Source organism: Pleuronectes platessa, chromosome 4 (genome assembly GCF_947347685.1).
Source record: "Pleuronectes platessa chromosome 4, fPlePla1.1, whole genome shotgun sequence".
NCBI lineage: Eukaryota > Metazoa > Chordata > Actinopteri > Pleuronectiformes > Pleuronectidae > Pleuronectes > Pleuronectes platessa.
In genome coordinates, this window is record NC_070629.1 from 27,667,013 (window position 1) to 27,738,520 (window position 71,508).

The 71,508-nt window shown below is 42.9% G+C and overlaps 2 protein-coding genes across 2 annotated transcripts; both read left to right on the forward strand.

Annotated features, from left to right (window-relative positions):
* The first annotated feature begins 11,147 nt into the window (after positions 1 to 11,147).
* Positions 11,148 to 60,746, forward strand: srrm4 (serine/arginine repetitive matrix 4). The gene is made up of 14 exons (XM_053421110.1): positions 11,148 to 11,377; positions 44,325 to 44,459; positions 53,187 to 53,270; positions 53,402 to 53,482; positions 53,571 to 53,597; positions 53,717 to 53,767; positions 54,722 to 54,805; positions 55,307 to 55,451; positions 58,340 to 58,662; positions 58,896 to 59,003; positions 59,076 to 59,162; positions 59,437 to 59,526; positions 59,641 to 59,799; positions 60,458 to 60,746. The coding sequence occupies exons 1-14, from the start codon at positions 11,148 to 11,150 to the stop codon at positions 60,744 to 60,746; spliced, it is 1,893 nt and encodes a 630-aa protein (XP_053277085.1).
* Positions 60,747 to 63,921: 3,175 nt separating this feature from the next.
* Positions 63,922 to 68,454, forward strand: hspb8 (heat shock protein b8; the record flags this gene model as incomplete). The annotated part of the gene is given in 2 exon segments (XM_053420878.1): positions 63,922 to 64,676; positions 68,391 to 68,454. Coding segments are annotated over 2 exon segments (521 nt in total), but the record flags the coding sequence as incomplete, so codon positions are not given.
* Positions 68,455 to 71,508: the final 3,054 nt, after the last annotated feature.

Below are 71,508 nucleotides of genomic sequence, written 5' to 3' on the forward strand. Positions count from 1 at the left end.
CAAGTCATCATCGTCTTCCTCCTTTTCTCTTCTCCTCCCTCGGTGCACAGAACTGGCACAATGGTCACTCGAGCCCTTTGAGCGCTTTCTAATGTGGAGCACTTGCATAAGAGTCCGTTTTTTTTACAGACAGAATAAACCTCAGATTCCATCGGCTGTATTGGGAGTGGATCTATGTCAGAGGGATATTTTGGGGATCACAGATTGGCAGAATGGAGCTGAGGCCATCAAACTATTTGCCTGTTGGATTTTTCAGGTTTTGCTTTATGCTGTATCTCTGCTGTTCAGTGTCCTGGAGACGAAGGCTGTTGTGCTCGACTGGTCGTCGGGGGGGGGGGGGGGGGGGGGCACCTTTACCTTGTGCTGTCAGATGTCATCTCGGGAAGGTGTTGGACATAACACACACACAAACATACACACATCCACACACAGTACGGTTTGTACATCTATCCCTATTAGGACTTTCCATTGACCTCCATTCAGTCTGGACACCTTAATCTTAACGATAACCAATCCTGCCTAACACTAACCTTAACCTAACCACAATTCACATCTTACCTCCAACCTTAACCAGGACCTCAGGCATTAGGTTTTGTCTCATTAAGACCAGTATATGCTTTTGTTGTATTTCTACGGCTGCTCTAATGCACCAGTCAGAGAAAACAGTTTATGTTGAGTTACCTTCGATGATACAGATGAGTGAGGTTGTACTCAAACAATAAGTGTCTTCGGATGCTTTTTCTTTAAGGTGGTTACATAGATCTGTCGTATCGTGACTAGGTTTTGTCAAACTACTCCTACATTCCGTCAGCTCATTTTTCAGCTCCTCAGCCTCCATGCTGTGAGCTCACTTCAAACAGGTCTTTAGATATGTCACACGTGAATGTGACCCTATAATAGAGACATGTGACATAATCTGCCCAATCGGAAAAGCCATTAATAGCTACTCATTTTGTTGCTTTGTGACCTGAGTCTCGATCCAGATCAGACCGTTGAGGAGTGAGTTTCAGTTCTGTTTGTAGATTTCATGTTGACACTCCTGTGCACGGCTCAGTCTCCGTCTGCACAATCTAATGCAACTCACTCCAGCAGTTAATCTATCCCACCTGAAAACTGTCTGTGTTGCTCGGCCGTGCTGTTCCCTTCCTGAGCAACATGTTTTGTAAGTGAATCCACTGATGGGTTTCTCCCGAGCCCGGGTCAGAGCAGCGGCCATATTGATTTCGCCTTTTATAAAGACAGTGGCAAACAAAACAGAGGCTGAATGCCAACATGAATGAGTGGAAGAAGGTGTAGCCTGGAGGTATCTGTTCTCCCCCCCCACGTCTCTGTCTGCCGCTCTGTTTACCCTGAATGCATCGCTCTGCCTCTGCTCCCACCATCACTGTCCCCCCGTCTCCGTCTTCATCTTCATCTTCATCCACACATTCTCCTCTGTGTGGATGGCAATTTTTAAACGAGCTAAACAAAGAGACGTTATGAAACCGAGCTCCACAGAAGACGTGTGTGTTTGTTGTGTGAAGTTCTTTGCTGTGCAAGTTTAGGAGCAATAGACTTAAATGGGCTGCGTGCTGCAGAACAGGGATTATCTACCCGAGCCTAAAGCTCATTAAAATTGTCCTTTTTATGCAGAGTGTGTTTCATTTTATCTTGTTTATGTGAATCACTGGGGTTGATAGGCAGAGTATGAATTAGTGCACAGATATGATGCTTACTGGGACAAGACAATTGGGCGACTGTGTGTGTCTCAGCCTGTCTGATGATTTGAGGCAGGTCTCGATAAACAGTCCATCATCAGATATAAAAACAAAATGTATACAAACGTTACACAAGGATCCATTGATACTGCTTCCTTTAAAATAAACCAGTTATTTCCTAAAACATAATTAGAAAAAGTCAATTTTGAAATAGTAGTGAAACTCCCCAATCTCCAAAACAAATACAGGCAGGTCATGAGTTGAATAACTCTTCAATTAATCCCTGGCAATTTAAATGTAGCTGCAGACTGGGTTTTGCTGGCATTAGATTATGGGTCAGTGTTTTTCCTCTAAGTTCTATTTTCTGTTGATTGGCTCATGTAACCACAAAGATCCGTCAATTAATTTGTTATTCATCGACTGTTAGTTGACCTGGAACCGGTTGACTGAACCCATGTTGTTCAGTCAATTAACCAAAGCTGCAGGAGTTAACATAATAATTTAAAAACCTTGTTAAAGCTAAAAAAAATAATGAATAAAACTACTTTTTATATTCAAAGCCTTCCCTTTCCAACCAGTAAACAGGATAATTAGTGACACGGAGTCTCGGCCTGTGTCACAGCACAAAGTCTCTCTCTGCATCAGCAGCAGACATGTTGCATCACCTACCACCTCCTCTTAATTACCAGCTGTATCTATAGATAATGCAGTTTGCCTTGAGGGGCTGGAAGGCCGCGCCTCAGGTCGAGCTACACAACAATCACATCGACCGCATCCCTGCACTCTGTCATACAGGCTAGTTCTCTAACCATGCTAATGAGCGTGTTGGGTGTGTAGAGGTACAGGAACCACTCAAATGTTATCCAGTCATATCTAAATCTCTTGGATGCTCTGTAATAAAGTATAACCTCATTAATAACAAGAGAAAAATCCAGCAGTTTTGTTTTTGTACAAACATTGAATATTATATGTACAACAACACAAAGACAGAAGTGATCCCCTCCTCTTTGTCCCTGAAGTCAGTTAATTCTTCGTGAGCCTCACAACACGAGCGCTGTCCTGTCAGATGGCGGCTCAGGAGCCGACCGGCAGCTTGTCTTCAGGGGCTCGGCGCAGCGTTGTGTAGCTCAGCATGACAATCATCATGGATGAGCGTTATCCTGTGTCCTCTGGACCCAGGGAAGGAAAGTCTGATACACACAGTCGTGTCTTATACCCTGTGGTTTACTTTCCCCGATGTGGACTCGTGATTTTAATGTTGAAAGACGGGAGAGTCCTCGTACCCTTTCCTCGTTCAGCTGATCTCTCCTTCACACAGTCCCCCCCTCTCGCCTTCACCTACCTGTTCTAGTGCCAAGGCACAAATTTAAATATATTAGTTATGGCTGCTTTGGACTAAAGTTTTAAATTGAGCTGCGCTGTTGCACTAGTTCATCATGATTGTGGTGCCTCTGTGCACAATTACTTGGTATAAAAACATGGTTTACTCAAACCTCTAAGCCACTATAAAAGTTTTATTTAATATATGTAAATCAGAACTTTGTTTTTTATCTGCCACAATAAACGAAAACAACAATGATCCGCTTCCAGCTCAGCAGGCGGGCGGAGCCGGGAGCTGAGTGTTATTTTGGCCAAATCTGTGTGAGAGTGAGAAAAATAACTCAACACATCGATGGATTTTCATCCAACTTGGAGGGAATATTACGTTCAAGGTTATCTGGTAATCGTCTGATCAATATATTGAGTTTATATTGATCAGAAAAAGGATTCCCCATCATATGAAGAAGAGAGAAAATAATATCATGCGTAGTTTAACGATGGATTTTTCCAGTCATTTGACGATAGACGAAAGCTTATGTAAATCAAACAAATGATGACGTCACGATGAAATCAGGAAATCATATTAGGGCTGAGCGATATGACTTCACATCAATATCACGATTATTTCAAATGTTTACCTCGATTACGTTTAATCAATGATTAATTTTAACTTTTTTAAATGAGTGTAGATACGTGTCACATAAACTCTACAGCGATCAAACAAACAAAAAGTAAGTTTTAAGTCGTGTACGTGTCAGTAAGGGAGTGAGGAGGGAGACACCATCTACAGCTTGTGTAGATTAAACAGTAGTTTGTCATTTAATCATGTTACGATAATGTCCTCATGAAATATTAAGGTATAAAAAAACAAGTTGGCATTGCCTGATCGTGTATCTACAGTGCATCCAGGATATGTATCACCACTCTGATGCCTTTCACTCGTTCTGTGGTTAACAAACTACTTTTCATATTTCTATTAACCTGAACATGCATTAAGCCCCCCCCCCCCTCCCCCCTGCACATTAGATTCAGGCTGGTTGTGAGGAATCATCTTTATTGTATCTCTGCAACTCGATGGAGGAAGAGGAGTTATGAGCTGCAGGATGATGGGTAATTACCCAGAGAGACTGACTGCTGAGACACTTTCCTACACAAGTCCAGCCCTCTCTCTCTCTCTGTGACAGCGCTGATAGGGAGATGGGAATCCATTTACACCCTGAATGATATGCTAATATAAATATTCAGTAAAGCAACATCTCACTACATCTCCAATCATTCTGCTCTGCTTCTCCGTGAAGACAAATCCATCATTGAGATAGTGGTGCTGTTGTTTGTGCGTGTCTGGATGATGCAGGGTTCAGTTTAACAAACACACCGGCATTATTCCGCCCCCCCCCCCACCCTGAGTGGCTGCTGCCGTGTGCATGGTGCAGAGGTTGGTTTTAAACACTCTCCTGTTGTTCGAACTTTCATCGGACAGTTTAACGTGTGTATTTACTTTCAGATACAACAGAGGATGATATAAATACGGTCAATCCGAAACTAAAAATTGTCTAAAAAAATCAAGACTTATAAAGATGGAGGACATGACTGCTCCCGAGAAGTGAAACCAAATAATCTTGATCACCCCCTGGTGGCTGGCTTTGGTACAGGTCATAGAACCTGCCTCCACCATGTTATTGGATGGGACATGAACCAAACTTAAGTAAAAATACTTACAATAAATAATTTGTTGTCATGATTGACAGGTGAAATAAGTTCCTGTCAATAATCACACTCGATGAATCATTATTCAGTCTCAGCTGTCAATCAAGTATCTAATTAAAACTGCTCTTACTTGAAAATGAGCACTGGAAAATACATCATTGGGATTAGAACAACCTAAAATGTCCACCAGGGGCAATCATGATGTTTCGGCTTCATTTTTGGAAGGTCAAAAATGTTGTTCAAGGTCGTTCATGTCGTATATTTTTTATATATTTTTCTAGTTTGGTCAGTGCTCCATCTGCAAGCATGGAGGTAGTACATGTTTACAACATGTACTACCTCCAGCCACCAGGGGGCGATCCAGATTTTTTGACTTCACTTTTGGTAGATGCCCATCTTTACATACAGTCTATGTTGTTGACACTTATTAGAGATTTTCAAATAAAATGCGTGTTTGTTTCTCTTCTCTTCTCTTTTCTAACCTAATTCTTCTTTTTCCCAATTATCACCTCTGACATTTAGTCAGTAAACATCTGCTGTTGGATATTGATCCTCTCAAAAATGAATACTTGTCAAAACAGTCTGCAAACACCAATTCAATGTCCCCCTTCTTTCACATTTCTACATATCATAAATCTCTCTCTTGCTCTCCTGCTGATCTGGAGGCTGTAATTGTTGCAGCATGTGAATGAAAGACAAATTTCTGTGTGAACGGACGATTGAGTCTTATCTGATATTACATCTCCAGGCCAATCTGTTCTGAAGAAGTAAGAACTGCAGCTTGACGATCTGTTACACACCTTTTCATGATGCATGATGAGGCAAAATATTATGTGGGTGCAGCTAAAGCCGAGATGTGTTTGTGTTCGACTTCCTATAAGGAAACATCGGCTCCTACAGAAGTACTCACAGGATCCAACCAGAGAGAATAAATATATAAAAAGATGCTCCGACAAAAAGATGAATCACACATGTTCAGGAACCAGAAGTTGTTTATTGACCATTTCTCCAAGTTTCACATTTGTTTGAGTTTTCACGGCTAATTAACGGAGCTCTAAAGTTCAAACACCCTGAAATCATGACTAAACACACAGAGAGAGAAAAAACATTATTTCTATTATGAAAAAACTTTTTTTTAAAAGTAAGCTTTGCTGCTCTGAACGCTGCCGTGACAGCTCATCCCCAGATAATACCAGTGGTTGACTTCTATTGAAGTTATGCGGAGGTGTGCGTGCTGAAAGTGAAAATGAAAAAGAAATGAACAATGCGGTGAAAAGAAAATACTCCTCTGTTTTCTCTCTATTTGAAATAAAGGATGACGTAAAACTTTTCAGTCAGTTCTCCAGAGAGCAAGAATAACTTTTATTATGCATCAGTGTGCAGAAGAGGCACAAAAAGAAACTTATCGACTTTAACTCTCATTGGTAAAAAAAAAAAGAAAGGAACATTACGTTTCTGAACAATTTGCCTTTTTCCCTTTCTTGTTGTATAGATTGCGAGATTGTGACTTAAAAAAAAAAATCCATAAAGATGAATCCAGCTCCTCTAACAAAAACAATTACTGTTTTTCTCGGAGATCTGACGCTGCAAAGCCATCAAGCCTCGCCAATAACTTTTCATATATTCCCCCTGCTGCTTAACAAAAAAATCCACTCATTTGTGATTTGGTTTGAAAGGATGCACTTCACGCTCATTACCGGCTCCGAGGAGGTTTTGTTTTCATTGCTCTTTGTCAGTTTGTTTATTTTACGCAATAACTACTCAACCGCTTTTATCGAAACTTGTTTGAAGGTATAGGGATATATAAATATGTCTGTAACTATTTGTTTGTTCGTCATCAGTAGAGTAGCTCGGTGATGTTTCGTTGTTTTGCTGAGAAGATGGAGGGGCGCTACCGTGTGTGCGATCATTTGTCCAATCATTTGTCCGAACTTCTTAGAGAACTCAAGCTGGTTACAGGCCAAAGATTGAATTTGAAGGAACTGTTGGGCCTTGGAGCTCTACTGAGTCTGAGCCATTCTACTCTGCAGCTTAAATGTATCAGCTAACCCAGAGGATAGTGTAGTTAATGACGCTGTGTTTCAACCTGGCATTCATTGGTTCTGTGCTATGAATTTAAAAGTGGAATTATATTTCTTGCAGTTACACCCCATGTCAGTAGGGGGTGCTGCAGCCCCCTCAGAACCTCTTCTTACAGCTTTCTTGGGAAGTCAGTTCATTTTCTTTTTGAACAAGTCGTTCACTTGTTGTGGCGCGAGATGCAAAGTAGCTCAGTCAGAGATTAAGTTATGTTTTGATGTTGTATTGATGTGTTGTCTTTACCGTGAGCGCATAAATGTCAATTACGGACCAATTATGACGAACAGCGTTAAGTCTCTTATACTACATGTAGCTGTGTATCACTTCAAAACTAATTACTGTCCCTAAGTGCAATTCTCTCCATGAAAATACCAAGGCCAACACATGAAATGGTTGTCACTCCGCAGTTTAATTACTTTTGCCGCGGCAGCGTTGTGTCCTTCAGCTCAACTTTCCATATAAAACCACTGCTGGCAAAAGCACTTCATAAAACCACTCAGCAGGAGGAAGTCCACCCCATCGCCCCCGGCACAGCCCTCCAATATAACCCCGGCTTCGTCTCACAGCAGAAGCGTCTGTTTGACATTCACCACCATAAACGAAACATATTCCGTGTTTTGCCGGAGCTGCGGCGTCTCTGCCCCGTGGTTTGATTCGAGAGCGCCTCTGCTACATCTTTATGCAAAGCACACTGATGAAGCAGCCACTTATCATAAGTGGCTGGCATTGTCATACATCAAGGTTTCGTGTTATCAGCTAATATATGCATTATCAATCCCGACCAGGTACCGCACTAGGTCTCCATGCATATCTATTAGCAGGCAGAGATATTAATTCCCGCCCATGCCTACAACTCCTCATCAGGGGAAAAGAGAGAAGTTCACATTACAGCATGGTCGGTACAGTGTGTGAAAACTTTTGTTTACCGCACCTTGTTTACACTCACAGCGAGGGAATATCGTGTGATTATCCACGTTCATCCTGGATGCAAATAGAAACCTGTACAAATCTTATTTATAGCAATATCTCCCGTTAATGTGAACCGAGGTAAATTTATTTATAATCTGCATTAAGGATGTCACAACACCAGATGTTTGAGCACCAGTACCATTGACATTCCACGGACATGGTGGAAGTAGAATAGGGTGAAAACTGGAAATATGAATGTTATATTTCGATTCAATGGTATCTTACTATAGTTGTGATTTTTGTCCTGGCGCCAACAATTGCCTCTATTCCACGAGTTGCTGTCTACTGTGTAGGTCTTTGTTATTCTTCTTTATGTCAGGCTGGTGTTATCATGCTGCCCCATCAGAAGGAATCACATCTCCAGTACATAGAACAGCTCCAGTTTTCTCCAGTTCCTACAAAACTAAAAATAACTGTCACATTTTCACAATTTGGCCATCGATTTGGTAACAGAGGTTAATTTCCCGTAACTATTCACACAGGCTATACAAGTGTAATTGTGTGAAAACTTACAGATGCAAATAGTTAAGTAAGTAATAAACAATCTAATATTACCTATAAATTAGTAATAATGCAGTAATAGACTAAATGTTTTACAAAAATAGAATATTCATTACAAAGACCTAATAATAAAAAGTAAATATGTAATAATAATTGTGAAGGTTGCTAACTTGTGTGTCTGTGTGTGTTGCTTATGTATATGTTTGATTATACAAGTAGTTTATTTACTGTCGGTTGATTACACTATTTATCCAGGAGTCTTATGACCTGCGGGGGTGCGAATCAGTCCTTTGCACAGGCTGCTGTGGGGACGTATTGTGTCCTTTAGAAAGCTCACCGCTGGGTGGACAGCCCCTGCAGGCCGGGCAGGTGCTGGAGCAGGTGTTAAATCAGCCTGTGAGGGGAGTTGAACATATAACATATACTTATAAAAACAAGTTGCAAATCAACGAGGAAAAGAACTGCTGCTAAAATTGCCATAATCTTGAAGCAGCCGATGTGTGCAAACTGAAAATATACAACCCTTTGTTGGAGTCAGTCACATAGAGCCAAAAACATATGAGAATAACACAGATTACTGTTTTTTAAAGCTAGAATGAATTCATAAAGTCCTTGAAGTTAGTTTAGCAGCACTCCTCTGCCTCTTCATAAAAGATGTTAGTGTCCCAAAAGTGAGGTTGTTCTACACGGTGTCTTTCTGATATCCAGTATCTGAGTCAGCTGCTTCACGTGACAGCTTATAAGCAACGTCAGGCGTCTATATATAGCATTTTATTCTTTACAGAATCACAGACTTTTCTGATGTAGCCTAAACAGTCTAGTAGCTTTACCCACATCAATAATCCCTCACTAGATTTCTAAGCGCGGTCCCTCACGTTAGAGCAGCGGATGATATGGAGCATTAGAGACGGCGAGAAGAAGAGCAGAGAGAAAGAGGAGGTGGAGCTGGGGAGGAGAGTGGAAGTGTAGCAGCAGAGTAAGAAAAGTATCTGAAGACAGGAGAAGAACTGAAAACCCCCCGGGGGAGGGTTGTGTCAGCCACATGCTCCGCTAGGTCCTTACAGAGCCGGGCCTTTTGTTATGCTGATTTACTCAGCCTTTTGTCCAGCACACTGATGGAGTGTGTGTGTGTGTGAGTGTGTGTGAGTGTGTGTGTGTGAGTGTGAGAAGAGAGGACAAGAGTGCAAGAAAGACTTTACAACATCCTGCAGGCTGCATGTAGAGGAGACATATCAATGCATTCAGGGGATAGAACAAGAAAAAGAATAGCATCACAAACAAAGATCTTAATTTCCTTTCAGCTGCAGCTACAGGTGTAAAGAGATGTGATGTCATCATGCACAGTGATAGTGACATCACAGTTATTGGTACTAACAGAAAATCTGATTGTTCACCATCAACAATAGTGATGGGGTTGTGAAAGAAGGATCAGTATAACAGACAGAAAAAAGGGAAATATGTGACAAAGCTGTTATAAAAAACTAAAATTATATATTACAGGGAGTTATAGAACTTTTCAGAACCATCATCCAGCCATCGGGATCTAAAGATGTTCAGTTTAAAATGATATAAAGCAGAGAAAAACACATTGATTCATTTATTAATCACTTCAACTCTACTACTCAGTGACAAAGGAATGATAAAAGTAAAAATATGAATGGATGGAAGAAAGAGAAGGCAGAAATAAAGGGTGGAAAAGAAGGAAAGGAAGCAAGAAAGAAAGAAAGCATTGAAAATATAAAAACGAATTAAGAAAGAAAGAAACATTTAAAAATGAAAGAAACAGGAAGAGAGAGTAGAGAATCATTAAAAATCTAAATCACGAAAGAATTAATATTTTTTATAAAAAGAAAGGGGGAGAGAAAGACAAAGGAAAAATTTAAAACAAAAAAATCATGAAAGAAAGAAACATGGATAGATGAAAGACAAGAGAATAAAAGAGAGAGAAAGAGAAACTCATGGTGCCACAGGAGGAGAATTGAACCTTGAGTCAACACTCGAGTGAGACAAGTGCAACAGAGAGACACGAAGAGAGAGAGAGCGAGCGAGGATGACAGGAGGTGTCCCTCTCCCCTGCGTCCAGCCCCCGACTTTGACGTCAGAGGCTCAGAGACACAAAACAAGCCGCTCTCAGCTGAGCTCCTCACTCGATTCCCAGACTCACACACTCACACACTCACACACCCTCCGACGCACAATCCTCCTCAGACACGCCACCACTCGTCCCTCAGCACCTGCTCCGTGCTCGACCACCTGCACGTGGACGTGGACTCATCTCCACAAACACACACCCCACTGCACTCCGACCACCAGGACACCACTTGGTCTCCCACTGTCCAGGACTGAACCCATGCTTCGTCTCCCCCGGGTGATGCCTGATTCTGTGTGAAGCTGCCGACGGAGAGCGCACAGGCTGGGGGGGGAAGGAGGAGGAAGAGAAGGAGGAGGAGGAGGAGGAGGAGGAGAAGGAGCGCTCAGACCCCCGGCGCCCCAACCCAGACCCCATCCCAAAGAGCAGCAGATGTGAGAGCAGAGGAGAGGCGGAGAGAGAGAGAGAGAGAGAGAGAGGAGCACAATCTCCCCCTTACCCCTCCTTCCCTCATCCTGGAGAACAATACCCAGGCTCCAGTGGCAGAGGGTCAGCTTTTGTCCCTCGCCCCAGTGAAGAGCAGACAGACGCGCTGACACATTGACCCGCTGCTCGATCAGGACGCAGCAGCACAAAGAGACGCTGCTCGCCACACGGCTTCATTCAGTACTTGGACAGCTCCTGAGCAAGAACCTCCGGGACTGTGGAGCTGGGGGATTTTCTTTTTCTTGTCCATGAGTGAGTAGAGACTCGATCTGAAGCCGGTTTGGTTTGGAGAACTACAAATGGAGCTCCCGTGTCCGCTGCCGCTCGGCCCCTGTGGCCCCTGTGGCCCCTGTGGCCCCTGTGGCCCCGCTCCCTCCCTGGGATCGCAGGGCAGCTCGGCCGGCCTCTACCAGCTGGAGGAGAAGCAGCTCTTTGAGAAGTTTTGGAGGGGCACTTTCAAGGCGGTGGCCACCCCGAGACCGGAGAGCGTCATCATGGCCAGCATCACCGCGCGGACCAGGGTGGCCAAGTGAGTTCTCTAGCTTCTCAGGTTTTTACTTGACTTGAATATATCCAGCTGTGTGGTCGAGGGTTGACAAGCTTTTGTTTCTGAGCCCAAAACTCAACTGAGGATGAGAGGTTGTTGAGGGACTGATGAGAACGAGGCTGTTTTTATAGAATCAGTGGTGACTTGAGATTGTGTACTTCAGGGGGGGAGTATATGCTTATGCAAACAAATCTAGAAAAGGAGTATTAAGATATTACAACAGTGACTTTAATGAAAGAAAAAGTCTTTGTTTGCTGAGCTGAATGAACTTTCATGTTTGTGACAGTAGAATAGTCCCGATGTCCAATGATCAGGATCAAAATCGTTGACTCTGACCGTCTCTTGCAATGTTCTTCTCGAACATCAGATTTTTATTCCTGCGTTTTTTTGTCAATTTTCCCTCTCGGCAACTCTCGGTCTCCATCTTCGATCAAGTTCAGGAACTCATTCTGAATCCTTTTACTAAGAATGTATCTGTAAATGTGTTGTGACCTTTCTGCTGCGTACGTCTCAGGTCGTGGGACGAGTCCTCTCTACTGCCACCTGTTGGGTGCTAGTATTCAATGCTGTTAGGGCGCAGGGAAAAAAGCTCTCAGGCGGGAAATGGACAACCTGTCATTAACTTCAGACAAGGTAGAACATTTGTAACTGCATTTTTTATTGCAGATTATACACTGTACACTATATATTTATCTTACTCATTTAAAAGGAATATATACTGTCTATCGTTTTAAGGCTTATTCAGTGAAGATTGACGTAGAGAGGGTGGTGGGGCGGCACCCGAGTGCCCTCTATTGTCCAGCTGTGATTGGCCAGAACCTACAAAGCTTCCTTCTCCATCACTGCCCAGAGGTTCTTGAATTCAACATGAATCATTCTTAGAGAAGTTCAGATCCGGTCTTTTAATAAGAGCCAGTTGATGATATTTACTAAAAGGTCAGTTGAGCAAGTCAAAGCACATTAACTTCTCCTCAGTGTCTGTTTTTCATATCTACAGTGAATTGTTCGTTTCCAGCTTTAGTCCAGTTTTGGCCCAGATGCATGAACGTTTGTACATATTCACATGTTCCATCTATGTTTGTGTGTGTGCGTCCGGACACGTGACATGTAGCCAAACACAGCCGGCGTCAGGAGCGTGATGCTCAGTTAATTGTTCCCTTTAAAGGTCACGTGGCAGCGTCCTCATGCCTCTAAAGTCATGTTCCCTCTTATCCCTGTGACATGGCTTTGTGCCGCTGTCCATGATGAAGGAGCCCCTCACCTTCTTCACCTTCCCCGTCCAAAGGTTAGCTATATCACCCCCGGACGGGAGGACGGGGACGGATGAACATTTGTTGCCCTTTCCACTCCTCATCCCTCTTCCCCTCCTCTTTGCTCCCGTCCAAATGATCCACCATCGTTTGCTGCCTTTGACGACTTGATCTGTTTTGGGATCGCACATTTGTACCGGGCACACTTACATATCGGAATGCCGAGGCTTGCTTCGGTGACCTTTGAATGGTTCTGACACCCGCTATCAACCTTCTCTTATGTGAAATTAGCTATGTTAATGAGGATTAGAATGGTCCATTTCATCCGACATCAGCACAGGCAGCAGAAAGACACACTGAAGCAGATAATGCGTCTTTAATGGATTCTGTTACAGCTGGGCCGTAATGCTGCAAATAGCCTGGTTGTAATGGTTTTTATTAGCTGGTGGGATATGATGAAAAACACTTTTTGTTTCAGGAATATGAAAGAATATGTCTTTGTTTCATCTAACCCAGTAACCACAGCCCCCAATTCTCTACTGTCAGCCAACCATTAAAATCAGTTTGGGGGGGAAAAGTGGCCAAAAATTGAAACACAGCAAATGAACCAATAAAAAAAATTATTAAATTAAAATGTAATGTGGCCGGCTGCCATGAACTGAGCAGCCTTCTTTAAAAATAACTGGATACTCTGGAGCGGGGCCCAGCTGTCTCTTCAGCTTTAGCCTCTGTGAGGTGGAAGCTCTCCTCAAGTGGCTCGGCCTCTCCACGGGGGACGGTCCGGCCGACAGTGAGGACGGGGAAGACGGCGCCGTGGCAGAAGCTGGCAAGAGCGAACGTCCCCAGAGAGCAGACGTACTGTGGCTAACTCGCCCACCCCATCCCCCCCTCTCCTCTCGCTCTCCCTCTGTGTGTATTTGCAGGAGGGAGAGAGACACACCGGGACTCTTGGGTGATACAGATTGTAAATAATGAGTAAAACACAACAAACAAACACAACACCCAGAGAATAGGGATGCAGGAGAAGGTTCAGCCATTCCTCCCTCCCTCCCTCACTCCCTCCCTCCCCTCCCCTCCACTCCACTCCACTCCTCGATGCACTGTTGATTTTGCCGTACGAGAAAGTGACTGGGGAATGCTTAGACCATCAGAATGCATGGCCTTAGGCTCGGTCCTTTGCTTCTCCTTCTCTCTCTCTCTCTCTCACTCTCTCTCTGCAAGAGGAAACATTATTATTCACTGTGGATAACTGAGGGGGTGATGAACAATTGCAGTGAAAGCGAGGGGGGGGCATTATGTCCAACGAGCAGAGAGGCAGAGAAGAGAGGAGACAGACGGAGAGCCACAGGGAGATGTTTCATGTTCAATCAGCACAAGTCTTTTTTCCATTTGTACCGGCGTCGCCTCTCCTCTCCTCTCCTCTCCTCTCCTCTCCTCTCCTCTCCTCTCTGCTCTCCTCCTTCTCCTTCTCCCTCGCTCCTGCTCCTGAATCGAAAGTGCTGGAGGGGCCCGTGAGCCACAGAGGAGTAATTAGGGTTTGTTGTTCTCCCTCTGTCCTCCCTGTCTCCTCCTCTTCGGGCCAGTCACTCAGAGGAGGGGAGGAGTTCACTTGCTCCATGCAGCGGGGTGGGACCTCGCTCAAAGCCATTATAACCCTGCAAGCTGTTTTGTTCATGGGGGGGCTCCTCATTAAATATGCAGCGGTGTGTGTAGAGTTGTGTGCGTGTGTGTGTGTGTGTGTTTTGCTGCCATGTTAGTGGGGTCTTGTCCAACTCTGTGGCAGATGGCAGGCTGCAGAAAGTGCACTGCAAGGGAGGAGGCAAAGTGTGTGTGTGTGTGTGCGTGTGTGTGTTTGTGTGTGTGTGTGTGTGTGTGTGTGTGGAGGCAGATGCAGTTCTGTGGATGAAGTTTGGAGGCTTGTACACTGACATCACTAGTTGGAATATACAAGCTTCAGTTATGCATTAAACCCGACAGTGTTGAGTGTGTTACGGATCTGAAACATGCAGTCACAAAACTTTTGTGCAACGACAAAGATTGTGACAGTGGAAGAGGTTGTGTTAATGTCGCTCTTAAGAGTTTGTCCCTGTTTCCGGGCAAAGTAGCTTCATCTACTTGTCTTATGGTTTCTTACCACATTTGCAAAGTCTGTGCTCATATCAAATATTTAATATGGATGAACCTTTAGAGTGTTATATTTGTTTACAAATGCAACAAACCTTTTAAACCTGCTGCTGCTTTGCTCTGTGCATTTCATTGGCTTCCTCTCCACAGTCACGTTGGCCCAGCCTCACATGTATTTCCCATAAAACCTTTCATATCCTCATCCTTTAAGAAGATGGTTTTGTTTTTCTGTCAACATTCTGTCTTGGGTTTAACTCTCTGTCGTGGTCACCTTGGCCTGTGACGCTCGATAGCACACATCAGTTCCCTCACACACACACATGAGCGATCACACACAGGAGAGAGGGAATGAATGAATGGAGGATATATACTCTGGTCTCAAAGACATCATGGAGTCGCAGTCAGAGACTCCCACTGGGACGATGCATCTCCCTCTCCTCCCTCCTCCTCCTCCTCCTCCTCCGAAAGAATGACAAACATCATTTAGTGATGGACGAGGGCTTTGTCAGCTGTTATACATCTCTCTGTCTGCACGTCTGCTCTGTTCATCGCTGAGTTATCTGTACCCAACTTCTCTCCCTCTCCTTACATCAGTATCTCTCTCCGTCCTCGGTATCTTTCCTGTGTGCGTTGAATGTGTCGGTGTCATATGACTGCGTGCACGCCGACAGGAGAGTAGGGACACGATGGGGACTCTCCCTGCAGGAATCAGACTTATCACCCAAACAGGCTCACATGTGATATTGATTCCCACACTTGCCGGTCCGTTTGAATCCAGCTAGTGACTCTGTGGCTAAGCACCTACAGGGCTTAAAGCAGGATGCGAGGTTTGCATGAGAGAAGTGTTGAAGCTGAAGCAGAGATGTTAATTAGTGGACTGGATTTATATTTGATATGGATTATTACTGCACGGCAAATCCATCGTGTCGAACCAGATTAAAACCTGCTACTGATACACTCTGGAAGATTCAAGTCCTGGTCGATTATACGACGATAACTGTATTAAAAAGCTGTTATGTTATTTCTTAACATTAACCAATCAGCTGGGAGGCTACTGGTCGTTACAGGCTACGTGAGGCTGAAGCAGTGTTTTAAACTGAGCAGTGGATTGTTTTGACGAATAATTTGTGAGAGGAAAATGTGTTATTCCCAAAAATTGACTGTAGTCTAGCTGTGCTGTATTGTGTTAGTGGGAAATTAAACTGTAATGCAGTCACCATGATGGCAACCTGCAGTGGCTGCTTTCACTGTTCCACTGAACACTGAAGGCTCATATTACTTTCTACCGGCAAGATACCAGAGAACCAGCTTGAATTAGTTTTTTCATACCTCTTTGTATTACAAAAGTAGATTTTCACCACTTATGATCCCACGCTGCTTCCCCACGTCATCAAACCAGGCCTTTTGTTATTGGTTTTGATTGAGAGACCCACTTGATGCAGAAGTTTCATAATGTGCTTTTAAAAATGCCATTTTTATTATAATAATAAAAAATACATTACCTGGACTATAGCACCAAGTATAATATATATAATATATCCGACAGTAGTGAGGTTTAAAGTGTAACTTCCAAATGTCACTGCGTCACATTATCACAAGCTGAGACATTAGTTCAGCCGGATTGAAACATCCATAGATTTCTGAAAGACATGATACTGCACTTGATAAATACCTAATGTAGCTTGAGCACGATGGGAAACTGACTGTGCCTGAAAGCAGCGAGTCCCAGTGGGAGCTCAAAAGACTCTTTGATATTTCAAACCAATCTCTCTTTATTCACATGAAAATATGTGAGGTTTGTTTGTGGTTATGAATCAGACGATGGAACCGCTCTGGATCCTGTTCACACCCACGTATACATACACACATACTCTGTATTGTTACTGGATTCTGTGGTTCCATGCATCAAAACCCCTCAAGGCGTCCAATTCCAGCCACATAGAGAAACATGCCTAAATAGAATCAACTTACACAGATCTGTGTGCAGTTTCATGCCGCTCATCATTCATCATGCCAGGCAGCGTGAAGGATAAAACGAGGCTGCAGCCGAGAGAAAAAACATAAATAGAAATAAAACGAGATAAACTCTGAAGAACACAAAACAGAATGTGGCGACAGAGGGACAAAGATAGCTCTGGAACATGTGGCAGATTAAAAGCAGTTGGATGCGATCGTGAGAGACCAAGACAACGTTAGCGAGACATTCTGAAGAGTTGATTATGAGCTGTCGGCTTGAAAACAAGTAAAATGTTTAAAGGAGAAGCTGGAGCACAAAGAAAGACGTTTCATGTTTTCACTGTAAAGTCTTTAGAGACACTTGTAAAGACACTTTGTTTCCCCACCAAACTTTGTCTGTATAAGACGGCCAATATTAATATATCTTGGTTTCGGCAGCGAATATATATCGTTGCTTAACCTTCACATAATAACCATAATGATAACTTAAACAGGGACTCAGTAGAGCGCTGCCTCCGCCAAGGCCTGATAGATCCCTTAAACTAAATCAAGCTCCATCAAGATGTCGGGGGTTCTTTCCTAACCCACAAAGTTCTATGGAAATCAGTAGTTATTACTGAATTTTGGAAACAAATCAATCAATCAATACATGTGTGTGTATTGCTGGCATGTGGAGGTGTCCACCTATACTCATATAGGTGCAAGCACTTGAACATACTGTATATGGGAATGAACGCACACTACATATGGAAACGGACACACATAAAGCCATATGGGAGGGGGGGGGGTTCAACATGATAAGTCCTCCAGAGCCGAACAGCAGCAGCAGCATTTTCGAGGATGAGAGCGAGGAGCTGAGCGTTAACCCTTTCCATCAAAGCTGCTGTGAAATCTCCCCTCAGGGATCACAGCTTCCATCCTGTGGTCGTCCACCTCGGGGGGGGGGGGGGGGGGGGGGGGGGAATACCACACACTGCCGTCCTCCTGCAGCCGCCGGCTCCTCTCCTTTTCATTTGTAGCATTTCATGCAGGCTAGAAATTGTGGTTTCTGGCTAGAAAACTTGATAAGAGGAATCTGAAGGTCGAGTGTGATGACAGTCAGAGGAGCAGACCCTTTTCTCTTTCATGTTGCAGACCTAGGATTGACGTGAACTGCTGCTCTCGCTATGTTCTTATGGATTTATTTCCTTACCTTTTATTTAAATAGAATTTCATCTCAGTCTTTCATTTTCTAACTCAGACATTGCACTTCATTTTTAATCCTAAATTATTTACCTGTATATACAGAGTCTTGAAGTTCACACTTATTTAGTGTTTGCCACTACACAGCTCTGCAATATGTAATAAAATGTAAAATAGACACAAAAAAAAAAAAACTCCTGCATTACAGCCTCCTTTTATGTTCCTAATGATTAACGTCTCCATCTATTAAATAGAAATGTAAATTTAGAAAGAGAGACGGAGGCTCGGAGGGTGAGCGAGGCAACAGGGGAAAAATTCTACCTCAGAGATTCTTTGTTTGTTCTGAAGAATATTTCTTTCAGTCCCTTGTGTGGCGAGAGCATCACCATTACTGTTCTGATACCATCCTCTTTCATGCTTATTCCAAGTCTGTCTGCACCTGCTGTCGTGGAACTCATCTGTGCTTTTGTAAAAAACTACAATGCGATTGGTTTGTTTCCTGGTTCGAGGGGGGGGGGGCATTGTTATATAACTGCTATTTATGGAATTATGGACAATTACTCTCCTCTGGATTCTGTAGATTGTTTTCTTCCCGGTTCTGAACCGACATTGTACGTTAATGAAATATGAATGAATAGCATAACCAACTTATATCTCTGAAGCCTGGTGAATGAAGCAGGATTTATTCATCATTTGTATTTTATTTAATGAATCTACTATATATATAAAATATCTACATTAATCTTAAGTCCTTCATTCAGACAGTAAAAAGCTCGGTGAAGATCTAAATGTACTTATTTATTCAGTGTAAAGAGCACTTCTCCACAGTGTCACGTTGAACACAAGTATTTCAAAGCATAAAAATGAAGTCATTAAAACAAGCATTCCAGTTCACTCACACAATGAAATACCATACTTTATGGAGAGCGTGGCTTAGGGGATAGGGTGGGTGTTTTGCAACAAGAAGGTTGCTGGTTCGAATCCCACTCTATCCCTTCTGCATGCCTAAGTGTCCTTGGCAAGATACTGAACCCCTAAATGGCCCCTCATAAATGCTGAGTGTTTTCAAAATGTAAGTCGCTTTGGACAAAATGTAATGTAAATTGCTTTGGTAAATGTTATTCTGATTTGTATTAACGACTCAATATTCAGATCATATGGCTCAGGACTAAATTGAAAAAGATTCCAAACATTACCGTAACTAAAACATTTAATTATTCCTCATGTTTTCTAAGGTTTTTAATGCATTTTGCAAAAGACAGGACACTGAATGCAAATCTAAAGTGTTACTGCAGTGAAATCCAAAGGGAGATAATTCTGCAGAACACACTTAGTATCAAAGAATCACTGCGTCGACTTTCCAACGCTGAACATTGACAATGACACCAAGACAACAGGGGAAAATATTTTAACACAAAACATGTTCTAACTTATGCTGATTGAACATTTACATGAGGGGAAGAATGTAATCTGTCATACTAGAAGATGCATGTTGTGAGAAGAGGGAAATCACTTTGTCTGGAGTGTTTACGCCTGAATCTACTTAATTCCAATGTCACAACAGAAAAATTGCGCTACTTGAAAGTTACTGTCTTATTCATTTTGAATCTGTTGTTTTCTTCCATTATTATTATATCCAGTATTTGTCCATTTTGCAGCCGGTCACACTGACTTTATGTAAAATTCGAGGGCACTGACATTTAAAAAGGACTCGTGGCATTTAAGTCCATTAACATAGTAAATTGTGTTATTTGTTCACTCAGGGTGTGTGTGTGTTTGTGTGTGTGTGTGCGTGTGTGCTTGTCATTCTGCCAAATTCACACTCTGCAAGAATAAATATAACAGATGGAAACACAAAGGGCGTGAATCATTATCAGTGCTTAAAACCCATCTCTGAAATGGAAAGACTTATATTTGTTCCCATTGCTTTGGATGATGCAGACCCACGAGCTGTAATCTTTCATACACCATTAGAGGGTTTCTTATCTTCATGAGCTCTGGCCCTATCATGCTCTGGCCCTCAGACTTTATTTGGGTTCTTGAGTAACACACACAGACAGATGTTGCCTCGAATACTTCAATGAGATGTTATTTCTCTCGGCTGCTGCATAGTTTAACCTTGTTCAAAGACTGAATAAGAAGAAGAAGAAGAAGAAGAAGAAGAAGAAGAAGATATCGGCTACTTTCTCTTTTTTTTCCAACACTGAAGAGACCAGCGCACAACAACAAGGTTAAAGCTGACGCGAGTGTACGGAGTGTATCCAGCAAACAGCTCTATATAATTGGCTTCTGTATTCCGGGAAACAAGAACGAGGGAAAGAGAGAGATGATAAAGAAGAGAAGAAATTGTTATTATTTTCTATAAGAAGGGAGGAAGGGAATCAATATAAGAGCAGTGCAGCATGACTGTTACTGTATATCTGTCTGTGAGAGAGGAGGGATGGAGTGATCGACCAGAGGAAGGAGGGAAGGAAATAAAGAATTAAGAAGGTTACGTTTTCAGACTGTACATGTCAGGACGCCGGAGCAGCCGAGGTTATTACATTTTACTGAATATCACATTCCGGCCCGTGAATAGAAATCCTTTACCAAAGGGAATTGAATTACATGAAGGCACCTAATGTACAGCTTTGGATAAACTCATAAAAGATGATGAGAGAGAAGGTGAACGTCCTTTGTCCTCTGCCGACTCGACATTGACGGTGGTAAATCTTTCAGGCAGTAAGAGATGACCTATTCGATTCATTACCAGTGAGTGGTGGCTGGACTGGGACGGCTCGCTCATTACGACCAGTTAGATCTCCACAAACCAGGGGTCGTCTCCAGACACGGGAAAAGATACGACTCTCAAGTTCAACAGATTGACGAGCCGCGATGAAGGAAAAACTAGAACACCTGTGAATCGTCAGCAAGTCAGACGAAAGTCTTTGTTTTCTAATTTAATATATAATAATGATAAGTGGTTGTTATTGTTCCTTGAAGCCGTTTTGGTTTGTCTTTTCACATAAACGCTAAAATTGAAGAGTTTGACTTTACAGGCTTATTCTCTCTGCAGTAATTACATGCTCAAAGAAAAACAGCTTTAGATTTTTAAATAAATCAAAATCTTTTCAGTGCTAAATGTGGCGCGAGGAGCTTGGTCACTACAAACTATTGTTGCTCTCTGGCTAACTGCTAACACGCTGTGCAGCTCTCCAAGCTAGCTGGTTAGCTAACTTTTTATAAGTTAACTAGCTCCTCGAGCATATACATTTTGCATGGCTTATTCAAAGGACATTTTGTACCAGTACATGATTCCTCTGTTCAGCAGTTAATACTTAGCAGAAAGGGGATTATATTACCAAATACAACTAGCAATCTATGATGGTTACTGCCGTTTTGGATTTGGCCCGAAAATGTGGTCGACAATCTTCAAGCTCTCGCAGTTGAAGAGAGTTGTACTTCTGAGAGATGTTTCCTCCTTCTCCTTTACAGAATTTTTTTTTTAAGTTGTGTTTGAGGAACACAGATGGACACAGATGAACGGTGCAGTGCGTTTCTCTCTTGTTAGCATTGTGAAAGGAAATAAACTTCTAAACTTCTTCTTCTTTGACAACAGCCAGACGGGTCCGGAGGGCCTGTCGGGTTGTGTACAGTGTAATGTGAGTAGTCAGGTTGTACCTTGACAATCGAACACTGTACGGTGTCAGCAGCCATTTGCATCTACTGGACCATTGAGAATTGGAATTTTAAAAACAACATCTCTAAAATCACACTGCATGCCCATCTTTACTGTTTATTTATAGCTCCATACATACTTGTGTACTTCTTGTTCTTACTAGCGTCCAGCCAAAAATGATTTGCTTTCCCCTACTGAGTTATATGTTGTATGGTTATCTTGCTATTAACTGAAGGACATACGACATAAAATAACCACATACTCTTGTGACAACTCCCAGCTGGGTAACCACCTCAGCATAAATAGATGGGTTCTGAATATGTATTGGCTTGAAAAGTCATAATCATAACAAGATCAGTGGTGCTCTGGGGTGGGGGGGGGGATAGACAGATAGTTATTGCCAAATCCAACTAGAAAGCGCCACGAGGTACTACGATCACTCAGGATGACAGTAGGCTGAGAGCCAGGCCTCATTAAATATGCATACATACCCTAGAGTTGGCATATTGGAAAATCAAAAAAAGTCCAACGTAATAGGCTGAAGTCCCCCCCCCCCCCGGCACCTGAATTAACTCTGCAGTCAGAGAAACCTCCCAGGAGCAGCTTATTTACTGTAGGTCCACATAAACACACACCAGCACACATTTAGACAATAAGCTTCAGCCTCGGTTTTTGCCTTCAAGTGACTGACTGTCAGCCTTGTTGGTATATTGCCCCCCCCCCCCCCCCCCCCCACCCTTCTGCCAAGTATGCCACTTATTCATAACCGGACCCCTGAAGCAGTCTTAGTTTCCATTATTTAAAAATTCAAACATATCAAAGTCAACTCCTCATCACTCAAATTATATCATTTCAAGGTTGACTGGCTCCCGCGTCGCAGCAGCCTCCTCCCTCCATCTCTCATCCTCGCTTCCTGCCCATCCTCATTTCAGGAAAAAGACAATCTGCCATTCATGCGAAATTGCCACCATTTGCATAACTGATGCGGAGTTAAGGGCCCAAGCTGCGGCGATGTTGATGTCACAAATGCGATGGGAGACGGGAGCTGAGGAATTAATTGGCTGGCGGCATCACTCCCCCTTCCCCCTTTCCTCCGCTCGGCTCTCACCTTCAGCTTCTTGACACGAAATGTCATTGTGTCATTCCAGAACCGCGACACCTTTAAGGTTCACTCCAGGTTTACTTTGTGTTTCTCTCTTACAAAGGTTTGTGTGGATGTTGCGTCAGAGAACAATGTCACAATTGAACAGCTTCTCAATCAATCAGTGGAAACATTTCAAGCATTCGCAAAATTCATACCACTAAACCTCATATGATTCCAGTTCAGTAATCCTCACATTTAGCTTTATTGTATTGTTTTTTTTTTGTAACTATCTTCTATATTCACTTATTAATCATGAATCAAATTGTTGCCTTGTGCTTTACTGTTCTGATGTGATCGTAAAAACGGACCCACGGGTTTTGAGAATTAATTTCCTATGCATTCTCTTTTCAAAGCAATAATATAATTTAACTGCCCTTCAGCAGTAAAACGACTGTATTACATCGAAGGGGGTTGTCCGGGCTGTTTGTTCAATACTAGCGTCTCCCAGTTTAGGACACTCCCAGCGTATCACAGCCATTCATTAGTGTAGTTATTGCCGCTCAAGGGAAGATTTTAATGTAACAGGGACACACTGTCATGGGTAGTGGAGCACCCTTCACAGTTTAACACGATCACAGAGGGAAGGTATGTCCATTACCCCCGGTTCAGTCTGTTTTCTGTCACTTCAGTTAATCCGTCACAGTAAATAGCTCCTGTTGGGCCGCATTAGTTCAGTTACATGTAAAAAGACTCCTGTTGTTCCCAGGTTTGCCGAGCAGAATCATTAAATACATGAAAATTCAGAGTTTTAGTTGCAGCCAGACATTTAAATACAGTAATCCGTCTATTTTAAAAGCACTTGTGAATAAATCTGCACAGAAAAACTTAAGCGTGGATGTTCCACTTTGGTAGAACTTCACCACTGCCCATGACTTTGTGCAGTTAGTCATCAGCAAGTGGTCCTGACAGCGCCGGCTGCGAGTGCTGCAGAGATCTGACCCTGGAGAAAGCTATCGGAGCTTATTAGCCGTGTTAGGCCGTGTGTCAATATAGCATTTCTCTGGCTAAGCGCTTCACCCCCCCCCCAAAAAAAAAAGCTCTGTGCAACTTTTATTCCCACAACAACAAAAACAGAAGCACAACCCTCACCAGCAACATGCCGTGTCGGACTGACTTGCATCCTCCAAAGAGCGCTTTTGTTTTTGCTGCAATAGTTTGTCTGAACACACTATGAAAACATTCTAGGTCTTTTATGTCTACATGATAATGTCGGGTTGTGATGAATCAAACTGATCCAGGGTGCCCGAACAAAAATTGTGGTTTTGCATGTGCAGGAATTCAGGGATTCATCTCTTAAATGTTGCAGCTTTCACAACGAGCTGGTAAAAGATGTTGAGCTTTAAGTCAAATTTCAACACTGCAGAGCCACGTCGGACAAACCTAGATCAGGTACTGCCAAGAAACAAGCTGATCCCGGGGGGGGGGGGGGGGAGATGCTGCCAAGTGAAGGGTAACATCAAGGTCGCAGAGAGACAGTGCAGCCGGGCAGAGAGCCGTGCAGAGGCCACGGACTCATTGTTCAACGACTCATCTTCCCACTGTGCCACTTCCCAGCGTGAGTGATATTCCCAGTGACATCCCGGTGGTCCGACGCATCCCACTGAGAGCTGATTATGACAAATGGAGCTGACAGGTTTGTCGTTGTTCCCAGAGTGAGAAGGAAGTAGAGTACAAATCTCCTGTCCTGTCAGGCCGAGTCACAGCGAGCGGAGGAAGGAGTTATGATCCTTTTAGCGAACTTGGAGCTCTTCTTCTTCTTCTTCTTCTGAGGTGGTTTGATAACATGTCACAATCTTATAGAAAAGCCCCAACAACAAACCTCTCTGTCTTTCACGAGTGGACGATCTCAGAAACTAGTATCGTCCATGCAGTTTTTTAATATTTGCAGACTACAGAAAAAAATCATTAGAGAAACTTATCGTTTTCACATCACACCAGCAAAGCGGCAGGACTGGTTCTGTTGCTCCGGCTTCTGGGAATGGCTCATTTCTTTCCTTAATGAAGTTTTGGGGAAGCAGCCGTGTGAGCTGCTCAGTCATTAGACATATGTTGAACGTGGTCACTGTAATCAGCTCGGCTGCTGTGGAGGCTGAGAGTGGAAATGACTTTGCAGATGCAGTTTACCGCCGGCACTCGTGATGAATTCTCCAGGGGAGTAGATAAAGAGGTTTGATGATGAACCAGTCAGGCGGGAGGGGTGATGAGCGGAGGGTTATATGAATTATTTAGTTTCCATTTAATTCATGGTGTTGTGGTTTTCCCTGTTGTAGTGAGTACTTGTTCGTTAAAGTTAGTTAACAGTATGATGAGTCGAGCCTGTTCTTATTTGATTTACTAGTGACGTGATGCTATGGAGAGTAAAACCCAATGTTGGGTGATCCATTGCTTTTGTCTGACTGAAGATAATTGCAATAAAATCTTGTTCAATACTTAAATTTATGACCAAATACATGCTGATGTATGCATTTCAATGTAAAATGGTAGCATTAAAAAGACGTTTTCTTAGGTAATCCTACATCCTGTGTTACTCTTCTCAGATTCCCACAACATGTTCTCACCTTGTTTGTGAAGTGCCGTCAATCTACCGCACACATATTGTCATGTTTGTCTTGTAAATCCATAAATAATCAAAGAATCAGTCACGTTTAAGTGTCATTAGCAACGGCAAGTCCTCCAAAGTCCAATTTTAATTAACTTTTCAGCCCTCAGAGTCGGTCCTATCCGTCATCCCGGAGAGGGAATCTGTCATATACCCAGTGCCGGTGATTCATTAGCCATGGGCCGGGTTCAGGAAGTGAATCACGGGCTCCTTCACTCGGGGACAGATCTGCTCCGACAACCCTCAGTTCACGTGGAAGTCACCGGAACGTGTTGGAGCGTGTGGAATATTCAGGGATGAAAACGTACTGAGAGTTTGTTAGTGATTGATAATCACAGGGAATAATTCATGAGTTTTTTAAAGAGACGTTGAAAACAAATGAATCATCTTCGTCATCATCATCGTCTTCCAGCCCCAGAAGGATCCGCATGTTGAGTCTGTCCACTAATTAAATTTATCTGTGAGGGATCGGGGGTGATCTGGGGATATTCCACCTAGTTATATGAAAAATGTAATTAATGTCTCTGGAATATGAGCTAATTTTAGTGGCTTCCTATCTTTTTTCCTTCCTCTTCTTCTTCTTCCATTTAGCATCGATGAAAGAATTGGTTATCACAGTCGGGCATGATTGCTTTGGAAAACATGAAAGCGTCTCTGATAGCCACGTAATTAAACAGTTATTTTTGGGCGTTCATTTTAAACTTGGGGCTCGGCAGCGTCCTGGTTGGAGAAATGGAACTTCTTTGTCTCAGCACTCTCTTTCACTCCGAAGACAGTTTAAGGAAATCCCGTGACAATAAAACATCAGATCTGACGACAGCGTGAGGCTCTTTCCTTTGATCCGACGACCGGGGCGATGCACCACTTCCCTTTTGTCCTCGTCTCAACGACTCCCTGCTCCTTTGGAAGACTGCTTCATTATTACGGTTGTTCTAGAAGTTTGACTTTTTCTCGGCTCTTCCCTCTCCTGCACCTCGTCAAGAGCAAAGGATTCACAGGTTTAAAATAGAACAAGAACCATATTTGTAGAAATCACGATGTCTGACACACGGGCGGTTGCGGAACAGCTGCCTCATCTAATCAACTTCCACATTAACCCCACATTGTTTATATCTGGGTATTATATTCAGAAGTTACTGCAGTGGAATGGAGCTCAGTGCATTATATCATGTGATGGGTATTGAGCTGCCAGCTACAGCTTGATGACAGGACATCGTTATTCTGTTTGATACACTGAGCCAAGGTGGTGGGGGGGAGGGGGGGGGGGGGTTGGTTGGCATATCAAGGGATGATTTGAGTAAACAAGTACAGTCGGACTGGTGGCACAATCCTTGTCATGATGGCCGAAGGGCAAACTCAACGCACTGGGACATTGTCAAAATCAAAGTGTGTCAAATCAGAGTGAGGCTGTGTTTTTATGATCCATTTGAATTCCTGAGCATTTGCCTCATTATTCAACCTGATGAAGAATTTCTTTGGAATACAGATAATGCACATACTGCTTTTGTGTGTGTGTGTGTGTTTGTGTTTACGTGATTGAAACCATCGTTATGAGGACATTCTGATTTTTGTGAAAGTTAGTTTTAGATCAGGGCCGTTGGTTGTGACGTCTCAGTGAAGAGGGGCAGTCGTCTTATTGGCCGTCCCCTCCTCCCGGTGATTGGACTGACTGATATATATTTACCTCTTATCCTCCTCCGCCATCCCTCTCTCCACCTGACATGGAGAATGGGCTGCGAGAGGGCGGGAGATTAGCCGCTAATATGGTATTGGAGAGGAGGACTAATCTCTCCGACAGCCCGTCTATATTCTCATAAACTCCGAGGCGACAGGACGCTCTTCCAAGCCCGGCTGCCAGACGGGCGCGGTGATTGACAGCCGCCAAGGTTGAGTATGTCAGATTGGAAGGAGTCAAATTTAAAAGCCAGTTTGCAACGGGCCGTCTTAACCTTCAGGTCACGGTGGTGGATGACCTCCTGAGCTATCAGTGCTAATCCCAGCCCAAAGCCCCCTTCCCCCGCTCCCACTGGATCGATATCACTCGGGGACGTGAGATGGTTCCGCAAATATTTCAAAGATTTTTCGTGATTTAAATTTTGTGCGAATCTGGCAAGGATCCTGAATTTTATTCTGCCTGTATTTAGACAAGTGACAGGTACCCTGATTTATATAGTACAATATAACTGTAAATACAGTGTTTTAAATGGATTATTAATCAATCAACAGAAAACACATTACAGGAGACACACAAAGCAACACAATCTATTTAAATAAACATAATGAGGAATAGTTTTAAATGAATGTGAATGTGTTGTGTGGCAGAGTGTTAATTCTCCTGTCGTTGGTGTGAAGCACGATACAAGGTGCTGCTGAGAAACGGAGGCAGGCGTGTGTGTGTGTCAGGATACAGTTGCTCTTTCTCCACCCGTGTGTGTACACATAACCAGATTTCTTTTCTAACAAGAGCAAGTGTGTGCACGACAAAGGCTTCAAGCAGGGAGAGCATCAAAGTGGCAGGAGGAGACGTTGTTAGTCGCGCTGCACGCTGCGATCCAAAGTCTTGTTAAAGCTGAAACGGGCACAAAAATGAAAGAATCCCAATCTTCTAAGAGGGTGAACGAATCAATTTCCACGTGTGTATGGTCAAATACTGACACAATTTGCGTGAACTTTAAACTCGGACCTTCTATGACCCGTCCTGTCACCGTGCCATCATCTGAAAGCTTTATCTTTATCGTTAATACTGTACAGTTAAATCAAATAGTCATAAAGTCAACATTGTGTAGGAACTCGTTCTATAAGTAAGATTATTACTTGACTTGTTTACTTGTGTTTATGAAAACATAGAGAAGTTATTTTAAGTTGTAACCGTAAATAAAGATGGACGACCTGACAGCTCCTCAAAAACAAAGACGAGACATATCGAGCGCCCCCTAGTGGCTGGCTACATCCTTCATATTAGCATGCATCATTTTGATTCGTCATTTTAAGCTCACCTGGGATGTTTGTTCAAGTATTTCAAGTTTCTGATTTATTTTGGCTTCATTATTTTACAGTGGGAGGAAGTGCAGACCATCTTTAAATGCTGTCTATAATAAAAACTCACGGATTTAAATGTTTATATTCAGAGATACAGAGGTTAACTTTTGACTACAGCTTAATTCACTTTTCACGAGATCTCTTTTGTTCCTCATTATCTGCCTCTGCTCAAAGTCACTGTGGGATCACACTCACCTTCCTTTAATCTTGGACCCAACTATATTATGTTTCCCCCTGAGAACACAGAGTGGACTCCTGAGTCACTTTCAAGGCGTCCTTCCCCTCCGCTGTTATTCCTCCTCTGGAAAATGTGCTTATAGGATTTCTGTGATAAAGGAGAGAGATTCAAGTTCACATCTACAGACACTTCTGAGGCGTCGCTGCTCCTCAGTTCACTCAGGGAATGAAAGCGTTTGCCAGGAAGGTGACAAAGAAACACGGCGTCAAGACATCTGACGCGTTTGAAGCAGCTGACAGGCTTTGCGCCAGATGTCTCACTCATGCCTTAAGGGATTATTTTTGAATATATCTTATTTCCCGATATGTCCTGCACATTTGAAAACGATATTAAGTGCGAAAATGTATAATATTACGCCTGTTTACTTATGTTATGAAGACGTGATGCTTTCAGGGAGCTCTCAAAATAGATCAGGATTCAATATGCTCTGTGCGCCTGCGTTGATGGAATCTGTTTTCACCTTGAGAGTTACTGCGTTAGGAAGATTGTATCTCAGCTGGCAAATCTTTTTATTATCTGGTCATAATAAAAGAAAAATAAAGTAAGACTTTATATTTTTATTCACTTTATAGACTGCAGAACTGTCCTTAGAAACAGCTAAACGTTGACTGTACAGTCTGAACTTGGTATTAGCTGTTTCCACCCATTTCCTGTTTTTATGAGAAGTCAATCTTCCACTGGCAGTTGCTTTATGCATTACAGAAAAACACCAGAGTGGTACCAATCCCCTCAGCTGCTTCTAACTTCCTGCAAGAAAACAAACAAGTGCATTACTCAAAATGTCAAGCTGCTCTTTTAAAGCTCCTGCATGCAGAGGCCACATCCTCTGAGGTGGAGGACTCTTTGACCCCTTAACATTTAGCTTTGCATCTATCGTTGTTTTAAAATGTGGGTGTCTCACATAATTTTAAACAATGAATATGGTTCTTGTGAAATAAAGCAGAAAGAACAGAGGCAGAATTTCACTACCTTAATATGTTCTTTTAAACGATTGTTGCTGTCACACTTGTGAAACATTGGAAATAAGAACCATCAATGGATTATGTGAAGAAACAGTTTTAATACAAGCTTTTCAGTGTTCAAGGATGTTTCAGAGAGCAGTGAATCCTCCTTCAGTGCTAAACCATCTTCAGTTAATAAGCTTCTATACAAGACCACGTGTGCACGTCCCTTTAAAGATTCATGTCGCTCATTATATCCACATTAATACAACACACACACAACCTGACTGTGCTGCCTGGTGAATGCTTTAAACGCCACCTTTGACTTTGAGCAGGATTATCCTTTAATAAGGTTTAAGCCAAATATAAGACGACTCTTTAATTAAGCCAATTATTTTAAGCCATGTGGCTGCGATCGCTTAAATGTCATTTACAGTTTCCTGTTCGTCTCCGGCGTGCAATTAAAGGGATGTCAGCACAGATCAGCTGGTTTAAAGTGGTTCATTCTTTACAATGGAACAAAATGGCATCAATAATAGATATTTTAAAACAGTTGTGTGAATTTGGCGGCGTGTAGAATGAATTAAATATCAAACATGACCTAATCAAGAGGAGATAAAATATGTAAGACATTAAGTCTATTTTAAAAACTACAACTGGACACATTAACAGAGGAATATGACACTGAAATCAATTAAAACACCCATGAATAAGCATGGGAGAGCATTTTGTCACCTCATATTTACTCTCATTGTTTCCTCCCGGGGAACAGAGGTTATATCGTTAAGACCTCAACGACTCATTCCTTCCCCTGCATTAAGGCTAATGGAATAATTCACTTGCCCTTGAGCCCCGTCGTCGTACATCCTTACCCAACTTCTTATTGGGTCACCGGCAAATTGAATGAACCTCCTCTCCATAAAAACTGGTAATGGACTCTCCCGGATAGCCCTGTAAATAACATGGACGGGAGTGGAGGTGGGATGAACCAATTTGTTATCCGACTTTGACGAAGGTGTGCGTGGGGGGGGAGGGGGGGAAGGTCACCCTCTCATTGATCACTACTTCCCCCCTATAGGGAAATGATAATGATGTGTACCAACATGGGCCGAGGTCACCTCCAGCACCCAGGGGCAGGTTAGAACCCCCCCCCCCCCCCCCCCCCCCGAGGAGCCAGTACAGTATGTTGAGCTGTGGTGAGGATCATTGTTCATTTAAGATACATATAAAACCCTTGTTGGTCTCTGTACTTGTTTGGTTTCACGGTGACAGGAAGATCTTACAATATATATATTCTATTAATGTTCAATTTGCTGTTATCGTGCCCTCTTGTGACACACTGGCGATCTGTCCTCGTTCCTCCGACACCATTGTTCCCAGTTTATAAAATACGTTGGTGCTCCCTCCATCGTTGTTTGTCACCTTCTCTCTCCACAATGTTCATTACCTCCGTCAAAGAGTTTTCATCGTTGTTTGTTTGTCTCTTTGGTTCTATAATAGATCTACTGAATCAATTTCTATGATTTTTAATGGAAGTGTAGAACCCTTTGAATTTTGGAGCATAACTGACGGATCCATAATGAAATGAAATCAACCTGTTTGATCTCAGAACCGGTCTTAAAGCCCAGGTACAAGTTTTTGTCTGACCACTGACAAACCGAAACATAGGGAAGAGGTTAAAGTTCACAGATAGTGCAGACTTTATAGTTCTTGTTCATAAACAGTTGCAATGACTGAAAACTTAAAAAATGTAGACGCTCTTAAAAGTACAGAGCCACGATGCCTCTGATTGTAATTCACTGTCCGAGCAGTTCTGATCTCCCTCTCTGATCAGCATCGAGCGGAGAGGTGGATGGAGGCCGGGGGGGGGGGACCTCCCTGTAGTCATCACATGCTCCATATCTAAGTGGATTATTTCCCCATGTCAAAGCCAGGTCTTCAAAGCTAATACAAGCGTCCCGAACAGCCAATAGTGACATGTCACAGACGCCTGCACACACTCCCACATGCGTCTATATGCACACACACAGTCATGTCGAGTGGGCAGCACGGCCGTTCCACAAATCAGTGTCAGCGGTGACAGTGGGGATCATTCCCTGTGTGTGAGGAGAGGACATTGTGGGCTGTCAGACAAGTGGAGGAGATGATGCAAAGACTGCTGGGAGATTTCTGCTCCAGACATCGTCCACAATTGCTTCTCTGAGGACACTGGAGGGAGAAGAACTGCAGGGACAATGCGATTGGACAAAGAATGGAACCCAGTAGGGAAAGCAAAGAGAGAAATGGAAAAAAGGAGAGATTACACCGAGGACGTGAAGCAGCCTACAGGTGGTGATCATCGCAAAAACACAACACTCATCTTTTTGGACTCAAAGAGACGGAGAAAGAAGGTGAAAGCAGAACATAAACAAAGAGGAACAAACCCAGAGATCTGACACAAGCGTATGATTAAAGTGGAACGTTAGTTAGTTAGTTAGTTAGAAAGACGGCAGGAAGCTGCACTCGCTGCCCTCCTGGTACATTTATAGATTCCAAACGGTAGCACCTGATCTGCTGGATATGCTCTGACGCTGCGCCTCCATCTGCCGGCACGCCACACCTGGTAGGTGGCAGAAGGGAGGATCATGGGTTTGAGTTTACCTGCTCCTGTCTTCACGCCAAAAAAGGCAATATGCAAGGAGAGAGAGCACAGTGTGAAAACTTTAATGAGGTGAGCGGGGAGAGAAAGACAGATGTCCATTAATTCAAGGTTTAGAACTTGATTCGTGTGGTATACTGAGCAGCTTTAGTGTTCCTCCTGTAGAAGGTGCTGTGGGTATAACTTTAGTTTTTTTGGTGCATTTTCACTTTTTAAAAGCAAATCTTGTTTCCTGGCTTTGAAAAGTTTTCTCAGCATTTTCTCAATCGCAGGCAAGCAGCTAATATAATTTATAATAAATTGAATGAGGTGAATCCAGTCCTCAATTGAGCTTTTAGATATTTTCTGTCCGAGAGGTAATTTATGAAGCACATGCCTGATTGAAATGATATTACTGTGGACTGTGGAAAAACAAACCCGCGAGAGGAGATGCAGAAAATGAAAGCACAACATTATCAGGGAATCCAGATGTTCTTTGATATCTTTTATGAAACTGCCCCCCCCCCCCCGACCTTGTCGCTGCCTCTACACCACGACACCTCCACAGGATGGAAGATATTGGTCCAATTTATCTTCTCCTGACAGAGGCAACGATCTGGTCATAGTCAGAGACCTCGTTGAATAATTCACGGGGTATTTTACATGTGAAGGGGGCGTCGCTGCAGACGATGCTGTTGCAGAAAAAGAGAAGAGAAGGGAAGCCGAGCGTAATTGAACACGTTGGCCCTTTCTGAACCCGTTCCTCTAATTACCAACGAATCCAGATCTTGTCGGAGTTGCCTCGCGCTCTCTCTCCCGCACAAAAAGTGTCGATGGGTCCATTGAGTTTCATTCTGCCTGTCATGGCCGGCTGCAAAACCTGATATGTTTACTGACACAAATTAGTGTGGCCGCCGCAGCAGCTCGTTAAGACGGAGCAGCCGGATTGAAATAGCAAAATGCCCGGGTCCCAGTCTGCCCATCGAGGGGCAGTGCATCCAGACAGGTGTGCGGAGGAACCCTTCAGTTAATGCTGGGAATTATTCCCACCGAGCGACTACAAGGAAACGTGACGTAGGATAATTAGAGGCAGAAGCGGGGAGAGGCAGCTCTGGAGGTTCTAATGCACAGAGCTGTGGCGGCTGGTCTGTCAAAGCAGATTTTAAATTAGCTTCAGTGTCACGGAAAACAAGTTGTTTACGGATTTCTTTGCAGTTGCTGGTAGATATTACTTCTTTAATTGGCTGATTAAGTTTCCCTCCAGATGGCAGTTTAATGTCCTGTCTGTTCTCTGTAGTAATTGGGAGAGGTGTGCAGCGAGAGGCGATGGGTAATATTTGCTTAAGAAATCAAGTTCACGCGGGGCCAAAATTTCACATTTTAAAATGGAGCAAGTGGAATTTTATCCAATCTGGAACCCATCTGTCAGCTGCATGTTTGAGAGAGCAAATTAGACCTCGCCGGGGGAAAACGAATCCCAGCTCACGGAACAGACTTTTCCCATGATCCGACTCTTTCTCTGAAAAGTTCCGAGACGCTCTCTTTTTTGTCTCCTTTGGTCAAAACTCTGCTCGAACTCCTTCTGCCAACCAACCAACCAGAGGCTCTGCTCCTGGCACGCCGCTCCTCTCCGGTGTCATGGTCGTGCTAATTAAACACAGGGCGCACAATGATTGCTGCTCCCCTGCACTCCACATGCATTAGCATCTGCAGAAAGGCTCTTCAGTAATCTCCTTCACACAGGAAGAAGTGCAATGAGGAAGTGTGCCTCACAAGCTGCTAATTAAACCCAACTATGCCCGCTTCCCTCCCTCCTGCCCTCGCACAAAAAAAAAAAAAAAACACCCTCTAATCACTTCTAACTCCATTTCAGAGGCGAGTAATTGATGCACACGTAAGATTCATGATGCGTGAAAGAGAAAAATCCTCCCAGTTTAGATGTTAACAGTCTGGTGCGAGAGGATCACGTGGCGCTGGGGCTATTCTTCTAAATGCCTCTGGAATGACCACAAAGGGCATAACGCTGATGATGATGATGATGATGATGATGATGATGAGGACGATGATGATGATGGCAGCAGCTCCTCACTGTTGGCATTCATATGCAGTTTTGGGCTAATTAAGAATCAGGCGTGCTCCGTCGTGCACACAGCTGTTTGCTAGCGTGCTTTGTTTTTATGTGTGTGTAAAAAAAGAAATCCCTTTGTCCGCTCATTGGAACTTAACTGCTGCTCCACTCGGAAATAAACTTTGCCAAATATTCAGCTTCTCCGGTCGTTGGCAGCTTGTGCCAGCAGTGAAATGTAGAGCAGCGGCCATTGGGAGCGGTGCCACGGTTTCTCCGAGCTTCAGCCTCCGTCTCACAGGAACGTGCTGCAGCCTGAACTCTGTCCTGAACTCACTCCGGGAGAATATGAGCATCCACGAGGCAATCACACACATGTGGTCACATTTGAAATGTCCCCCATCCAATGAGACATTTTCTAAGACGTTATTCAATTGTGCCCACTCCTCATGCTTCCCACTCAGCCTGTAGTGGATCGCTAAATGAACCATAACACCATCAGTCCTCGTGTATCTTAGCACTATAGCACCGTGATTTGATTGTTCTACTCTCCAGAGAGAGACGGCAAATAGAAAAGAGCTGCCGGGCGAAAGAATCCAGCAGGTTTACCCCAAAGTCCAAAGAAGCCTTTTCAGGCTGTGATTCACTGGCTAAACTTGTTTTATTTATTTTCCAGAAGGGTTCATCCTGCCGTTGACATCACATCTCTCATTTCCATAACTCTGGAGAGGAGCATCTAATTTTAATGAGAAGTTCTGACTTCAGGAGAACCAGCGGATTTTTTTCTGTGCTGATGTTTATTTTTTGTTATGTTTTTTAAAGAATTTCTTCATTTTTTTTCTAAAGTCTCACCCAAAAGAGTGGATTATAAATTTGCAGCATTGTAAGAGCTTCATAATGTGACCACAGGCTTTGTGTTTCCATCGAGCTGCAGAAAGGAGAAGATCTATTTATGAATGTTTTCTTTTCTCCTGTTTTCTCGATATCTGGGGCCTATGTTTATATTTTATACATGAACTCACACCTGCAAAACTTTACCAGGCAGACGGTTAAATTCCCGTAGCTGATACAATATATGATTATATGTTGACGGTTGTTTAATATGTGCATCAATCCCTTTTATATAAACTTTATTTTAAATACCTATACGAATCCTTTTAGGGGGAAACTGAATGTCACCTCCCACATTGAAAAGACAGCAGGCAAGAGGAAATCATACATGACTTTAGGCGGTACAAGAAATAAATAGGAAAGCACAGCAGCAAAGAACCCATCAATGTGACACCAACATATTCATAAACATAAACACAATCCTCAGTATGACCGTCTTCCTACTCAACAACAACAAACGCACAAATACAACCAAATAAACAGAACTTGAAATATGAGAATAAACATATTTTCTGCGTAGTTTATTCTGTGATACATAAGTAACAGGCTCATATCCACTGATTGAATTGGTTCTGGTGATAACTCTCTAATTGTAATGGTCACATTGTGTTGCTAACGTCAGTCAGTGTTGCTAAAGGTTTTGACACTGTCACTGTAATGCTCTACACAGTAAACTCACTCACCCTGTGTGTGTGTGTGTGTGTGTGTGTGTGTGTGTGTGTGTGTGTGTGTGTGTGTGTGTGTGTGTGTGTGTGTAGCTCGGTGAGTTTTTTGACCGATAGCGATCAATATTAACTTTGTGACTTACAATATTTAAAGAGTCACTCGTAGTTTTATAATTTGGATTTAAAAGTTTAGATTCTTCTTGGGCACAAGGTAATTTGTCCCTGATCTTGTTGGTGAAGTGTCTGTGAACCGGTTCGGCCTCGTTCTTCCAGCCGACGCAAAACTCCTCCTTACAGAGGTGAAATATTGGCCTCATGTAACTACACCATTAATTCAATGTCATGTAATCGTTGCTCTCGGGAAGTCGACCTTGTGAACGTGTCTTTGTGTCGTGGAATGTGATTGGAGGTCACGGAGTTCCTCTTGTGTTATTATGCATTGATATTTGAAGGCAGCTCCACATTCACACGGATCCCTGCTGGTTTGAAGAAGCCGGTCCCGAGCGTCAGTCGAGGCTTTAGGCAAAAAAAAAACATTTCCCTTGGACGCTGTAATTGCTCCTACAGAATTTCTATTAATATTTCCGACGTGTTCGGAGCTTTCTAATCACAGTGGTGACCTTTGCCTGGTGTTCACACTTCGCAGGCATCACTTCCCTGACCCGAGGGCGGAGCTCTGAGCCAATCGACTGGTTTGGTCTGTTTGAAAGTGATTTCTGCCGAGTGGAGACTGCTTTAATTTGATTGATGCGTCGTTCACCTAGCAATGGATTCCGTTGTAATTACTCTTTGTGCTCACCGCGATAAGGAAATTAATCAAGCCATTATGTTTTTTTTAACCCCCCCCCCCCCCCCCTCCTCCTCCCATTTTATCATCAGGACACAATAATTGAATGAACCAACCTCCCTTGTGTTCAAAGTCACTCTGGCATCGCAGCGCACTCGGCCGCTGGAAGGGCAAAGGCCTCGCCACTGCTGATTGGTCGATAGTGAGCTGAGGACGTTCAGGTTATTTCATATTCAAAACGATGTAGTCGGTCTGATTGGAATAATCAGGGCCAGTTGTTCTCCTGATGAGCCAAATCATTAACTCTGCATGGGGAGTACAACACATCCACTTTGCATTTATTGACAATGCAGGAAGAATTATGCAAATATTTGATTCAAGTAAAATAAAAAATCCAGAATTTTAAAATCCAGCTTAAAGCATCACCTGCTAATTAAGCCAAAGATATCAAAAATAAAACCACTCTTGACTGAGGCAATAATACGATATAGGCTGTCATTTTTTAAGAAATCTTAAAATTGAACCAGCCATTCAATTTATTCATTAGAATAAAAGTTGACAACGCTAATAAAAGATATTTACTTAACTATTAATACTGATTCTGGCCGGCTAGGGCTAGTTGATAGGTACTTAACATTCAGATTGTTTAATGTTGTTAAACAAGCTGTTTCCCTAAATCTCCATTGATTTTTCTATGTATATTTTTCTATTTTATTTTTTTACTTTGTGTATATTACTTTACTCACAGTTATTGCTTCCCACCGCTCTTTGTTGATGCAATTCATCAAGCTCTGTGGAGAGTAGCTATGGAGCTCATCACAGTTAAATCACGAACCTTGATAATAATACAGATAAAAGTTCCATCAGCTGAAGGTGGATGTCACTTCTGAAGCAAACTTGCAAAGATGGAAAATAGCCCGGAGCCTGAGCAGCCATTACTTCTTTCATGTTCCCTTCTATCATTCTGCCTTCCCATCATACATTGTAAGGAAGGGGGAGGCGACCAATTTGGGTCTGATCTCATCCGCCCAAAAGGATTTGCATTCATCCTCACAATTTATTCTGGCTGCAGAGAATAGTACCAAAAAAAATCTATAACCCATCTGTGCACGTTTTACCCGTAAGAAGAGAAACGCAGCTCCGTTCCCGAGGACATGTTAAATCCTCAGATCACATGCAACGAGAGCAGAGAAGCAAACTGGATTTGTTTCATCGTGACAGCGTGCTCCGGACTTTAATACCATAATTAAAAAAAAGCCAGCTCATTAAGAACCTCAACCCGTCCTTCCCTCAATTTCCAAATGTCATTTTGTGTTTCTGAATCTCTCAGCAGCGACTGATATTTAACTCGAGCTGTAAAGGCAGCTTTGGTGATCAAGTGCTTGGATCTTTGGCTCATTTGCCTAATTGACTGGAACTACTTGATTGCGAGCCCGTGTTTGCACGGGGTCTGAAGGATTGCCACACAATCTCTTCACATTTAATCAATAACACTTCACCTAAACAAATCCACTTTGCATTGGAAAGTTTGAGCAGGTTCTGAGCTCCTCTAAGGGTTCGGCCTTGTGAGGGATGTGCTGGATTCGCTTCGTGTGGGTTTAATTGCTCGCTCGCGTCCTCTGGGAGGTGATGAAGTTGTTCTTGACTCAGGTCTGAAACTTGAATAAACAACCTCGGTGTAAATGAAAGCAGTGGGGCCTTGGGACCACCTTGTTTGGTGTTTTTAATTGTGGTAGTAGATCATCTCTTTTCTCGGTAATTATCTCAACTATCATCACTCCCATAATAACGACAATCGATTGTTCCTGGTCGCTCTGACAGGGATAATGAAAAGTGTATTAGCCTCCCTGAACCTCACGAGTGGCTGGGGAACTCTTAAATCATCTGCAGAAATGGAAAGAAAAAATAAATGATAGAAAAACCTCCCTGCTCTGCACACTTTACTGTCACTTACACAAATTCCCCCTGATTCCTGAGAGGATGAATGTCATGCTAGCCCTTCCCCGCTCTTCATTATCTGCCTGGATATTCTTGACGTGTTTACCAGCTTGTGTCTGAGAACAGAGCCCCTTAAGTGCTAATTTGGACAATTTAGCAACCGTCCACTTTGCATAACCAAGATGTTTTGGATTGTTATGGTGAGGACCATCGTAACGAGTAACGACACTCGGAGGAAATCTTTTTTTCCAATTTATGTTTAAAGTAAACTTTCCTTTAAGAGCTCTTCACTTATTGTCACCCATGATTAAATCACTACTTGAATGAAAGTGGTCAAACTTTCATCTGAATTTAAAACAAGGTTACTTTTAAATGTGCTTAATAAAATCTGGGGAAATAATATTGAACAGTAAATTGTCTTTTGCCCTTAAATCTTTAATTCTTTAAATCTTGCATCTTCTTGTTAAAACGTAGCATCCATCAATCCCCTGGTGTTGTTTCCCTGTTGTTGCTGTAGGGTCAGAGGTATTGATCCTTCTACGAATGTCCTCTAGCTCATTTTCCACTGGTTGTTATTCACTTGCTCTATTAGGCGTGAGTCTTCTCGTGCTGCCCTCAGCAGGAAGAAGCACGTGTGAGGATGACAGGTCGACTAATCATGGTGTTTTCAGGCTGGAACCCTTAAATGTATTTTTTTGTTATTAAGTTATTTATTATTTATCAGCTTTCCACTGAAACTAGACTTAATGAAAGTTTCTGGGGGTTAAACCAGATAAAGCAGACACGATCACATGATCACGTCTGGACCCCTGAAATATGTTGTTCACTTGTGTACTTACATTATACAACATGTTTCAAACAATGGTCAATCCCAGATTTGGATCAATTAAACTCTGGGTTTATATTTTAATCTGGACGAGCAGAAACAGATATTCAAAACTGTGACGTAACAACAGCATCATCTCAAACCAGTGTAGTATAATCAATTTCAAGCATTTTTACAGATTTAATTAATCAGTATTTGAATAATCATATTATCAAGCTAAATTAAATGAAGTGAAAGGACCCGAGAAGCAAATGTTGTGGTGTGAGAGTAAAACACAGCTGTGGGGGGGGGGGGGGGGGGGGTCATTGGTTTGTTACTGCCTCCAGGAGGAGAAGAGATCACTGGCCAGATTATGCACAAATGCCCCTCGAGCACCTCTTAAGTCTCTCTGGTCCGATCTCATTCTGTCACAGCAGGGTGTCTGTAGACACTAAGGGGTTGGAAGGAAAAGGTTGTGTTAGACTTCCTGTGTGTGTGTTTGTTTGTCCCCACAGATCCTGCACACACTCCCCCGCCTCAGAGCGCCTGGTTCACACACACGACGTGTTCAGCAAAAAACACTTGATTCCAAACAGCAGATGAAAACATATCTAGCACTTTGTAACTCCGGATGCAATTTGTGTTAATCGCTGATTTGATTTCCACACGTTTTGTTTTTTTTTAATACAAACACCTGCACACTGTTCCGCTGCTCGGTTTCACGGCTGCCTGCTTGCTTCCTGCACACCTGTACAGTGTCAGCTGATGTTGTGACTCATGAGCTCCCCCCCCCCCCCCCCACCCACAGCGAGCCGGTGTTCTGTACGGCAGCTGGCAGGTTGCTGAGCGGCTCCTGGCAGACACTGTCGCTGCAGTTTATCTCAATTTTACACGGTAAATGGGGTGTGGACAATGAAACTGTACACAAACTGTGATGATCCTCCTGTGGCTCAGACTCCTGAATGATGTTTAATGGATATCGCAGCACAGAGCTGGAGGTTCAGCACACGAGCAGCTGGTTTGTTAAAAATAAGAAATCAGTTTTTCATTTCACTTTTAACAGATTTTTTGGGGAGATTAAATCAACCTGTCCTGCACACGTGTATAAATCAATCCCACCCCCTTGAACATTCTGTTGTTGTGCAGCTAATTTATGGTTGTGAATAACAATTATTGTTTCTTTTTTTGATTGATCTGGCAATTAGTTTTCATTTTCATCCATTAATCGTGTTGTCAACAAACAGAGAATGTCTGAAAAACACTCATCAAAGTTCGAGGTTTTGTTTCTAAACAGCTTGTTTTGTCCAAATAAGAAGAATCGGATCAGAATCATCACAGGGAGAAGCTTGAAGGAATGTTTGTCATTTTTTTACTTTATTAATTATCCAACTGGTTGTGGATTAATCTCCCTTAATTTCATCTCTAAAGTAGTTTTCAATGACTTACAGTTTTTGTTTTTACAGTGGCCTTCTTCACTGGAATAAACAAGTTTGTCGTTCATGGTTTTTTAATAGTTGACGGACAACAAACGAGGTCTTTACCAGAGGAATAAGCTCATCACTTGTTGTTGTTAGTAGGATCACTTCATTGTTTGTGTGTAAGATGGCCGACATGGATCCTACCGTACAAAACATGAAGCCAAAATATCTCACGTGCTGCCATCTTGTGCTGGTGACGTGATTTGGAGCCAGAGTCGTGACCGTGTCGTGTTTCACCTCGTTTTTATAGGATTATTAAAAAAGTAAACCCTTTTGAAAAATGTGGCCCTTGTCCCATCTGCTAACATGGAGGTGGGAACATGTGCTGCACCAAGCCACCGGGAGGCGATCAAGATGTTTTCACTTTTATTTGTAGGAGCATTTACAGTCTGTGCTTTGGTTCCTTCTCAAGTGTATGAGTCAGTCTTGTTTAAGAGAATCATAATTCCTGGATTGGAAAAAACAAAAACATTGTTAGAATCATATTTTCTTTGTGCAGTGAACGTTACCCGTCCACCAGTCGATGGGCGGTAGCGGTGCATGACGGAGCAGAGGAGCCCTGTGTCGAGAGCAGTGAGTCGCTCTGTGACAAAGACAGAAACCAGAGCTTGTCACAGTCGCTTGTCTCAGCCTCCAGGGACAGGGTTACTCATCACAGAGGGAGCTGTGCTAAGTCATACATGTTCATGCTCATATGATGAGAGAGAGAGAGAGAGAGAGAGAGGTGAAGAGGTCGAGAGGGAAGTGCACGGACGACGGTGTCACTCAGAGGCTTCTGCCATCGTGTCGTGTTTCAGGAGGAATTGAAATGGAGGAGATCCTAGTTTATGATTTCATTTTACCTTGTTTTATTGGTCACAAACCAGGCAGGATTTCAGAGGAGTAGTTTCCACGTTAGTCTTCGTCATAGATTGCTCTCACTTAAAGGAATAGTGTGTAAGATAGGATGAAATTGAATATAGAATAATCTATCTTGTGATGTTTTCAATTGTTGTTTTCTTTACCTGGAATTTACTCCTTTATATCTAAATACTTCATAATTTAAATACTTCATATTTAAATACTTCATATTTACGTTGGGAGTGGGTCCTCTCTACGGAGGCTGCCATGTTTTTTACAGTAGCCCAAACTGGACAAACTAAACCTTTTGATTTTTTATGACAACTGAAGCTACCACAGGTTCTCTTTTGTGTTTAAAAGGAGAGGGGGAGGTGAGGGGTGTTCAGCTGCAATATGCTACTTCACCACTAGATGTCACTAAATTCTACAGGCTGAACCTTTAACCTTTTTGCCAGTTTGGGTCTTTGAATTCTCCCTTTAAATCCTCTCAGCTGCTGCCTGTTTATGAACTATCACGACTCCAAAATGACAAACCTGGGAGTGGGAGCATATATATGCATGTGAGAGAGAGAGAGGAGTTCTATCTGACAGATACAAACAGCCCTCCCTAAATCCAGGTGCTATTAGCGTGGAAAGTTTGCAGCCCAGAAATTGGAGGGGACAGATGGGAGGGAATGTGCATTTGTGATAACGAAATCGATTTCATTTAGAACTCATCAGCCGCGGCTCTTAGAGTGACAGCAAATAACAAAGAACTGGCGAGCGTGCCGGTGAAAGGAGCCGGGCGGCGCTTTCCTCTGCTCGCTTCTTTTTCAGGGACACAGCGTGGACCGTCCTCCACTGCAAATGTTTCATGCTTTTGTTCTCCTCAGCCGAGCAAATTGTGTATATTGTTCAGATCCACGCAGGAAGAAGGGCACTTGTGTTTCCACTGGCTGGAATATCAATATCTTCGTTCTCTTTCAACCTGCCGTACACCACATGTATAATTAAGGTTAGATGAATTACCATTAGAGCAGCGAGGGTCAACAGCAAACTGGAAAAAGGCTTTACTGTTGCAATAAACACCAATTGGACCAGAAGCTAATGGTTATATTAATATGTAAATTTGTCTTCGATCTATATGTTTAATGGTTTCATATTTTTAGCTCATTGTTTAGCATTTACAAAATATAAGCAACATATAAAATGTCCAAACATTAGGCCATAAATACAAATGGATGAAAAGATCGCCTCCATTGCCTCGAATAAGAATGTTTGGGGGAAAAAATATATAATTTTTTTATTTGGTCCATTTCCCATCTGAAGCCAACCACCAGGGGGCAATCCAGATGATTTTTAGCTGAAGTTTAAAATGCCCCTTTTGATATTGAAAACAGGACAATAGACAATCATTTCATCACAAGGTCCATCAAGTTGATTTTCTGCAGTTTTTTTTCAATCAAATCAATTAATTAACTTCAAACTAATTCAATCTCAATGACTGGGGAAAACAGTACAGTCAATAAAGCAAAGAGAGAAACGATTTAAACAATTATCGTTAATCACATTCATTTCTTTTTATTAAATTTCCACTTGATTGACTTAGTGTTGAATTGGATACTTTTTTTGGGCTCGAAAACAAACAGTCTTGATCCAGTTCAGTGTGATGAGAAAATCACACTGAACACTTGAACTTTGTACAAGTCATCGGGTTACTCAGAGGTTCCTTTCCCATCATCCTCCCTGATCGGACTAATTATCCTTCTGGAGGCCGTCTTTATCTCCCCTGTCACCTTTCAAACACTCAGTCATGTCGGAGTACCCGGTCTGCCGTTTTAAATTATTAGCTCTGCTGCAGAGAAGCAGAGGAAAAGGAAGGTGAGAAAGATGGAAAGGGACGGCTCCTGTCTGCCCCTCGCTGGAGGAGGAGGAGGAGGAGGAGGAGGAGGAGGGGGAGGAGGAGGGGGAGGCGGAGGGACAGGCGGCGGCGGCGTCGTTGACGGCCTAATCTCTGGCTCTGATTATCTCCTCATTACAATCAGACAGGAGCCACTCGAAGAAGACGAGAAGCTGTAATTATGCTCAAATCTCCCATGACTAAAACAGAGGATAATAAGCAGAGAAGCGTTCTGTCTGTTCCTTCCACTGTGGATGGAGATTTTTCTTTGGCAGGTTCAAGTGGAAGCGATGGAATAAGTAAACACCAGACTTATATTGGCTTTATTTCAAAACCAGATGTAATTTACTTCAGTTTAAATAGCAAATATGTCGATCCGATCTCTCCTCTCCGTTGATTTGCTTCTACACGTCAGTATATATGTTGGATTCTGGTTTATGGAACTTCTCTTGTGACCGTGCGTCTCCTTCGGCTGCATCTGCCTGAAACCAGAGAGAAAGCACCAATTTCCAAAATGTCCGGCTAACTGAAGCATGTAAAATAACAACATTTCAATTGACACCCTTGATTTGAATGGTAAATGGCTGGCCTGCAATTTCCCCTGGAGAACGGCTGGCAGGGGGGAAATGGAGGGGAATGAAACACACACCCAGTCGACCAGAGGGAATAAAAGCTAACCTAGCATGATAACCCCCCCCCCCCCCCCACACACACACACGACTTCGACCGTCTTCCTATTATAAGATGGAAGCGATTACTGCGTGGAAAAAGTTGCCTTTGAAGACTCGAACACTCAAACTAAATCAGTTTCTTCTGTTTTTCTCTCCTCACAGCTTCCAGACAACACTCTGCCAGCCACTTAAGGCCGATGAGAGGAAAGCAGCCGACACCACGGTGGAGGCGGCCGGCACAAACGGCTGCATCAAGGGAAAAGCACGCAAACACCACAGCCGGCGCAGGGCCAGGAGGTGAGCCGGTCTTCACGCTGTCACAAACACTGAGCAGCGACACTCCAAATCCATCAACACAATTTTTTTTTCACAACAACAAAGAAACAAAAAGGTTTACAAGGGGAACGTGAAGAAATCAATAAGCTCTAAAGTTGCAGCGCTGTAGATCAGAGCGGAAACCTTTCTGATGAAGAATCTGTTGAAGTTTTTGTTTTGTTTCTGAAGGTGTTTTTGTAGATTACAGCGCCGACGATAAAGTCTTGTCACAGTTTCACCTGAAGACTCCTCCAGGGGGGGGGGGGGGGGGCTCCACTCGCTGGGAGGAACGGAGCTAATCTCTATATTCTGGCGTGGCGAATGTAAACAGTCTTATCAGGCCCGAGCTCGGTGGAGAAGCACAAAGATGTTGAGAGGAATTCAGCACCCTGTCGTTCGGATTCCTCTCTTCCACCGACTCCTTAAAGGCATTTTATTCAGAGGTTTGGAGATGGAGGCAGATTTTCTTTTAAAAAAAAAGCTTCTTAATTAATCTGACGCCTTCAAAGCCGTTTGCAGTAACACATCCGAGGAGCAGCCAGCGATATGTAAAACACGACTGAAGCTGCTTTTGAAGCGTTAGAGAGGATCGTGAAGTTGAATCGCTTCCGTTAGGATGAGCTTTACTCGGCAGGCGGCTTCTCTTTGTTTTTTTAAAGTTAACAGCGAGCGAGTGAGAACGCCCCGGCGTCTGATAATCATTTTTCATATTGATGTTTCTGGATCTTTCTTATTCCTGGATTTAGCTTCATGCAAGAAAAGACATCAAAAGCCTGGTGAGAGAGATTTATAGTGTTTGTTTGCTTTTGAAACTGAGCGTTTCCTGTGAGTTGAAGAGGATTCGTGTGTTCAGCTTCTCCGAGTGGCAGCGAGATACACAAAGTCTTAATGAAACAGAGGCACTGTGGATTCAGAAGCTTCAGTAAAGTGCACATATATATTAATATGTATTAAATGAATCATGTTATCCCCATACTTACTAATTATGCCGTCTTAACTGTCTTATGGTCCAACTCTGCATCTTTTACTCAAAATGTATCTTTCATGAAAGTGGATTCATTTAATCTTAAGTAGCCACAGATGCTCTTTACTTAGTTTACTCTTTACTAAAACACACTGCAATTTGCGTTGCTAAGTCCTGGTAGCGTTGTTAGTGTTGTAGTCACTTCTTGCACGTGGTAAAAGTGGCCATTTTACTTGTGGGACTTTCAGAGTCAAATATGACCAAATTGCTGATATTTGAACTAGTTATTTTAACGCTACACTACTGGAGATTGTCTCAACAAATAGTTCTTGCCACTGGCAGAACAGTGTAACTGCTCTTTTGAAGCAGCAAAGGAGATGTAATAATTGGGAAGTAGAAGTATAGAATCAGATTGTTACTTGGATTTGTGTACTCGCCGATTCCTAGCCTGGTATTTTCAGCTGTAGTGGAGGTAGTTCCGATGCTGGAACATCTCTAGTGGACATTATTCAACCCCAGAAGTAGAAGAAACAAAAGATCCTGGATTCTTCCCTTTGTCCAGTTCTTCACTGGCTCACGTCCCGTCCTTCAACCAAGTTCCGAGAACATCTGTTCTGTAGTTTTTGTTCAGTCCTGCTGACGAACAAACAAATCAATGGGAACAGAAGCAAAAGCTCCTCGCTGGAGGTGAACAGCAAGAAGAAGAAGAGACGCTTGACAACACAATATGTTTCCATGTGTTTGTTTCCATTCAGTGAAAGCGGCGAAGGAGAAAGATTCTTTTTTTTCAAATCAAAAATCTTTGTCTCATTTACAAAACACAGCAAGTCGCTGCCTGAGAGAAATCCTGTGTTGAGAAAAGACGTTTGTTCTGTGGATTGTTATCTTGCTAATTGGCCGGCAGCCGCCCCGATGTAGCAGAGCAACCGATGTTAATCACAACATGAAGCCACACGGCGCTGACACCGGCTCGCCTCAGGAAGAAGTGCGTTAGCTGAAGCCAGCGACTTTTGGGAAGTACGTGTTACATATTTAATTACAAGAGAAAGAAACATTGAAAATCCATCTGAACACGAGCGCACAAAACACAACAGTGACAACAATGAGGAAAACCAGAGCACGACACCGAGCAAGAGAGGGGGTATTTTTTATATGCCGACACATTCATGATGTAGTTACACGGATTCATTTATGGTTTTCATGCTTGATTGCGGCCGACGTGCTCTTGAGGAAAACAGGCCGCGTTCAGCATCAAGCATATTCTCATCAGATGTCCTCAAATCCTTTTCTTTCATTCGCCATTGTTCCCTCACAATCACCAGTTCCCAGTGTTGCCGGCAATTGACTGCTCGCTCGTTCTCCCTTTCATTCTCTCCACCTCATCAAAAGAAACAGTTTCTGCTGGCAAGAAAAGAGGGGAAAATGCAAATGTAGGGGGGGGGGCCTTCTTTTCTCCAGCAAGGCCAGAATGGTGGAGGTGTTAATGAGTGACAAAGCATTCTCATTACCAGGAGAGGGTACTCGGGCTCGCTCTGTCTAATCAGCTCTAATGCATTCCAGCTCCTAATGCTCCCAAACTGCCGACTGCGCCGAGCGGGGCCATTCATTACCACGAGTCAGTCCTCCGCCTCCAGAGGAACGGGCGCTCGCCCTCTCCGGAGCTCTGTGGTCGCATTCGTCAAGCAGTGCAGTTTGTCACTGTCGGGATCGGTTGTGCTCACGCTCACCTGTGCACACGACCCGCTGCTGGTGTTAGTTTGATCAAAATAACTCCCCCAGTGAGCGTGGAGGTTCTGAAGAGAGAGGTGTCATAGCTCTGCTGTTTGGAGGGAATTCGATGTTTCCAGCCCCAGAGCTCAGCTAGGACTCATGTTCTGAAAATTTGTTCATCTCAAATGTCAATTTCTGTTCTTGCTTATAATAAATTCCACTTTTAGTTTGACACGAGACGACCATAGGACACAGGAAGACACTTGAACAGAGGCAGAACTTTTTGAGCAGCGACGTGTTGAGAAACCACAGGCCTCTGTCTGATGTCTTCCCCCTGGGAACATGGATAAACTGATGCTTTTGCCTCTTTATTAATAATTTACATTATCACATCCTCCTTGGGACTATGTGGACAGTAATGGTAACACCTTTTATAATGGACATATCTCTTTTCATACTCAAAGTCGGCATCAATTAGTGTTAACGAGGCTGCTGATTTACTCACTTTTCTCATTAATATGGAAACATTTCATTTTAATCGTTGCATCCTGAGTATTAAACCTCAATATCTCATATTCTGTCGATTTGTCCCACGTCTGTTATTTCCATCAGCTTCTTTAGTTCTCTGTCTGTGAGCACATGAGCTTGTCAGTGTAATAACTAAGTGTCTAATGTCTCCACGCCTCCGCCTCATTAACTACCCCTTCGTTAATGATGTGCGCACTCCGTCACTCCCTCATGATATTCACTTCAATTCCGCTTTAACCTACACCACACGGCCTTTTCAAGTTGTCCTGTTATTAAAGCCAAGGTGAGGCCGCTCCAGTGAATTACAATCAAAGGCGTCTTCTCTCAGTCTCCTCTTCTCTCTCTGTGTCGCTCGACGCTCTCTCTCTTTCTGCTTCCTGCCTTTTCTCCTGATGAATTTCCCTCCGTCTGTACTTGAAAGGTTCCGTTCATCGAGCCCGTGGCCTGTGGCGCTTCACAGGCCTTTCTTCTCCCTTTCTCTCTGCATACGTTATTTTCAAAGAGCAAATGAAGTGGACCTCATGGTCGGCAATCAAGCTGTCAACCGACCGAGGCTGACAACTTTCTTTTCTCCGTAATGATGAATTCACGCTGCCAAGAGGGGGAACGGGTGGAAGACAGGAATGTCTCAGTGCAGTGTTCTTTGAGTTGGGTTACCTTACCCCCACTCTGCTCCCACCTCTGTTTCCTCTATTTGTTTATTAATAAAAATTGCTGAAAATCAGATCTTGAGATTTTCCTTAGTTACATATGAATAACACAGCAGGAGATTGTCGACCCAAAAGCTTTCCAATTCGTTGTCTTTCCAATTTGACATCTTTGTCTGTGTCTACATGAATGGATCCTCTTTTTCATCCATACACATTTTTATTATCACATTTTATTTTCATTACATCATCAACATGTCCCACTCGCTCATTGTGAACTTTTCAAACCTACATACAACAAATTTTCAATGTTGTGTGTGTGAAATACGAAGGCATTTCATTTGCCCATCTACCAACGTATAGGAGGCTTGGTTCATGACCTATACTGCAGCCAGCCTCCAGGGGGCGATCAAAATTATGAGTTATCACGTTGTTTATTTATATATATATATAGTCAATGGGTTGTGCTAGCTTGAGCAAGGTGTACCTTATAAACCGGCTACAGGGGTATATTGCCAAAAGGATCCTCCATCAGTCTATTAAGCATTCATGAAGAGAACCACTGATTCTACGAAGTCAGCTGTGTAACGTCCTGTTTGGCTCAGGAGGAGCTTTGTCAAGTCCAATAAAATCCCTGAAGAGACATCACTTGATTAATCGTGGCCTGATCTGGTAGAACACAGCTCCTGCGTCAGGAAGGCTGAAGCTTGAATGACAGGAAGGAGTTTCCCGGGTCAGCCGGGTCGAAGACAAGATGCTCGTCAATGAATTTCATCATCATCATCATCATCATTGATTGAGTTTGTTTGTATAATAAACAGTCTGCAGGGACGCTGGGGTTCATTCACAAACATTTAAAAACAAAGTGTGGTAAACTCCCTGATGAATTAAACTGCTGCAGTGTTTGTTTAAGATTAAAAACTCCCACCCTCAGCACTTTCCTTAACAAAATATATAAGCTACATCCTTACTTCATCATTTTCAATCTCTTTCCACAGGAGGGCTTTGGCTCCGAATCGGTTTTAATCTGGTTTCAAATGAACATGTAGAAGTATGAGGAACATGTAGAAGTATGATGAACATGTAGAAGTATGAAGAACATGTAGAAGTATGAAGAACATGTAGAAGTATGGATGAACATGTAGAAGTATTGTAAACATGTAGAAGTATGATGAACATGTAGAAGTATGAAGAACATGTAGAAGTACAGATAAACATCTAGAAGTATGATGAACATCTAGAAGTATGAAGAACATGTAGAAGTATGGATGAACATGTAGAAGTATTGTAAACATCTAGAAGTATGATGAACATCTAGAAGTATGGTGAACATGTAGAAGTATGATGAACATGTAGAAGTATGATAAACATGTAGAAGTATGGTGAACATGTAGAAGTATGATAAACATGTAGAAGTATGATGAGCATGTAGAAGTATGAAGAACATGTAGAAGTACAGATAAACATCTAGAAGTATGATGAACATGTAGAAGTATGATAAACATGTAGAAGTATGATGAACATGTAGAAGTATGGTGAACACGTAGATGTATGATGAACACGTAGAAGTATGATGAACATGTAGAAGTATGGTGAACATGTAGAAGTATGATAAACATGTAGAAGTATGGTGAACATGTAGAAGTATGATGAACACGTAGAAGTATGATGAACATGTAGAAGTATGATAAACATGTGGAAGTATGGTGAACACGTAGATGTATGATGAACATGTAGAAGTATGGTGAACATGTAGAAGTATGATAAACATGTAGAAGTATGGTGAACATGTAGAAGTATGATGAACACGTAGAAGTATGATGAACATGTAGAAGTATGATAAACATGTAGAAGTATGGTGAACACGTAGAAGTATGATGAACATGTAGAAGTATGGTGAACATGTAGAAGTATGATAAACATGTAGAAGTATGGTGAACACGTAGAAGTATGATGAACACGTAGAAGTATGATGAACATGTAGAAGTATGATAAACATGTAGAAGTATGGTGAACATGTAGAAGTATGATAAACATGTAGAAGTATGATGAGCATGTAGAAGTATGAAGAACATGTAGAAGTACAGATAAACATCTAGAAGTATGATGAACATCTAGAAGTATGGTGAACATGTAGAAGTATGATGAACATGTAGAAGTATTGTAAACATGTAGAAGTATGATGAACATGTAGAAGTATGATAAACATGTAGAAGTATGATGAACATCTAGAAGTATGATGAACATGTAGAAGTATTGTAAACATGTAGAAGTATGATGAACATGTAGAAGTATGATAAACATGTAGAAGTATGATGAACATGTAGAAGTATGGTGAACACGTAGATGTATGATGAACACGTAGAAGTATGATGAACATCTAGAAGTATGATGAAGATGTAGAAGTATGATGAACATGTAGAAGTACAGATGAACATGTAGAAGTATGATGAACATGTAGAAGTATGGTGAACACGTAGAAGTATGGATGAACATGTAGAAGTATGATGAACATGTAGAAGTACGGATGAACATGTAGAAGTATGATGAACATCTAGAAGTATGATGAAGATGTAGAAGTATGATGAACATGTAGAAGTACAGATGAACATGTAGAAGTATGGATGAAGATGTAGAAGTATGATGAACATGTAGAAGTATAATGAACATGTAGAAGTACAGATGAACATGTGTATGGATGAACATGTAGAAGTATGATGAACATGTAGAAGTATGATGAACATGTAGAAGTATGATGAACAGGTAGAAGTACGGATGAACATGTAGAAGTATGATAAACATGTAGAAGTATGGTGAACATGTAGAAGTATGATGAACATGTAGAAGTATTGTAAACATGTAGAAGTATGATGAACATGTAGAAGTATGATAAACATGTAGAAGTATGATGAACATGTAGAAGTATGGTGAACACGTAGATGTATGATGAACACGTAGAAGTATGATGAACATGTAGAAGTATGGATGAACATGTAGAAGTATGATGAACATGTAGAAGTATGATGAACATGTGTATGGATGAACATGTAGAAGTATGGATGAAGATGTAGAAGTATGATGAACATGTAGAAGTATAATGAACATGTAGAAGTACGGATGAACATGTGTATGGATGAACATGTAGAAGTATGATGAACATGTAGAAGTATGGATGAACATGTAGAAGTATGATGAACATGTAGAAGTATGATGAACATGTAGAAGTACGGATGAACATGTAGAAGTATGATGAACATCTAGAAGTATGATGAAGATGTAGAAGTATGATGAACATGTAGAAGTACAGATGAACATGTAGAAGTATGATGAACATGTAAAAGTATGATGAACATGTAGAAGTACAGATGTAGCCCTGGTGCTCACAGACACCTCTGCAGTGAAGTTAGCTCCACCCGGCTGAGGATGCGATGTAACACACCCCTCCCGCCCGGATGTGAAATCCACTTTGACTTCAGCTCCGCTCCTTGGCATGAGATCTGCTCGGTGCTTTGTCCCAGTCTGGATGGGATCTCTATCATTCTGCTGCGAGGGGATCATCTCATGTGGGACGTTCTGCTCGCAGATAATCTCCCTCACGATTGTTGTTGTGAGAGGGAATCAGGAGGCGCTTGTGTGCCGTCGTGCAAAAGCCTCCACGATGAGTCATGTGGATTATTGTACTCCTCCCATTCTGTTGGGGTTTGTTTGTGAAGAATTCAGGAGGAAAAATACGAGAGGAAAACTCCACCAGATGAGGCTGTGTGGAGTTTTATATAGAGTGAGTTTCATACTTGGCATGAAATGCACAAAGCAACAGTTTTTTTTTTTTTATGAATAAGTAAAGCAGGTGAAGAAAGTGATGCTGTGTCTGTTCTCACGCTGCAGGGTCATGAGTTACTGCAGCTGTTAAAGGAACCTGTGGGTGTTTTCATTCTTTACTGTTAACACGAGTATTGTATTAGTCTTGTGTTAAATTGTCTCATTTGAACGGGTTCTGCTCACAGCGGAAGATGACAAAAGTTCACAGCTGGTTTCACTGGGACTTTTCTGACGAAAGTAGTTCAGGATTTTTCTCAGTTGTACTTTTTTACTAATACTTTCAGCTCCTTCATTGAAACTCATACCTTCGCTTGACGAGCACAGGAAAGAGGAATTGATTTTTACAAGGCACAGTTCGATTTCGTGTTCGTTGACATTTCTGTTTTATAGGTTTTGTTAATGTTTCTATCTTGCTATCTCACATCTGTGCATGGCAGCTTGGACAAATCCAGAAAACATGTCTTATACCAAGATATATATCGAGCGATAAATATACTTTGAAAAAAGTTGGCAATGATTACTAGGATGTTGTAAAATCCTTTTGACAAAGAAATGTAACTGAGGGTTAATATTTCACTGTTTCACTAAAAACACCAATTCAACCAAATATTTAGAATTAAAATTAAAATGTAACAATGTTATTAGTGTTGTGAAATAAATTAATAACATTAATAATGAGTAATAACTACAATTTGTTGTGGACAAAAAATTTTAATACCTGCAAACGTAAACGCTGACACCAGTTTGTCTGTGGATGTCTAACATCGGCCGATTTAAATCCAATAAATCATTTAGGCCTCTGCCTCTCATCAATATTTATGTAATAAAGATTCAGTTCTTTCTGTTCATTGCTTCTCCGTCTCAAACAAAGGATTTCTGATCAACTGTTTATAAATTGAATTCCAAAACTCCATATATCTGAACTCACTCACTCTCACTCGGCCGAATCCTTTCAGGTTTCACATCATCTCATGTCCCGTCACCTGAATTAATACAGAAGTGTCCCGTGTGCTCTGCCCCCCCCCCCCCCCCCCCTCGCAGCCCCTCCTTCGACGAGGAGCTCTCCCCTCGGCACAAGGCCAAGAAGAAGAAGAGAAAGTCCGAGCGCAAGAGGAAGAGGAAAAGGTCAGTTCCCAAAATAAGATGACTCTGCAGTGAGGTGTATTGTCGGATGTCTTTTGTTATGCGTCCTGACACAAATAAACTGAGGAGGTGTGGAGGAGGAATTCATCAATTTATTCTATCTCCCGCTCCAGGTCTCCTTCTTACAGCCTGTCGCCGGTGAGGAAGAAGAAAAAGAAGAAGAAGAAGAGCTCCAAGAAAAGCAAGCGGCACAGGTACCTCTCGCTCACTGTGACAATTTTCAATAAAAATGGCAAAACATTTATATTTAGCTGACCCAAATCATGTTCTTCCACTTTTCAGATACACCTCCAAGAAATCCAAACACAGGTACGTGTCACTATTGGAAAGATTTTGTTTCAGCTTCTCCCTCCAGCCAGATATCTGTTTCAGGCTTCATCGCTTTCAATGCTCCTCGCTCACGACTCTGTTCTCTCTCGTCTCACCAGCTCTTCAAGTTTAAAACATAAGAGGAGGGACAAACGCAAGCACAAGAAAAGGTCAGTGTGCGGCTGCTGCTCCCCCCCCCCCCCCCCCCCACCCCCCCGATCGTCACGTCTCCAAAACCTACACAACTTCCACCTCCTCCTCCCCCCCAGGATCAGAATGCCCCCTTTTTGAGGAGGCTCCTCCGACTCTGTTGATGTTGTTGTTGGATGCATTCAGAAACATGCAGCTTTTATTTATGAGTGAAAAGACCCTGGCAAAGAGTAAAACATATTGAAAATGTTAAGCTACAAAAATAGGGAGAAAAGGGGGTGAGAGGGTAAAATAATCCAATTTCCTGCTGCATTTTATAATTAGATTTTGGATGAGTCGCTGCTCAGCTCAACACAAACCGCTGCTGCAACTTCAATGTTCTCCTCTTTCTTCTTTAGTTCCCTGCATCAGCTGCTTCTTTCTTTCTTTCTTCTGCTCCTCAACATCTCTGACGAGCTTTCCTGTTCTTTTTAGACCTTTACTCCATATGTCAGGACCTTATCACGAAAGAAGCTGATTGAGGAAATAAGAGTTTTAGATGAAGTCTGCATCTTTGTACTGAAACGGGTTTGATCTGATTTAGCTTTAGTCATCTTGGACAGCACACATCTGAAGATCTAAACATGTTTATACAGCATCAGCAGCAAAAAGCAGGGGACTTAATATTTTCCAAGTATTGCTATTTCTGTATTTTCACTAAAAATGAATATGTGGTTAAAACTCATCCACAGGAAATTAAATACTTTCACATAAAGGTCACTGTTGGACGTTATTCACTCCAGGGACCATGTGGAAAGTGGAAGCAGCTTGTTCTCATATTTATTTAGGAAGCTGTTTGTGGTAAATAACATGATTGATTAACCGATTATAACAATTATTGACGTGTATTTTCTGTCAGTCGACTGATCTCAGTCCTCATAGCTCTTTAATCCACTTGTGCCTCCCCCCCCTGCTCTCCTCGTCACCTCCCTCAGCTCCCGGACTCACTCCCGGAGGACGCGACGTTATCGGAGGTCAGAGTCGTACAGTTCCTCCTGCCACTCATCCGCAGAGTACAGGTAAGAGACCCCCCCCCCCTCCTCCTCCTGCGGGTTTATCTAATCATTCCTGCCGGGGGTGTCTGTGGTGTTCCTGGTCACGCCACAGCGATGACTGATAAGGCAGAGGTGACTTCCTGATCTCAGGCGCGACCAGCTCTTATCAGCGCTTCACAGGAAATGGCCCCAAAATCACTCTCCAGATTGATGCTCTCAATTATAGAGTTACAGTGAGAAAAAATTTGAGACGTGTGATTATGTGAAAGACGTTTTTCTATTATACTGAACTGGGTGAAGATCTGTAAATAACCATTTTAAAATTCTGCCTGGAGTTTTTCTATTCATCAGAAGAAATCACAATTAAAATTGTGACAATAGCACTTATGGAGGTTATTCATAGGCAGTCAAAACACCACCATAGAAGAAAATATTGTCGATGTAGATCCAGATGCTTCCTTGACATTAAATCTGAGTAAGTGCCACAACCCGGCATTGAAAACTAAATGCAGTGTTTCCCCACAGACACCATCTGCAGAAGTCTGTGGTGCATCAGGCTCTAGGAGACCTGGCAGCTGTCAGACAGGACACGGACGTGAAGTGGAGACCAGAAACCAGATCAGTGTGTAACACGGCTCCAAAGTATCGCTCCATCCTCTCCACCAGCACAGTAAGTCACTTTCAGGACTCTGAGGATGCCGCTGTTTGATTTCTGTCATGGGCCAAGTAAAAAAACTTGGTTCCAGTCGCAAATACAATCCCCACAGAGACGTAGTCGGGTCTGGAAAGTCGATCTTTTATAAAATAACTGAAATCTTGCCTAACTTATTAACATTCAATCCTCTAAGAGTTCTTATATATGGAGTTAAAGATATAGTCCATGTCCCGACTCTGACCTCGTTTGATGAATTCTTTATTTTGTTGTAAATTCTAAAACCAACAGTATCCAGTGCTTTGCATAGTGATAACGACACCGTGGAGAAATGAGACGTCCTCTCAACCACAGCAAAGTGAACTTTACTTCAACTCCTGAAAATAAAAGAGTCAAATCCAGATGGAAATTAACAGCAGCAGTGATTATTTTAGTTTCAAGAGCCGCTTCTCACTCAGCGTGCTTTTTCCTTTAAAAATTATAACGGCTAAGTTATTGATATTCTGTTACGTGCCAGTGTTCTGGTCAGTGTTCGGAAAAGGAAAGTGGATTTGTTTGATTCCTACAGGATGTAACATTGGATATTACAATGGTGATGAACTGTCCTGCTGCACAGGAAGTGATGTTTTTGTTTTTAATTAACACTTGTTTGTTGTTGGACATGTAAAATGCTAATGTGTCCTTATTGTTAACAGTTAGGGAGCATTAGCTTCCTTTATTCTGCACAAATACTTACATTTAATGTAATCATACACAGGACATAAAGATGAATAATATTCACTTTACGTTTGGTTTTATTTCCCCCTTCGGACAAAAACAACTTAAAAAACCTTTAAACACTTTTTATTTACTTTACTGGCCTCATTTAGAATTTGGTCGATAAAAATCAGCTGATATGAGACGTTCACAGACATAAAGGTATCACTGTTCATGTTTGAAGCCATAAAAACTTTGATATTTTCTCCTGGAACCTGTTTTGACATCAGGCAAAAGATATATAAATATATATTTCCTTTTTGATTGGGCTGCTCTCCGTCCTCTCAGGTCACTGCGTCTGTTGTGTTTCCAGCCGACAGAGACAAAGAACATCTTAAAGTGTGATTGACAGCGTCCAGACGACACACTGTGAATTTTTAACATTGTGCCATTTAGTTGCAAGATGATTTTCCCCATTTATTAGTTTTATTTCTGAAGCAATGTTCTCCCAAAGAGCCTCGTAAACACAATTACCGCCTTAAACTCAGTGTCTCAAACCTATTGGAGCATAAAAGTATTTAATTTCTTTCCAGCAATCATTAAATTATGCTAATTGCACAGACAGATGTTTTTAATTACACACCACAGTGTTTTAATTGAAATTCAATAAATTAATCCATATTTTGAATCATGCTTTAGCATTCAACACCCCAAAGACTTCCAGGAGAACCAAGCAGTCGCTTTGTGGAGGGTCAGCATTCACTGTGTCGTTCGCTGGTGTGAATATGCATTTACTTAAAGCACGTTATTACAAAAGAGTAATGCAGGATGAACGTTTCCTGTAATCCTAACATTTTCCCCCCCCCCCCCTAACAAAAAGCTATCCATAAAGGGACAGGTAGGTATGACACAACAGAAAAAATATTAGAACTTTTCTGTTAATGTGCGTTGTGAATTTATTTTGTCAGTGCAACTAAAAGGAAAGAAAGCACAAAGAATCATCTGCAAAAAATACAAAATAAATAAACCCAGCAGAGTCTTTTCAGAAATAACTGGATGTGACATTGAAGAATTGTGTGTTTGTAATATTTATATTTTCCGTGAGTGAAATCTTTTGAACTCCCGAGCACAAACAGACTGTGGGTAGAGGCGACTGCTAAAAGACGACGGCAGCAACACAGAGATTTGTTTAATTTCCCTCAGGGTGTCTCTGTTGTGTCCACTGAAGTCCAGATAGTGGGACACCTCGGGGAGGACGGACCGGATTAACCTCCGAATGTCTCGTAATCAACGTATTGAAGAGAGGTCATAATTCTGTAAGATCAGTCGGATATGATCCTCGGAGGTTTTAGCGCCATCTGTGGACGTTTGCGGTACAGCAAAAAAAAACTGTCTCGCTCCCCCAAAAAACAATGCACCTTTTTAAGGAGAGAAAAAGGAAAATGCAGATAAACGTCTGGGTTTGAAGAGAGGGTTATTGTCTTTTTCTTGCAATTTACAACTCTAATGATGCACTTATGTTGCCCGCTCTTCCCTTTTTCTTACACCTTACCTACTTAAGGAGGAAATCTTGATTGGTAAGTGGATGCTATCCGCAGATTCAGGGATTTACTTGTAGGTCGGTGCAGGCTAATTATTAACTTTTCACAGGAGAAAGATCACCTGTCCCGTTCTGAGGGCTTTCTTAGTTAGACTGATGGGATCTCTCTTTGTCTGCAAACCTTTTTTCATTTCTATATAAAGAAAACCATTTTTGTGATGTTTGTTCGATGTTCTTTAAATGAGGCTTTTTCAAACGGGGCTATTGTTTACTTTACTTCTTACTTTTCCTCTTCACTCGACTTAGAGCCGATAGAGTAGATTTACCCACACATAGTTTCTTCTTTCTTCTCTGATATTTCTGTTTTTCCTTTTCGTATAATCACTTCTAGCGTAGATTTAGCTTTTTCCTGGATTTGTTTTCTCGTTGAGCTTTTCTCTGACGTTAGCCGAGCTTCCCTTCTGAGGTTAATCGCATGCTTTCAAATTTGCATGATGTCTTTATCTTTCAAAGTTTTCTGTCCAGCGAGATTAAACCAAAGCAATCTCTGTGTTCTCCAGGGACTATGTGCCTTTGTGCTAGAGTACTCACAGTGCATCAGAGCAGGTAGCAGGTTGCTGTCATCGCCGCTCGCTCAGTTTTAAGCTGCAGCCTCTTTGTCTGTTTGCAGATTTTGTCGTCAAAGCCTGGAAGCGAGCTCTTACAGGGAAAAGGGTCTCGGCAAATATCCAGCCGGGTGGACGCTCCGCACGATTACGACTCGGGGAATGACACGTCCTCGCCGCCGTCGAGCAAAACCGACGCCTCGCGGTCGAGTGTCGCCGACAACACGAGGAGCCACTGCCGGCGTCTGGCCTCTCCGGAGAAGCTGAGGTTCACGGAGAGAGACAACGCCTCCGATTCAGGAAACTCTGTGACCAGCTACACGTCGCTATGCAAACCGTACAGGGAGGACAGCTTGTCCGCAACCGTGTTCAGTGGAAACAGCAAGAGGTAATGTTGTGTTCATAATAAATAATCCATGTGAATGAATGCTTCTGAGGAATATTTTCCGGCTGTTTATCTTCTGTCTCCACGCTCCGGTTCCTCTTTTGAAATATTCATCCTGTGAGCGAGAAAATAGAGGAGAGAGCGTTTCTTAAAACCAACCCAAGACTGGGTCGGGGCTTTGTCACTCGAAGCAGTGAGGTGTCCTAATTTGTTTTGTTGGGGTTCTTTTTGTGCAGGGAGCAGATAACCTTGGGGTGTCAGGTGGAGGTTGCGACACCTCAGAAGACGTCCAGCTGTTCAAGGAAGAGGAGCCGGTCATCTCGAAAGCGCCGGAAAATTCGCAAGTCCAGGAGTAGGAGCAGGAGCAAGAGCAGGGGGAGGAGCAGGAGCAGGAGTAGGAGCAGGAGCAGGTGCAGGAGCCGGAGCAGGAGCAGGAGCAGGTCGTCGGGGAGTTCCAGATACTCCGGACGCTACTCGAGAAGTCCGTCACTGTCATCCTGCAGGTGAGTTAACTACTTTTGTATATGTCCACTAACATGGAGGAGGTGGGGTTTATGATTTATACTGCAGCCAGCCACTAGGGGGGAATTGAGACACTTTTGGCTTCACTTCCATGTCCTCCATCTTTATTTACAGTCTATGATCTGCACAGCCTCTGTTGTGTCTCCAGCCTTGTGTGTAGTCGATGTAGGAATGTGCGTCAATTTGTGGAATCAAACCTGCTGCTGCTGCTTTGCTCATTTCCAAGCAGATAATTCTCACGTCTCTTGTTTCCAGCTCGTACTCCCGGTCTCCAAGCTACTCAGCCGACCTGAGGCGACGAGGCAGCGTGGCCAGCCTGAGCTCCAGAGGAAGCTACTCCAGAAGGTGAACTTCACGACCCAGCCGCTAACTTCTCCACCTCACTGGAGAAGAAGAAGAAGAACACGTATATTTATCCTCTGGTGATTAACTTTTCACACCGTGTCGTCTGATTCCCAGACTGCGAAACAGAAAGAGAGCGCCGAGCCACAGAGCGACAGATGTGAAGACGGCGGGACGTAAGGTGAGTGGGAAGAGACGAAGACGCAAATCCTACTCGCCGATGAAGAAAAGAAGGAGAGACTCGCCAAGCCATCTGGAAGCACGTCGAATCACAAGGTACAGTTTCTCAGCCCCGTTATTTAAAGCTACAATATATATTTTAAAGCCTAAAGGCAGAAAAGATGCATCGCTGGTCACACCCACCTCCCCCACATGGTCCCCAGCCTGAAATCTCTCACTCCCATTCATGAGTGGTGTGTTTTGAAACGGCGTTTAGCCCCGAGGACGAGATAACCATCAGATTTAGAGCTGGAGAAAAACACAGGGAATCTGAAATGGTGAAGAAAAAATTACAATAACAAATTAATTCTTCTGCACGGTTTCATACGGAAAGATTACTACAGATTTTAGATTTAGAGAATATTGGACTTTAACTCACCAGGTGTCCACGACGTTAATGCTAATGTTTCTCTGCTGGAGGTGTAAACAGACATTTGTTTATTTTACTGTTGTTGTGTTTTGTGAGCGAATGACCTTGAAAATCTTTCGGCCTTTAAACCTTCATGTCGGGGGAATTTGTTTTTAGAAAGGTCCAACAGGGCACGGCAGAAAATTACACAAACTCATAGATGTATAGATTTCCATGAATACTTATTCCCTTTCTTTTTTAGAAAACACATGTTGATGGATCCATCTTCTGGATCTTTGATTCTGTGACACTGCATTCGGTCGGTTTCACAGCACTCACTCACTCCTCCTGGACTTTTCTCCTCAGTGCCAGGAAACGACCCATCCCGTACTTCCGACCCAGTCCCTCGTCCAGCAGCCGCTCCACCAGCGTGTCGTCCTGGAGCAGCCTCTTCACCCGCAGCCGCAGCCGCAGCCCGATCCACGGCATCAGCCGGAGCCGGAGCAGAAGCCGGAGTCGGAGCCGGAGTCGGAGCTGGAGCGACTCCTCCTACAGGAGCTACAGTCGCAGTTCCTCCTTTAACTCGATCTTCGGGAGCCGCAGTCGCAGCCGGAGTTGCGGTTCGTTGAAAAAGCGCAGCAGGACCAGGCGCTAGGGAATCCCAGAGAACGAGAAGGCCCTGAAGCGCTCGTCGGGGGGGTTTTCCACTTGAGGGCGAGGACAGTGGAGGATGGAGCGATCAGCTGTGTGTGTCTCCGAGCTCTGGAAGCGTCCCAGCAGGACCACAGCGATCACGGAGGCCGTCCTGCTTCACGCTGCCCACAGAGGGCGCTGGAGAGTGAATGTGTTCTTGTTTGTTTTGTTCCAGTCGCCTCACATTAATACAACGGCCTGCGACTGTTCATCTCTTACATAATAACCATAGAATCTGCTCATAAACAAACTCCATCTTCTCCTTTTAATGTCTGTGCACGTCCCGTTAGATTATTCTTTTAAATAAATTCTCTAAATTTATTTTTAATGGCACATAAATGGCCCTGAATCCAATAAATCCTGAACAAATGAGAGACTTGTGACAAGACAGGAGACTTTTACTGTCCCAGACTTTACACCGTGAGGTGTTGAGGGAACATTTGATTCAACTGGTGACAAACGGCTTCAGAGGAATCGTTATCAGGAATAAGGAAAAAGGTTTATTGCTCTGATGTCTGCGCTTCACACGGTGGAGAACAGACGAGTTCCCTCTGAAGAATGAAACGCGAGGCGGCTTTCAGGTCACATCTGAAATGATTTTATCCTCCGATCAAGCGATTAAAACATTCTGCAGACGAGGACAGAGGTTTTTCATTTGGTGAATTTATTTTGGGGGAAAACATCAAAACCTTTGTTGAAGATGAACCTGAACTTTTGAAATATTACTTGAATAATTTTATTTCAGCTACTTAACTGTGTCTTTGAGTTTTATCACAAATGGAAAGTCAAGTTTAATATTTCAATATTTATTACTTATTTATTATTTATTGGTTTGTTGTCTCTCTCAGTAGTTGTCAATCTTTCTATGCAACACTGGCAGTTTATGGTTTTTAGGACACTGCTGTAATTTATTTCTTGGGGGTTCGTTGTGATTTATTCTCTTCGGCACCGAGTGTGCACGGAAAACTTCCCAGTGAGCAGATGTTCAGATGATATAAAGTTTAACATTTTTGGAAATATTCTTATTTGCTTTCTCGCCGAGATTCAGACAAGAAGAATAAAATGGTACCCGTTAGCTTAGCTTAGTATTTAGTTTGGAGACGCCGAGTTTCTAGAAGAATTTGTCAACTGTGGGATAAACCTGTTAAACCACAATTTAATGTCTGATCAGTTTTGGTGTTGATGAAACTATGAGATGTCGGGGACTTTATTTTAATGATCACATAACACATGATCAAAAGTAAAAATCATATTCAGGGTGTCTCCAAATCCACTTTTTGCTAATGGCCAAAAGTTTGGTCACTGTGTCACACGCGTGGTTCAAAAGGGTTGTTCTTAATTAATCCTTCTATCCTTCCATCTATTAATTAATCCGTTGGTGTGTCTTGGGTTTAAAACCTACAACCAACCAAATAATTTTCCTTCTCTCTTAAAGATTTGGCAAGTAGCAAAGAGAGAAAGTTTCAGGAACGTACCACTTATTGACTATTGAGGCCCATAAGTAATAACAATTTCCATAGTTCTTATGCAATCATAAGGCATTTTACAAGTTCTGCTGTGTATCTAACTTTGTCACGGACCTCAAATCGTTATTTAGCTTTTGATCGGCTCCTCCTTGGATTTGTTACCTTCATATTTATCACAATCTCCTCATATAATTCTCCACGAAAGCAAATCAACTTCAATATTTCCCCTAAATGTCAAACTTATTCTTTAAAGTTAATTTTCCGGGGGCTGCTTTGACTCCAGGGTTTGAATCTGCAAAAAAAAAAAAGTTAGAAAACTGCCTTCTTGTATAATAAAGAGAGTTAATATTTCTCAATAGTTTCCAATCCATCATCAGGGCCGTGCGTGCTCTGTGCTCCAGGCCCGCCTGACTGCTCTCTATGCACTTCACTCCTCTCGGCTTATTTCCCTGAATGTCGACTGAATTGGATGAACGATGGAGATCGATGCCGGAAGAGGAACTCGGCACAAACGTTCTCCACAGACTCTGAACTCCTCACAACGAGGAGCCGGCAGATGATTGGTCGTGTTCATAACTCTCCCACCTCACAATGTAAAGTTTACATCACCTGTTGTGCATAATGATTTTTGAATATTACCATGATGTAAATATGCATCTGCACTGTAAAAACTATACAAAAAGCTGTGATGATTTTGATTTTGCAGAATGTGATTCAGGGCGTCGTTGGCTGTGTACATGTTTGGCGCGTTGGCCCGGCGGAGTCGGGCATCGAACAGCGGACCGTAGATGTGTTGGTGTATAAGATCCCTCTGATCACGTCTTCTGCTGTTTTTAAAACGTACGATAACAGCAGTCATACAGCAATAGTGATCCAGTGTTTCAGTGTTAAATGATCCCTCCTCTCCCCTTTATTCCCAAAGCGAGGGAAAGCAGAAAGCATATGTTTCTCATGCTGTCACATGTTTCCTGGTGTCAGTGTGAACTTCACGTCGTAACAATGTGTCGCCCGGAAAATTGAATTGTCCCCCATGATGCTCCTCCACGTATGTGTTCAGAATAAGATCAATAAACTCATGTTCTGGATAAAATGAAAAATCCTCATTCGTGTGTTGTGTTGTGGAAACAGATGGAAAAACCAGGGGCGGATCCAGGGGTGGACCCAGGGGGGGTACTAGCCCCATGCAGCTGTAATCTGATTGGCTCTTGAAGTGCCCAGGTCATGTCAGTGGTCTTCTGTCTGTGGTTCAGAGTGAAGAAAACTCTCTGTTTACTTGTTTACCTCATTAAACAGAGGCCACGCCCACAAACCCGACCTGTTTGCTGTTTTGTTTTATGACATCATCGTTTGACAGGAAGCTGTGACACGTTATTTTCTATTAAAGACTAAGTGAGTCACTGAGCTGCGACTGTGCGCGGGGTCATGTGCACGGTGACTTTATTTGGACTGAGGGAGGCTGGTCTTCTGCTTGTACACTGCAAAAACTAAAATCAACAAGACCTTTAATCATTAGTGAAGTTATTTAAATCATGTTTTTATGCAAAGAAACACAAGAAAAGTAGTTATTTAATGGAAGAAATCGATGTTTTATCCTGTTTGTTTATTCTGTAAAGTTTTTCAAAAGTTTATTTGGACTTTGAGGTGGAGGGTTCCTGAAGCTCCAGACCCTCCCAGCACTTTCCACACACTGCACCGCCTCACCCTGTGGGAAGCTGGGCCCAGTATAAAACCTTCCGCCAGGAGAAAATAGACCAGTTCACATGAGAGTGTCAGAAACTTCGTGTCCACTGGGGAGCGTGTTGTTGGATCAGCAGGAGTCTGGTGCGTAACGGTGATGCGCCTCATCCAACAGAGACAAACAGGCGCAGGGAGTTTGTGATTCCACAGAAAAGGGGAAAGTTTGAGTTGAAGGTTTGTTTTGTTAGAATAAAGAAAGAGAAGAACTTGTTTTCCTGCTGGTGTTGAACTCATGGCAGAGGGAGACTTCTACACGCTGGGGAACCGACAGAGGTTTCCCCGGGATCCGTTTGGAGAGTCACCGTTCCGGGAGCAGTCTCCGTTCCGGGAGCAGCTCGCCTCCCGGTTCATGGAGGATGACTTCGGGATCCCTCCGTTCCCCGAGGACCTGGGGATGGACTGGCCGGGCTGGGCTCGACCGGGCCGGCTCAGCACCCGCCTGGGCTCGTCGCCCTTCAGCTCCACGTTACGCTCCGGTTTCCCCGTGCGTCATTCCAGCGGAGGCCCCGCGGTCTATACGAGCCGGTACGGAGAGGCCTCCCCGCGGAGCTCCCCCACCGGCACGGGCACGGTCGCTCCGGGGGCCGGCAGCCCCGGGGGGGAGCCGTGGAAAGTGTGCGTGAACGTGCACAGCTTCAAACCAGAGGAATTAAACGTGAAAACGAGGGATGGGTTCGTGGAAGTGTCAGGTGAGTTGATCCCGTGACTTTGATCTTCAGGAGGCGTCGGTGATTAAAGTCTGGAGCTCGGAGTCAAACTGAGAAAGACTTTATTTATAGAACTGTGTGAAAAACACCTGCTGCTCAAAGTCCCTTTAAAACTGCTGTTAAACTGAGACTCTGAGGTCACAGCCTCAGACTGGAGAGTTCACACTATATACTATATAGTTTATAGAAAATGAGTCTATAAGTAAATGCACATGGTTTGTTTTTATAAGATCTTTCAATATCTTTAACCATGACCTTCTAGGCCTGGATGGATGAAACCATATCAGTATCGTTGTTTACGATATGAAAACTTTGAATCAACTTTATAAACGATGCAGAAGAGATTCGCATTTATTTAAACTACAAAACACTGAGGTCAAAGTTGAGGTTTATATTATTTTTATTGACTTCATAGAAAATAGAGATAGTTTGTTTGATGTTCTGCTACAGTTCTTTAGTCTCGGTATCTTTATATATATATATATATAGAGAGAGAGAGAGAGAGAGAGATAGCCTGAATTGTTTTCTCTATATATAAATAGGCCTATTTTATACACATATCGTTTCACCATGTATTTCAGCACTGTGAAAACTGAATAGACAGAATAAACAGTGCAGAGAGGATATGCATTTATATTTTCATTTAACTTAACAAGAAATACGTTTTATTTTCTTAATTCAAGCTCTATATATCCGTCTATATTTATGTTTTCTTTTTATTAATGGTTATTTACTGTAAAGTTAATGGTTAAACTGTTAAATATCAACCCTCTATTACAATTCATTGTCATAAGAATTTGATACCGACATCTTTGGAATCACTGCCAGTTTTTTATAACACATTAATTACAATCAGAAATGATTCACTAAAGCTCTTCATTAACTTCCACCTATCCCTTCAGTACCTTCTGTATTTTTATGTAATGTTAAATCAAATAGTCAGATTCGGAGTAAACGTATTAAACAGGATAAGATAAAGCATCATGTGAGAGAAAAGATCCTCATTAATCCAAGTAAAATACTTTTAAAATCACCACAGAGTTTAAAACAGTCTTCAGAGAGCAGCCTCTCTTTCACGTGAAGCTGTGAGATGAAACCCTCTGTGGTGTCACGTGCTCTCGAACGCGTCTCGATGTGGACGAGCTGGACGGATCCCGGGGCCGGGGCCGGTTGGCAGGCAGATCCTCAAGCTTAGACACCTGTTTCAAATTCCAGGAGAATCATTCCCTCAGACGTCCATGGGCTCGATTTAGATTTAAGGCCAGGCCCGTGACAACAGGCTCTGTTTACAATAAGAGGAGTCGCCCGCCGGTCATTAAACACCCAGCAGAATGTTCTGGAAATAGGACGCGACCCGGCGACCCGGGTGCAGCGAGCTCCCTTCAGGGGCCGGTGTCACATCCGAACTCGGCCTCTTATCCTGGGAGTAGGTTGTAGAAACTGCTTCCTCACGGCTCCACATTCCTCGGTGCTTTGAAAGCCGAGGCGCAGGGATCCCCGGGGCTGTGGAGGGCACAGAGGACGCAGGGTTTTTTATAAACACATCGTTGGTATGCCAGTTGTGTGGTTCAGTCAGCGCCATGTTGAGCCGGCCGGCCGCGGAGACTCGACCCTTGTTTCTAAAAGTGTGACAGGGAGCGTGACAGCAGCTCGATGGAGCCGCTCGGCACACGAACCCACAGAGAAACATTCAGCCGTGTTGTTGACTGCTTACTGAGAGATGGTTCAATCTACTGGGACCATCGGCGTGCGACTGGATCGTCCCTGAAAATAACAAATAGTGAAACACAACCAGGACACTTTGAGTTTTAAACATCTGAAGACGACGTGTCCAAGCTGAAATGGGTCAAGTTCCTCTCTAAGGCCAGAATCCTTTCAGATGACCCTCAGCTTTAGTCGTGAATCAACAAGAACATTCTCACTCCTTTTTTAACGTAAATGTTCCCCTACGTTTTAGAATAAATATATTTTACTGGCTTACGATTTACAAAACATCTCCGTTTAGACGAGAACACAACAACACCTGCAAATACACAAACTAGCATCTTTTGCTTTGACATTTGCTGCATGTCCTGGTTTCACAATCCCTTCATGTGACATACAGCTTTAGACGTTGTGTTGTTGCGTTGACTCAAGCGTCAGGTAGCTACTAGCTAACTTTAGGTTTGTGTTACGTGCTGACAGAGCCACGTGGAGAGTGTGTTGCCACCGGAGTTAACCGTAATGTTAGCTAGGCTGAGTCAGGATAATAAACGTGAGGTTCTTTCCTCTGATAGTTGAAGCTGTGACTCTCATAGAGAAGAAAGAAGGAAACATTCTCCACACTCACAGTCTCTCAAACCTCAAACTCATTTAAATCAAGCTGCTGTTTAAAGGTGATAAATCTTCATATCGTTGCTTTAACTGAACCGAATGTTTTGAATCAGATAAGTAACGACCGCTGTTAAAGCTGGACTCTGATTGGAGGAAGCGGAGGACACGCCTCTCCCCTCGTCACAGTGACAAATACCAGAGAAGCTTCACGACCCGTCTGCTCATCTGAAAACTCCAGGTCCGTCCTTGAGACTCGAACAGACAGAACAGCTCATCCATCACGATGAGCCCCCCCCCCCCCCCCCCCCCCCCCCCCCCTCCTTCCAGAACACACAGTATTACACAGAGCATCTGGAATTTGGCATCTGTGTCGTAAGAGATCTGAAGAGAAGGAGCGGCCTCGTCTCCCTGATCTCTAACTGAACCTCCGTTATTCACCGAACATCCGAGGGAGCAGATCATGATCAGGTTTTCATTTTGATCTCATGACTTCACCGGTGATCTTAGCTGCGTCCTCCCTGGAGCTCTGGTGGAGTCCAGCTCTGTCCGGCAGGCAGGGATGTCACTGGGGGGTGGGGGTGGGGGGGGCAGGCCATGCTGCCGGCGGTGGGGTTGACATTTAACAGCAGCGGAGCAGCTGCGAGCGAGTCCGAGAGATGGAACGACCATAAACAGAGCCCGAGGGAGACGGGGGAGACAGGTGGGGGAGGGGGGGGGGGGGGGGGGGGGGGGTGTTTCCAGGGAGAACTGCCTCGGATCAGAGTGTTTCTGCAGGAGAAGCACTGAGGGGAATAAAGCTTAATCATTTCAACATGTTCATAGCAACACACACCCTTCAAGGCTCGATGTGAAAACACTGCTGAGGTTGAGCAACAGGGACGAGTGGGACACAGTTTGTTTTTCACTCGTCAATATCGATAATAATCACGATGAATAATTTTTCTTTTAGTTTAAACACATTTTTGCTCCTGAGTGAAGGTTCTGCTTCTGAACTCTTCTTAATGAGCAGAGACAAACACTACATAAACAGATTTTTAGACTTCAGCTCAATGAATGATGTGTTATTCCTCCTTTATAATAATGCATGAGCCATAACATGGTATATTAACACAGTTGATAACTTTAATGTGTAAGTGTCACCCATTTTAAAGTTGGTAAACATTGTTTTGTCATGCTGTATATTGCTATTGATGAAACTGATATTCAGATAATTAATGATAATGTTGTATTACTCAGCCATAATTCCAGAAGTCATAGTTGTAGATATACAATACATTATCAATGTTTATATATGATTAAAGTATTTGTACAATGTCAAACTTCATCATGTCACGTAAAGTTCCTGACTCTCTTATTAACTTTGTGTTTTTTGTTTCCAAACAGGGAAACATGAAGAGAAGCAGGAAGAAGGAGGAATCGTGACAAAGAATTTCACAAAGAAGATACAGTGAGTATCCTCTGAAGTTATGAGTTATCATCTGTGTACGACCACATTCCAGATCTAATAATAAGGGTTATAAATAAAACTTGAATTTAAAGGAGGCAGTGTTTTTCTCCTCTCGTGTGTTCGGGCTTTATAACTTTGCAGAACTTTTAACAGCCTCAAAAAACCTTTGTAACACACAAGAGGAAAAAGACTGAAAAACAACGATATGTCTGCTCTAAAATTTGGAATTAACTTAAATTGGAAGAAAAACATGTGAATTCACAAAGACCAGAATCAAGTGAACTCACTTAACAGAACTAATTTATCTCTAAAGATTGTTGAAGTCAATACTGCGTCTACATCTCTCACTTTAAAGAGATTCGATCAGCAGCTTCAGACTCGTCTCACTCGTCCAATCAAAACCTGTCGGCCACAGAAAGTAACCACTGGAGAAACTTTAACTTTCTAACACCAGAATCCAGGAGGAGATGAGTTCAGTTCTGGTCTCGTTAAGTCGCCCGAGCCCCACGGGCCGGAGAAGTTTCCACAGAACTTCCCCGACTCTTCCCTCCTCCTCCTCCTCCGCCCGCTCTAATTGGGCAGTGGGAGGACTTCAAACAGCCGCTTAATCGCTGGTGTGAATCGCCGTCTCACTGGTGCGTCACTCATTTCCTATTGGCTAGTTAGTCGGCACCGCGCTGGTCATATCACAATCCTTTTAATTGGGAAGGCTCCGGATGAGGCCGGTGCTCCTGAGCAAAGCAAAACCTAAAACCACAGACAGAGTAAAGAGGAAGGGGGGGGGGGGGGGGGGTGGAGGGAGGGGTCATGTATAAATAACTGCCCTCAATACACAAATCCACCGACTATGAGAGAGAGAGATAAAGAGTGTAGGAGCAGGCATTGTTTTCCATGGGTGATGTGGCCGAGCTTTGTTTTCTATTCTGTTTTTTGCAGATATCAGCAATAAACTTTATCTGTTTGTCACTTTATAAAGAATAATTTAGGTTCAGATTTATTAGGTTTAGTTTTACATTGATAATAATCTCAATAATGCATAACGCACACACACATGTTTACTTATAAGGTGTGTGTGTATATAAATCACAAATACCTTCAGCACCTTATGAATAAATGTTCCCACCACAGCAACAACAGGTTCAACAGCAGCAGAGGAAACAGAGGATTCAGGGGAAAGTTTGTAGATTCTGCTGAAAAGTCCAAAGTTAATAATAAAAAGCAGGTTCCAGTGTTTATGTTGAGCTCAAACTGAGAAATATGTCATTTATTAACCAAATATGTTGATGATAAATCAGTTTTGGGGTCAAAGTGTAACTTCTCTGACCCAAGGTCACGTCGCTCGTCTGCAGGTCTGTGGTTTGTGGTGTCGTGTGTGTGACGGGAACACACACACATATACACACACACACACCCACACACACACACAGACTCATACACCCTGTCCTCACTGTCCTGTCTGTCTTGGCCTGACCGTCTCTGCAGGGAAAAACATATTGGACAGTGTTTTGGCCGCCGTGCAAAATCGATGTCTCAGATAAAATGTGCGCTGGCGAGAGGTAAATAAAGTCCCCGAGCCGAACTGATAAGGTTCCTGCTGGAGGCCCAGGTAATGGGGCGGCTGAGGGATTTGACTTTGTCACAAGGAGCAACTTCGCTTCGCAGCAATTGGCTCCTTGAAGGAAGGGGGAAGGGGGAAGGGGGAGGGTGTGTGTGTCTGTGTGTGTGTGTTAAAAACATTCTAGATGAATACTGACTTACACCAACTTCCAGTAATAGCTTAAGATTTATTCTAGATTGAAGAGTGCATTATTATTATTAGCTGTACTAGCTCATGGCTCATGGACTGTAAATAAAGATGACGACATGACACAGCTCCCAAAAGGGAAAGCAAATCATCTGCATCGCCCCCTGGTGGCTGGCTGGAGTTTAGGTTAAAAACACCTCCTCCTCCATGTTAGCAGATGGGACTTCTACTGACCCTACCTCACCCTGTGGCTTCGATATGACCATACCTCTTTGGATGTATTGTATTGGTCTTGTTTTATCTAAATTGGATTCACTATAATCCTTGAGTTCTATTTCTAATATTGCTACAGCTTTTATTTGTGTAACAGCCCCCCCCCCCCCCCATCTATTCCTACTACAGCACATCTAGCTATTTTAGGATTGGGGGGGGGATCACTACTTGATTTTTCTGTCCCAAGTGATTCCTCCTTTTTCCCCCTCTCTTCTTCTTGACCTTGGGTCTGAAGGTCGTTGCTTACGGGGACATTTAGAACTCAGTGAGTTGTGTACGTGATATCTGACCACACACACGAGGACCTGACCCCCCCCCCCCCCCCCCCCGGTGTGTCAGGGTGAGGGTTTCAGTCCCATTTGATTTGTGCCTCTCAGTGGAGTGGGAAACCAGTGGCGAGTCGGCTCTAATTAAATGTGGGGTAGACCCACAGTCTCCTGCTCTGAGCAGCCTGGTGTTTATATTAACTCCACAAGACACTTGGCTGCTCACACAGAAAACCCACTGTAGCCATATTTGGTCACGTTGTCTAACAAGGAACTGTGCATGTGTGTGTATGTGCGTGCGTGTGTGTGTATGTGTATGTGTGTGGACTCATTGCAATTCTTCATATGTATTTTTCTTTTTTAACTAAGCTCAATATGAACTTGAAAATCAAATAACAATCTCTAATTTTAGATCATAGAGTATCCTGGGTTCTAACGTGTATATTCTTCATAGTCTAAACAAAGATGGTCGACACATTCTGCCACTATTCAGAGATGCAGCTAAAATATCCCAGGGATACTAACGCCGCCATCTTGGGTATTGTGAGCCACAGTCTGCACAGTAGCAATCGGGGGGGGGGGGGGGGGGGGGGGAGATATCACCCATTACATGATGCTCTGAGTTTTTAATGCTTCAAATAACTTATTCAAATTTCAAAAACGTATCAGAAACATGAAGACTGGAACAAACATGTCAGAAAAACATTTTTGAGGAAAAATTTATTTAACAAGTACTTTATTTATTTATTTATTTTAGTCCATATCCAATAA

Bases quoted from the DNA above. Each gene is read 5' to 3' on its own strand.
- srrm4 (XM_053421110.1), top strand. From the start codon at position 11,148: ATGGAGCTCCCGTGTCCGCTGCCGCTCGGCCCCTGTGGCCCCTGTGGC. The intron at 53,271-53,401 runs GTCAGTTCCCAA...CTCCCGCTCCAG, and splicing joins CGCAAGAGGAAGAGGAAAAG to GTCTCCTTCTTACAGCCTGT. The intron at 55,452-58,339 runs GTAAGTCACTTT...GTCTGTTTGCAG, and splicing joins CCATCCTCTCCACCAGCACA to ATTTTGTCGTCAAAGCCTGG.